The 72,089-nt window shown below is 46.5% G+C and overlaps 2 protein-coding genes across 3 annotated transcripts; both read left to right on the forward strand.

The window, feature by feature from the left end:
- The first annotated feature begins 17,859 nt into the window (after positions 1 to 17,859).
- Positions 17,860 to 27,764, forward strand: LOC117853011 (uncharacterized exonuclease domain-containing protein At3g15140). 2 transcript variants are annotated; one of them, XM_034735351.2, is made up of 7 exons: positions 17,860 to 18,224; positions 20,058 to 20,108; positions 21,604 to 21,806; positions 22,162 to 22,242; positions 26,414 to 26,539; positions 26,709 to 26,832; positions 27,247 to 27,764. In XM_034735351.2, the coding sequence occupies exons 1-7, from the start codon at positions 17,976 to 17,978 to the stop codon at positions 27,442 to 27,444; spliced, it is 1,032 nt and encodes a 343-aa protein (XP_034591242.1). In that variant the 5' UTR covers positions 17,860 to 17,975; the 3' UTR covers positions 27,445 to 27,764. The 2 variants fall into 2 exon arrangements, with proteins under 2 accessions (XP_034591242.1, XP_034591243.1); XM_034735352.2 differs by lacking the exon at positions 20,058 to 20,108.
- Positions 27,765 to 36,855: 9,091 nt separating this feature from the next.
- LOC117852708 (uncharacterized) lies at positions 36,856 to 42,333 on the forward strand. The gene is made up of 2 exons (XM_034734917.2): positions 36,856 to 39,685; positions 41,616 to 42,333. Exon 1 carries the CDS (start codon positions 37,150 to 37,152, stop codon positions 39,661 to 39,663), a length of 2,514 nt encoding a protein of 837 aa, XP_034590808.1. The 5' UTR covers positions 36,856 to 37,149; the 3' UTR covers positions 39,664 to 39,685; positions 41,616 to 42,333.
- The last annotated feature ends 29,756 nt before the right edge of the window (positions 42,334 to 72,089 follow it).

A 72,089-nucleotide genomic window follows, 5' to 3' on the forward strand; every position in this document is an offset into this window, starting at 1 on the left:
ACGCAGAGTGCCCCCCAGGCCGGGGAGACGTTTCCTTCGAAGTCCTTCAACATCATGTTAGTTTTGATCAAGTCTTCCTCACCTTTGCCAAGCTTGCGGAACATGGCGTATGGCATGATGTTCACGGTTACGCCTCCATCCACTAAAAGTTTGGTAATCAGCCTCCCGTCGACTTGCCCCTTGAGGAAGAGAGCTTTCAAATGTTGACGCTTTTCATCTTCGGGTTTTTCAAAGGTGGCTGACATCGGCTCCAATTCTAATTGTGACATTCCCTCTTCTGCTTCTGTTGCTTCATGATCGGTTGGAGCCATGAATTCCATCGGCAAGATGAAGACCATGTTGACATCAGCAGCTGATCCGGGATCATTATCTTTGTCATCAGCTTCGTCTTTGACGTGCCACACCTGGGATTTGACCCCTTTCCTTTTCGAAGCACACCTTTGTTCCTCTTCCTGCTGCTCCCATTTGTCGCAGGCGTTGAACCCTTCTCTTCTAGGACTTAGTCAAACCTGCTAGGCACCATCTAGGGTGTTCTACAGCTTTGTCTCGTGATGCGTGATGCTGCTCCGGTTCACAACATAGAGGCTCTTTGTCGAGGACCCTTGCATTGGCTCGTTCCTCCAGCCTGTTGGGTACATTAAACCTACCCCCCAGCTAATCGTGGATACTGACTCTGCCCCCAGCCGATCACGTACTGGGACGCATCTGTCATCATGGTAGGACCTATCCCTACTGATCGGCTTTTGATTTCTATCATCAAAGTGTACCTTTTGGACGATCGGTTGTCTTGGTAAGATCCGTTGCACTCAGGGCAGTTGTTGTCGGGCATGCACCCCAGGCCCACGAGTAGACCTTGAACGGCCCACTAAGCAATGTACTCGGACATGATCAAGACAAGAGGATAGGCGTATCCCACTCGGACTAGTTAAGTATGTATATGGAAACTACTCGGACCATACCGAGTAGAACTCTGTAATTGTACTCGACTAGGACTCGGACTTGTAAACCGTGCCCTCCCGTGTATATAAGGGCGGGTAGGGACCCCCCATCAAACAGACCAACTCCAAGTGCATCTAAGATCAACACAAACAAACACATAGGATGTAGGGTATTACGCAATCTAGCGGCCCGAACCTGTCTAAATCGTGTTCCTTGCGTCACCATTGACTCCTTGATTCTCGACGGCCCTTACCGTACAAAAGACCACCTAGGGTACCCCCTAGGTGGGTTGCCGGTCTAAAACACCGACAGTTGGCGTGCCAGATAGGGGAGCTCATCGAGTTTCTCAACGCGAGCTTAATGGCAACGGTCGTCATCAAGCCCGTCTTCACCATCGAAGCGGGCGCAACCTTCGTTTTTGGATCCTGGCTCTGCATCGCCGACGACGCTAGGTCGTTCCGACGCCAGATCATCAACGTCCAGGAGAAGAAATTGGGGGATTCGGTCAGGAAAAACCAAAATTTCAAAGTAAACAACCCCGAGTTCGACTACGCGTCGGACTCGACTTTAGTTCGGACTAGTCGGTCCCAGCCACTCCCAAAGTCAACTTTGACTCCAAAACGGTTTCCACACGGACTCCGCGATGCAGCCGAAGTCTACAAAAGTTTCCTCACTCGAACTCAACTCGAATTCGGGAATGATGAAGACGCCGACTCCGACTCGGTCTATGTCCCAGAGATCCCACTGACAGGACCAGCACAGGGACTGGTAATAACTTCGACATCGCAAGGCAGATTCGTACACTGGCCAGGATTGAGAACATCTCTCCTTGCTCGCGACTATGAATCACGCCTTGTCACTCACATAGACAACCTCCCATACCAGGAAGGCGTCCCACTCACTTCAAGCCGTGAGGAAAGTTCCACAGAAATTGCAACATCAAGCTCCGGAAGCTACTACCCAGACAGAGAAGTCTTTTTTATTACTCAAAATAACAACCCGGGTACCAGCCAGAATAGAACACCTAGGCGATTGGCACAACTCGACAACGTCTCAGAAGACGAGTCAACAGCTAACACACCACAAGACGAAACCTCCGACCAAAGGAACCAAAGAAGGATATGAAATGCTACTTGGGCTGAGCGACGACAGACGCTGGCTACAAACATTCCCATCACAAACCTCGAAAGAGCATTCGACGTAGTGCAGGCTCAAGAACACAAGACTCCACTTGTAGTAATTGCCTTTATCAATCTTATATCAACACTAATACCCCGAGATAGAGACAATGAAGCCACAGCTCAGCTCGCATAGCGCGGCAATGGACTAATCGCACAACTCGCAGAACAAGCTTACAAGCTACTCGACAAAGAATCACCGATCCCATCTGTTCCCCGCATCGCAGCTCATCAAGAAGGCAGTAGAGGTGCTGCAGCCAACAACCACGATGCTCAAAGAAACGACAACAAAGTCGTCAACCAACCTCGGCAACACAGCCAAGGTCCAAGCAAACACAATGCCCCAATACGCCAGCGGGACGTTGGAGAAGTCAGCTGCACTAACTCCGTAAAAAGTATTCGCCCTACTCGGAAAAATCACGAAGTGTCAAATTTCAGTGATCTACGAGAAATAATAAATAGTCGGCTTGAGCGAGAAGTTGACAACTACATCCACTTTCCTACTTTCACAAATCGGATAATGAGGACAAGACTACCCAAGAAGTTCAAACCAATAGGAATCATCAAGTATGACGGCAAGCGAGACCCCATTCAATGGCTACGATGCTACTCGCTAGCAGTCCAAGCAGCCGGGGGCAATAACGACATCAAAGTTATCCACTTTCCCATATGCATGGAACCCGCACCACTGACATGGCTTGAGTCACTCAAGCCCAAATCAATCGACTCTTGGGCAGATTTGACAAAGGCTTTCACCAACAATTATGCCGGCTCCATGGCTAGACCGGGCAACAAGATCGACTTGAGTCAAATTAAGTAAAAAGAAGGTGAAACACTACGCGACTACTTACGACGATTCTTCAAAAAGAAGGCTACTATAGTTGACATCTCAGAAATAGACGTCATCGGGTGCTTCCAGAATGGACTCTACGATCGACGAACATACCAAGACTTCAGTAGACGACGACCAGCTAATGTCAAAGACCTCAAAGTCAGGGTACAACAGTGGGCAGATGAAGAAAACAAAGAGCGAGAATGGTTCAGCTCTCATCGTAACCGAGGACGCGACAACAACAATGACCAAGATAGAACTCAACACAATGATACTCGAAATAACTTTTCGAGTAATTAGAATCTCAAAAGGAAGCCGGACAACACCGTTGCCATGACTAACTTCGGGAAAAAGGGATCTCGCAAAAACGATGAAGGGCCAACCTTCACCGAACTACTCAAAAAGCAGTGACCATGGCACCCGACTAGCAAGCAGTCGACAATAGACTGCTACAGCATGAGTCGAGTGATGCAAAACTTACACGCACAACCACCCCCTGAAGAGTACAGCAAGAAAAAAGATAAGGGCAAGAACAAAGTCCACAACGACAAAGAAGAAGAAGGCGACTTCCAAACCGCCTCCAAGACAGTCAACGTCATTTTTGGCGGAATCCCAGGCACCGCATCCAAGCGAGCCAGCAAACTCGTACTCAGGGAAATCATGGCCATCGAGCCAACAGATCCAACACCGTTAAAATGGTCAGAAGTACCCATATCCTTCAGCAGAAAGGATCAGTGGACAAAATTCTCAGAGCCAGGCCAATTCCCTCTAGTACTCGACCCCGTTGTGGCAGGATCAAAGCTGACAAAGGTACTCATCGATGGTGAAAGTGGACTCAATGTCATTTTCGCCAAAACACTAAGAAAGATGTGCCTCGACGTCATGGAAATGCTCACTCCAACAGATTCACCCTTCTACGGCATCGTACCAGGAAACGCAGCTATACCACTAGGACAAGTCGTCCTCCCAATTACCTTTGGAACTAAGGAACACTACCGCACCGAGTACATTAGATTTGAAGTCGCCGACTTCGAGACATCTTACCACGCCATACTCGGAAGGCCAGCACTAGCTAAGTTCATGGCCATACCACACTACGTTTACTTGGTACTCAAGATGCCAGGGCCCAAGGGAGAACAAACGCTATGAGGAGATCTACGACGATCTTACGAGTGCGACACCGAAGCCGTGGAGATTGCCGCAACCTCTCAAGCTCCTAGTCCCATGCAACAAGTCTTCACAGCTTCAAAGAAGCTTCACCCAACCGAACTCGAGATCCCAGAAAACAAGTCAGGGTCCACAAAAGTAAAGCCAGCAAGCGACAAAGACTTCAAAGCAGTCGATCTCCAGACAGGCGACTCTTCCAAGACAGCCCTGATCGGAACAGGGCTAGATCCTAAATAGGAAACCGCGCTCATCAGCTTACTTCGGGCTAACCATGATATCTTCGCCTAGAAATCAGCTGACATGCCTGGTGTACCCAAGGAGCTAATTGAGCACTCTCTAAATGTTGATCCCAAAGCTACTCCAAAATGGCAGCGACTCCGCAGGTTCACCCAAGACAGACGAGACGCAATCAAAAAATAACTAGCCAAGCTACTCGCGGCAGGGTTCATCAAAGAAGTCTTTCACCCTAACTGGCTCACTAATCTTGTACTCGTTCGCAAGAAAAACAACGAGTGGAGAATGTGCATCGACTACACCGACCTCAACAAACACTATCCAAAAGACCCTTTCGGACTATCCAGAATCGACCAAGTGGTCGACTCCACTGCTGGGTGCGCTTTACTATGCTTTCTCGACTGTTACTCAGACTATCATCAGATAAGCCTCAAAGAAGAAGATCAAGCTAAAACAGCCTTCATCACACCATTTGGGGCTTTTTGCTACAAGACAATGTCATTTGGACTAAAAAATGCAGGGGCAACCTATCAACGAGCTATACATATGTGCTTTGAAAAGCAGCTACATCGCAATGTTGAAGCTTACGTGGATGATGTAGTCGTCAAAACACGAAACCAGGAGGAACTCATCACTGATTTGGAGGAAACTTTCTCAAGTCTACGAGCTTTCCGATGGAAACTCAATCCTACCAAGTGCATTTTTGGAGTACCTTCCGGCAAACTACTCGGGTTCATCATTAGCCATCGCGGCATTGAGGCTAACTCGAAGAAAATATCTTCCATCACAAACATGCACGCACCAGCTAGCATCAAGGATATGCAAAAACTCACAGGCTGCATGGCAGCTCTCAATCGGTTTATCTCGAGACTTGGAGAACGGGGACTACCCATCTTCTAGCTTCTCAAATGACAGGACAAGTTTAAATGGACAGAAGAGGCAGACAAGGCATTAACGCAACTCAAAGACTTTCTGTCAAAGACTCCAATCCTCACTGCTCCATCTCCAAACGAAGACTTGCTCCTATACATAGCAGCTACTACTCACGTCGTCAGCACGACAATAGTAGTTGAACGGTCTGAGCCAGGCCACGTTTACAAAGTCCAAAGACCTGTGTACTTCGTCAGTGAAGTACTCTCGGACTCCAAAACTCGGTACTCAACGATACAAAAACTCCTATATGCAATTCTGCTCACCTCACGAAAACTGCGCCATTACTTCCAAGAACACAGCATCACAGTCATCTCTGACTTCCCGCTCAGCGAAATTCTCCACAACAGAGACGCCACGGGTAGAATTTCCAAATGGGCAGTTGAACTCGGAGCTCTAACCTTGGACTTTAAACCAAGGACAGCCATCAAATCCCAGGCTATGGTTGACTTTGTGGTCAAATGGACTGAAAACCAAGTACCAACACCAGTTGAGCGGCCCGAGCACTGGGTAATGTATTTTGACGGATCCCTCAAACTCGAAGGAGCCGGCGCAGGCATACTTCTCATCTCCCCAAATGGAGACCAACTCAAGTACGTACTGCAAAAATCTTCTGGGAAGCTTCGAACAACGAAGCCGAGTATGAAGCACTGCTACATGGCCTTCGCCTCGCAATTTCCCTCGGCATCAAACAACTACTGGTATACGGCGACTCTCTAGTCGTCATAAACCAAGTCAATGACGAGTGGGACCGAAATAAGGATAACATGGACGCTTATTGCAAAGAAGTCCGCAAACTGGAAAACAAGTTCTCAGGCTTGGAATTTCATCATATCGTCCGCGACAACAATGTAGTCGCCGACGTACTATCAAAAATGGGCTCAACTCGTGCAGAAGTTCCAGCAGGAATTTTTGTCCATGAACTCCACAAGCCATCCATACCAGAACAAGTGACAACACCGGTAGTCCAGACTATAGACATCACTCGAGAAATCACGATGATAGAAGTCGACTGGAGGACACCCTTCATCGACTACATCAAGAACCACAAGTTACCTTCTGACAAAAATCAAGCCAAGCAAATTTCCCGACAAGGAAAAAATAATGTTCTAGTCGGAGACAAGCTCTACAAAAAAAGTGCATCATCAGGGGTACTCATGAAGTGTGTTACCCATGAAGATGGCCAAGAAATCCTAGAAGAAATTCACAAGGAGATTTGTGGCAACCATGCATCCACATGAACAATAGTCGGCAAGGCTTTCAGAGCAGGTTTCTACTAGCCAATGGCTTTGGCCGACGCTAAACAGTTAGTTTGGAAGTGCAAAGGCTGTCAATTCTTCACTAAACAGCAACATGTCCCTGCCTACAAGCTAGTCACAATACCTCCAACATGGTCGTTTGCCTGCTGGGGGCTCGACATGATAGGGCCATTGCCAACTGCGCCAGGAGGATTCAACCGAGTACTCGTGGCCATCGAAAAATTCACCAAGTGGATCGAGGTCAAACCAGTTACTTGCCCCAAGGCAGACCGAGTCCTCGACTTCTTGGATGAAATCGTACACCGTTACAACTTTTCAAATAGAATCATCATAGACCTAGGGTCCAACTTCAACAATCACGACTTCTGAGAGTGTTGCGAGAATAGCGGAATTGACGTCCGCTACGTCTCGGTTGCTCACCCACGAGCCAATGGACAAGTCGAGCGTGCCAATGGCATGATACTCGAAGCTCTCAAGAAACGACTACAAGCAATCGCCTACTGGCGGGCTGCATTTAAGCCTCAGGCTTTTACAATATCACAAGGCCACTCAGGTCTGCCGACTACAATGGGAAGGGCTCACATGCAAGTAAGCTGCGCAAAATGCAGTCATATCCAGGTCCTCTACCCAAGGCAACGCCAGGTACTCCTGCACCGCCACTGCCTTGACAGCGGCAACGATGAATCTCGCGCGCTGCGCATAGAAGAAAACAAGGCTGCTCTTTTGCTAGCCTTGTTGAGCCGACCCACACAACAGTCATACCTCCACCTCTAAGTGAGCGGGATAAAGACCGCGGCACTCATCACCCATCACTCACGAGTTCTAGCACGTACCCGGCTGGATCACGAGCTACAAGATGAGGCGCGCGATGAAACCTCCTACGAGGATTCTTCTAGCATCGTGGCTATCCCTACGAGTCCTAGAGTCTGTGGAGGGAAGGTGGCCCCAATCTACGAGGAATCTTCTAGCACCGGTGCACTCTTTGACAGCTCTCTACACTCAAACAACAGCAACTGAAGGCAATCCATTGCTACTCAAAGCCTGATCTAGGTCAACCTCCATGGCAGTCTATTTATAGCCGAGCGCTACAACTGCCAACCACCCAGGAGTTACTATTTGCCAGTGATCGATAAGTCTGGATGCCCTCTGACTCTGCCCACATGAAAGCATTCACGCCACAAAGGACAAAAGAGTACAGTACACCCGTGTACTCCCCATTCAAAGAGTAGCATGGCAGAGTACTCGATAAAGGCACGACTACCCAAACTCAGCACTCGGGACTACTTCGAATAGCAACACATGGACAAGTGTTCATTTCTCAGACAAAATATCGTTCAAAGTACTCAGAAGCTTACAAGAGTACATAAAAGCTCAAGGCTCCTCCAGAGATACAAATTCAGACATTTTAGACACAATCGGCTCAGCCTCCTCGAGATACTACGCATATGCCTCCTCCGTGCAATTGCGTGCAACGCCGTCACCAGCCGCCGCCAAATCTGCTCTCGGGTAGTACGACTTGACCACAGCAAGGACTTATTTGCAAACATCCTTGCAGAGCCCAGCCACCTTACCCGGAGCAGCCTTCAAGCGCTCGACTAGTGATTAAGGTCTTGCTTCCTCTTCCAAGGGGGCAATGGCATTCACCAAGTCTTGAGCAGCATCAGTTAACTCTAGGAGCTCGCCTCGAAGTCTTCCTATGGTCTGGCCGTGGTCTCTACAGGCCACCATGGCCATAGCAAGCATCACTCCATTTTGATTCTTCCTGTCTCGCTGATGCTCGCAGGCAACCTGCGCTTCAGCAAGCGCAGCCCGAAGATGATTAGCCTCATTAGCAACTCGATCATGCGCGTTCCTCTAGTCAAGGAGTTGGCTACTCGCAACAGCCTCCTTTTTCTTGAGCTCTGCAAAAACAACCAAGTTCAAACAACAGATTATAGTCAGACATACTCAAAAAATGGAAAGTACTCACCTTGATACTTTTTATTCAAAGACTTGTAGCGGCTCTCCAGTTTCTGCTGCAAGACTTCGTGATCTGACCACTCAACGGCAAAGGATTTCGCTCCATCTTCATGAACCCTCAAGGATTCCGTAAGCCGGGCACACTCCTGCTCCAATTGTTCATTTCGCTCCTGAAGGGCCTGAGCATTCCTTTGCGTCCTATCATATAGATCCTGCAAAGGAAAGCAAACGGTCAAGTCCCTTGGCTACAAAAGCAGTCAGATAAGCGAAGAAACACACCTGGAAGCTTTGAAAAACTCTCTGAAACTCCGACTCAGACGGAAGCCTGAGTACTGGACCCTGAGTACTCTTCACAACATGAGGAGCTGCACCCAAGGCGGTACCTAAGAAAATGACGAACATCAATCAACTCAAAAACTACGACTACAACACCAATATCCCGAATACATACCCGGTGCAGTCGCTTCTTTGGCCTTTGCCACATCAACCAACGCCAAAACTTCTCCAGCTGACGTCGATGGGGGTCCACCTCCAGAACCTGAAGCAACTAAAGGATCCTCCACCGAGCGGATCACCTCCTGAAGCATGGACATTGTGGCACCAAGACGACTAGCATCAACTCCGGATGCGTCATCAATTGATAGATCCTCCAAGGGAGCAGAAAAAGTAGTCGGGGGACAAGACTCTACTCCTGCCTCTACAGGAATAGTCTCCTCCGCATCCCTACATCAAAATACAAAGTCATCACATGGTTCCCAAAAAGCTCGAAGATACAAACCAAGGATAAAAACTCACCTAGTTGATCATGGCAGCAATCGCACACGCTTCTTCTCAGCAACGGGCGGTAGAGTACTTGGCGCCACGGGAGCAGTTGAAGGCGCAGTTTTTTCGCTAAGTCCTGCAGAAAACAGGGTCACGACTACAATAAACCCAGACTAACAAAAATAGTCGGGAAGAAAGCTCCCCACTAGCGATCACGTTGGACAATAAAGAGCCAGTAGCAACTACTGGTGATACTCCCTTCGCACCTTCCGCCACTCCAAAAGGCAAACCCAGAACTGCCTGGTCAGGGACCGGCAGCACGATAGCCGACAGAACCTGAACTGTCAGCTCGGGGGCTACTCCAGAATCTGCTGACGGCACCTCCTCTGGCACTTTCTCAACAGACGCAACATCGACGCCCTGGGTAGTCACGACTACTTCTTCGGAAGTAGCCTCATCGCCACTAGGAATCACGTCGACCCCCTTTTCAGAACAAAAGAAATCATCAAAGGACTACAGGGTAAACTATACCAGTTACCAATGGATACACGAGTACATACCTTGGTATCCTGAGACTTCTCAGGAGTTGAAGTTGAGGCAGACTTAGCAGCAGACTTCTTGCGGACTACTCGGTGTTTCTTCACAGGAGGAGAAGGCTCATCCTCTGATTCCTTAGCAACCAATTCTTCTTCTTCTGAGTGCGCCAGATAGCCGGCAAGAACCCGGGACTACAAAAACAAATTGGTACTTAAACAATACCCAAAGAGCTCAAAAGGTACAAGTCAAGTAAAAGATCATACCTCTTGTGGTTGATACCAGGCCTCAAACTGGCGAAGAGCTGAAGGAATAACTGGTACTCCTTGATAGTTCCTGAAGAACTTGGCTAGCAGCGCCTCCACATCGTCATCCGAAATGTCATTAGGAGACATACGTGACGAGTCATTAAAACCCGAGTACTGCCCACCCGGATGAGCCCGCTTTTGCAAAGGTTGTACTCTCCTTTTCAGAAAGCTGGCCGCCACATTAATCCCGGTCAAACCCAGGGTCTTCAACGGTGATCTGGCTCAGCAAGTTGTCGATCTCTGGAGAATCTTCAGGTTCGCTGACCCAGTTCTCTACATGCTTCGGGGCATGGCCTGTGACTACCGGCAAACGATGACTATGGTTCCCAATATAGAACCACTTTCTTTTCCATTCCCCATGGGAATCTGTCAAGTTATAGTCAAGATACGCACCCGAGTTCCTGAGTTGGAACCCGGCGCCTCCAAAGACCTCTGTCCTAACGGCACTAGGTTGACGCTTGCAACGGAACAATTTTCTAAACAACTCAAGGCTAAGAGAAACTCCCAAGTAAACCTCACACAGGTGTACAAAAATTGACATATGGAGCATGTTGGGATACGAGGTAGGCTACACTAGCGCAAAACAAAATTTTCTACCGCGTAAACCAGGAAAACTGCCATATAAGGATCACGGGATTACCACTCGACGCACTACTGGTGCGGAAGATGTAGATTCGCGTTGATGCAGCGAAGTGGATCAGCGTAGTCGTACGTAGTCGATCACGTCGACGTCCAGCAGCTCCTCAGCAGCTCATCCATGTGCAGCAAGACCTCCCTCGTGCCGCGGCTCGTCGTGGCTCGTCGGCAGCTCGTCGTGGCTCGTCGGCGGCTCGTCCAAGTGCTGCAGGCGCAACACCTCCAAGGTATCCACACGTGCAGGGAGGAAGCATCGCAAGCCGGACTGCTAGATCCGCGAGTTGCAACAGGCGAGGGCGTGGGAGGCGTGGCAGATGTGTTTCGCCAAAAAGGTGTAAACCCTAGGGCACCCCCACCCCTCTATTTATAGAGGTTCCTAACGGGCCTCTAGGTCCAAGGCCCATTAGTACTTCTAAACCTAATCCAACTTGGATCACATCCAAATTGGGCTTCCAGCCCCTTAAGTGTGTGACCCTATGGGTTCGGATACGTATAGACATGGTCCGAGTACTCCTACTCGGCCCAATAGTCGGTAGCGGCCTCTAGCAAGACGTGCCAACTCCTATACGCACACGAAGATCATATCAGATGAACCATCACAACATAATATACATGCTATTCTCTTTGCCTCACGATATTTGGTCTAGCTTCAAGCCGACCGCTCTTTCTCGATCCTGTGATTCGGAATCCCTTTGTAGGTTAACTCTTAACCGTACGTAGCATGGCCATGCGTTTTCGGATCCGATCACTCGAGGGGCGTAGAGATATCACTCTCAATCAGAGAGGGGCAAATCCCATCTTGATTGACCATGTCTCATAGCATGCTTCTTGACAAACCCGAAAGCTACCTTTATAACTACCCTGTTACGGCGTAGCGTTTGATAGCCCCTAAGTAGGTCGATCCACATCTTGAATATATGCGACAATCTCAGGTCTAAGGACAAAGCGTATATGTTGTTTAAAGAGAGAACTACTTCTCGTGTTGGGTCAGTCCTAGCACATGTCTCCACATGTGCCCACATTATTAGTTCAACATCTCCATGTCCATGACTTGTGAAACATAGTCATCAACTAATACATGTGCTAGTCTAATATTCATGTGTGTCCTCACATGAACTCCGACTAGGGACAACTTTAGAATAACCATACAAGTAAAGAGTTTCACACACAATTCACATAATTGCAAATCAATTCAAGTAGCCTTTAATGGATATTCAAGGAACACAATATAAATCATGGATACAAATGGAATATCATCATCTCTATGATTGCCTCTAGGGCATACCTCCAACAGACCACACCATTGGGATTCAGATGAACTAGCTGAAGTTTGTAGTACTCGAGGATACCTCTGAAAAAGTTGGAGGTGGGCACCGCCAAACCCCTCTCCACAAAGTGAGCAAGCATAACCGTCTCGTTCGAATGCTCCTCGAACTACCACGCGTTCCCAAAGGCAGCCCTCCACTCGAGTACCTCCTTTGGCTGAAGAAGCTTGGCGTCGACAAGTGCTTGAACGGCCGCCTCCCGCATCACGAAATTCTGCCACGTGACTAAAGGCTGCGGCGGCGCAGTCTGGTTCATCGGCCCCACCTTCGGCGCCGGCAACACCAACTCCTTTCCCTTCTTCGACTTCACCTTGCCCATCGCTAGAGCCTTGCCCTAAGTCTTCTCTGGTTTTTTCCCCATCTTCTTGGTGCGCATGAGATGATCTCAACCGCAGCAGGGGCAAGACAACCTCCGATCTCTCTCAAAAAACTGCAATTGTAGCGGTGGCGCTGGACAATCGCGGTGGCGCAAAAGAGGAACAAAAAAACTGGGGAAGAAGAAGAACAGATCTGTTACAGTGGAACGTAACCCTAACCGAAAAGGGGCCCCTTAGTTATATCTCCGCCACCTCTAGATTCCTAGCATCAGTTACGCAACAGGCAGGTTTTAAGCAGATTAATTGCCATAACACCCAACAGCTACTCCTTTCAACGGGTTTTGACCACTTCAACGATAAAAATCGCCTAAGTGCTCAGGGGCTGCGGGTACCGTACCCGATGGTCAGAATTTTCTTTTTCATATTACCAAGAGTAAAACAGCCAAGAAGTAGGATTGACCCTAAGCCTGACTCTTCGACTCAACCGAAGGCTCGGGGGCTACTCCATATGGAGTGCGATTGTCATCGCACTACCATATAAAATTCGTCGAATAAAAGCAACTTGAAGGAACAAGAAGAGTACCTTCCAGCCACGCGACAGTACTCGAGCACTTTAGACACTACAACCTCTATGAAGGACTACTCGGATGGTGCCCACAGTACTCGAGACTGTGGCGCACAACTACAAAGTACTCGGGGGCTTGTCGGGCATGCACCCCAGGCCCACGAGTAGACCTTGAACAGCCCACTAAGGGACATACTCGGACAACATCAAGACAAGGGGATAGGCGTATCCCACTCGGACTAGTTAAGTATGTATGTGGAAACTACTCGGACCATGTCGAGTAGAATTCTGTAATTATACTCGACTAGGACTCGGACTTGTAAACCCTGCCCTCCCGTGTATATAAGGGTGGGCAGGGACCTCCCCTCAAATAGACCAACTCTAAGTGCATCTAAGATCAATACAAACAAACACACAGGACGTAGGGTGTTACGCGATCTAGCGGCCCGAACCTGTCTAAATCGTGTTCCTTGCATCACCATTGACTCCTTGATTCTCGACGGTCCTTACCGCACAAAAGACCACCTCGGGTACCCCTTAGGCAGGTTGCCAGTCTAAAACACCAACAGTTGTCAATCGATGGTAACTTGATTTCCTCCTCCCAACAGTATATGAAGAACGGGTATCTCCGATGATCTTCATGGCGGCGTATCATCTCTTCCCGGCGCCTTGCCTATTCTTGTTGTCTTTGGAACTTGTTGAACAACTCTTGGGAGGTGATCGGCCAACGAGGCCTTTCTGAGCTTTCCCCTTCTTGCAACCGACTCTTTCCTTTGACGTCGTTAGCTGACACCTGTACTCTAGTGTCCATAGCTCCACTCCCCCTGGCCGATTCTGATGTCAGCACCTTCGTGGGAGGCATGCTTTTGCCCCCAACGTCCACCATATTGGTTGGGAACGGATGTTGATCGATCTTCATCGGCTTTGCTAGTTTCGAAGGAGCTTCGAACTTGAGCCTCCCTTGCTCAATAGCCGATTAGATCTGCTAGCGGAAGACTTTGCACTCGTTGGTGTCATGAGATGTGGCATTGTGGCACTTGCAGTACTTGATCTTCTTAAGTTATTCGGCTAACGGGATTGTATGGTATGGTGAGATCTTGATCTGCCCTTCTTGCAGCATCAAGTCGAAGATCTTATTGGCTTTGGAGATGTCGAACCCGAATTTCTCAGGCTCCTTCTTGCTGTATGGGCATGAGACCGGCTTTTTGGTCTTAACCCATTCTGCCAAACTGATCTCTACCTCTCCCTTTAAGTTCGAACATTCTACGTACGCCACTTTCTTCTGGAAGTTCTTCCTCTGATCAAACAGGTGCATGTCTTGGTTCAACAGCCGATGTACAATCTGGCTCAGACTTTCGAACTCCTGCGAAGCATACTTTTCTTTGATGTGCGGTAGGAGCCCCTGAAAAGCCGCGACGGCTAGTTGGCTGTCGCTTAAGACCAGGCTATAGCATTTGTTTCGGACCTCTCTAAACCGTTGGATGAAGCTGGCCACCGACTCATCATTCCTCTGCCTGAGACTGGTTAGATCTATTAGCTTCATCATCTCATGGACCCCAGCAAAGAAGTACTTGTGAAACTATTTTTCTAGATCAGCCCAGGTGATGATGGAGTTAGGTGGAAGCTTCGTGAACCACTGGAAGGCCGACCCGGACAGGGATGACAAGAATAGCCAAACTCTGAGAGCATCTTGCGCAGCTGCTTCCCCACACTAAATGATGAACCTGTTGACGTGCCCTATCGTAGATGTGTCATCTTGGCCTGAGAACTTAGTGAAATCGAGCACCTTGTATCGGTAAGGGAACGTCAACATATCATAGGCCGGTGGGTACGGCATCCTGTACATGTAGGTCTGCAGTTTAGGTTTTAGCTCGAACTAATCTTGCATCACCTCAACTATCTTTGCGGCCCAATCAACTTGTTGTGGCTGCTGCTGGACAATAGGTTGGAGCATTGGTTGGACTGCCGGCACCTACTGCTAAATCTATGGCACGACGATCGGCTGTTGGATAGCCGATGTATGTTGCAGAGGTTGCGACTGGATCATCTATTGAGGAGCCGACGCTTGCTGACAAGGAGGATCAACGTGCCGCAACACGCTGGTTGTCTCATCGTACACCACTATCGGTAACCCATCTTTGTGAAGATCCGGAACACCTTCCTCCCTACTGACTTCTGGTGGATTTTGCTGATAACGCTGGACCGTTGGCTACGGAGCCGATGGTGATGGTGGTTGTACTGGAGACCTCGTGGCTGGAACAAATGATCCTGGAGGCATCCCATATCCAGTGGCCGGATTCCAGATAGGTCCGAATGCCCCCCATGGCGCCGATGCTGGCAACGGCGATAGCACGGAGTATGCTGGAGCAGGCTGGTTTGCCGTCTGAGTGAGCGAGGGTGTCGCAACGTTGGTGTTCTGAAGTAGTGCAACACCATAACCCCCACTTGACATCTGGATCGACTGAGAAGCCGACTGTCCTGCCATAGATGGATTCATCATGCTTCCGAGCGGAACGCTCCTAGGTGGCCCGTACGCTGGACCGTGAAACCCCTAAGAGCTTCCACCATAGAGAGTGCTGAGAACGGCATTGTGCACGGTGTTGGTCATTACTACAGCTTGGTTGATTAGCGCGTGATTGAGAGCCTGGTCGATCATGTCCTGCATCTTCCCTATGTCTTCAGCAATGGTGATTTGGTGAGGAGTTGGAAGGCCGTGCTTCTTGACAAGTTTCCCTTTCCTAGTACGGCTGAAGGACTTCAGGCATAGCAATCTGAATTCTTCTACAGCCCTTGCCACCTCGCTCTTCTGATCGTCCTAGAGCTCATTCTCTGTAACCTCGATGATGTTGTCATCCGAAACTACCCTCGCGCACTAACACACGAAACCTAGGAGAATCTGCTTCACTTCTATTTGGGTTGTAGCCCTATCGATCCACGGCGTGCCAGTCAATCTGATCTGTTGATTGACAAGGACAAGTAAAATGTCAAATACAAGAACAAATCGGATGGTGTTCTGAATCGCTCCACAAATCGGCTGGTGTTCCGAATCGCTTCACAGGGCATATCAGCAGGACTGCCGACACGAACAAAAGACAATCGGCTAAGTCAGCCGATGTTGTTGTAGTAAATGTAAAGGAAGCGTAAAACTCAACCTAAACAGTACTACATGAACAACACTCAAAACAAATCTAACCGGCTATGTGACAGTAGATTGATACAAGAAAATAAAGTAAAAGCCGATCGGAACATGTTCCAAGCTGGATAACTGTGATAAAAGCTAAAACAACAAGATTTAACTAATAAAGCTTGCAGATCTAGCAAATATCAATAACTTGTGGATAAAATCTAGATGAAATGACAGCGATGCGCCCAAAGTTAAAGCCTAGAAAGTATTCAGTAAACGCGGAACTTACAGTCTAGCCAGAGATTGAAGCGATGCAGCCCAACTAGCTTGGAAGAACTCGTGAAGAAAAGAAAACAATGACGAAGTCGCCGACTTGAAAGTAAATTGCAAAAATAGTAGATTTGTATTGATTATGATGTGTATATCCTCCCAGACCTCACAGGGCCTCTATTTATACCCTAAACATCAAGACTTCTAGTCCTAGTCAATTACGACAAAACATAAGATCTATCTCTAAAGAAACAAACTCTCTTAATAAAATAAAAACGACTCGCGCAGGAGTCGAAAACGAACTTGGCCTCTATCGGCCAAAACCTACTCCTCATCGGCCGAACCTCTAACATTTCCAATCGGCTGGAACCCTCCTGCTCGTATCGGCTGACTCCATCAGCTATGCCTCCATCATCTTCCATCGACTGCACCCTTGTGATCCCATCTGCTAGGCTTCTGTCTTTCTCTATCGGCACAACTTTCGCCATCATCGGCCGATCTCTTGCAACTTCATCGGCTGAGCCCTCTGCAACCTCATCGGCCGATTCCACTAGCCGTTGTCTTTCCACTATGCATTGGCATCTCTGCTTCCTTTTGACGCCATCCTTGACGTATGTCAAAAAACGATGTCAACACTAGGTTAGGAATTAGGAAGAGTTTAGAGATAGGTTTGCTTGTAAGTCAAGGGAGTTAAGTAGGGTGCTCTCCATAAATACGAGGGAAGATGTAATCAATAAAATCAAGCAAAGAATTAAGAGGTAAAACTTTAAAGCTCTCTCTCCCTGCGCCGCCCCCTCCCCTGTGCCTCCTACGCAGGCCTCCTCCATGGCTGCCGGCCACTTCCCCCTCCCTCTTTAGGCCCTCGAATCCAAGGGGTAGCCATAATATGGCTAACTGCTCGTGGAATGATTCTAAAAGTAGCCACATGTATCATCTGCTACCTCCGTTTTAAATTATAGGTCGTTTTGACTTTTCTAGGTTCATAAATATTATTATGCACCTAGACATACACTATATCTAGATGCATAAGAATATCTATGAAACTAAAAAAGCTAAAACAATCTACAATTTGGAATGGAGGGTGTAGCATTAGCATATTTGGGGATCTAGGTATCCTTAATTTGAGAGATCTAAATGTTAGCCTGCTAGTATCTTGACTTAAAGGATACTTGACGGAGATAACAGATAAGTTTGTGGATGCATTCTTAACTTCAAGTATAAAATTGATGAGCCTAATACTTTCTATACTTGTGTGGCTATAATTAATTTCTTTGGTGAAGATGATGCTTTTGAAATAACAATCCTAAGCAACGTGCAAAAGAAGAATATCCATCGCTCTAGTTTAGAACATTTTTATCTACACCACAACTTAAATGCACATTTCATCAATAATGACTAATAATAAGATCATAATTCCATAAAAAAATTGACATGTAAGACTATACCCTTCGTATTTTGTTATTCTTGGAACTCAAATTTCGATCTGAATGGGCCCTAACCCCTAAGCCCAACCCTACCCAGCCCATACGATCTCACACGCAAACCTCCACTATCAGTTACCAGTTACCGCAGTTCGCCGGACTGCCGGAGCCGGAGCCGGAGCCGGAACCGGAACCACACCATTTGGGAATTTGGGATGGCGCTGGCTAGGGTTCCGCCGTCTTCCGCAGCCCGCCTCCTCCCCTCCTCCCTGCTCCAATCCTTCCTCCGCCCTTTCTCCTCCTCGGCCTCTCCCCTCCGCAGTTCCCGCCGGAGAAGCTCTCCCATTGCGGCCGCCTTCTCCCACGCTGTGAGGGAGGGGCAGGTGATGGAGGCGCCCATTCCCATCTCCAGGCGGCCCTGGAAGCCCACGTGCTTGTACTACACCCAGGGCAAGTGCACCATGGTGAGATTGCTTCCCTCCTTGCAATTGTTATCGCGTTTGGTCTTGTTGAAAATGGAGTAGTACCTATCCTATCTTGCCTTGTACTTGCTGGCGGCAGATCTATTCTACCGTTGATGCTACGTGCATTATGTTTGCGAATAGAGCAAGGATGGTTACGAGTTGATGCTGGGAGGATAATTTTGATTAGTTGGGAGACCCTTGTTTCAAAGAAAGAATCATATGGGTTGAGATCCAAGTCTTAATAAATCAAGAAAAATAGTAACACAAAGTAACGAAATTCTAGTAAACACAAATGAAGCGTAATTAAGCCAGCACTGGAGTTGCAGCCCAATCTCATTTAACTCGGTAATCATATTGTGTTGAGCAACATGTAGGAATGCTGGAATCAGAACGCTGTTTTAGCCTCGATCAGAGGCACATAGGATGCTACCGGTGGAAGTTTTCTTTGTCAATTTGAGTTGCTACTACAATGAACTGTTGTACAAAAGTAGTCACGAAGAGAGTTTCTGCAGTGTTGACAACTTTAGATGCCTATTTTAGTTGGGAATGGTAGTAGATGACAATCCAACATTCAGATGAGCTAACTCTTGTGTGCACTGTTGGAACCTCATGGCATATGAATCCACTGAGAGAAGAGTTTGCTGATGAAAAGTAAAATCGAAAGCTTTTGTGAGGCTTGATATGAATTGCTCAATGAGAATTTTGTTGGTTCAGCAATTATAACTCTTTGTCTGCAGACTGCAGCCCAACCTATACATTAACATTTAAATTAAACTTTGGGCAGTATCGAACTTGACCTTTGGTCATGGTAAGAATGTTAGAATGGTGTACAGGGGTCGAGGCTTGATGACAGGCAGATGTGGACAGATATTTCAGCCACAGAAAATTACAATGATGGAATTGTCAAGAAGAGTTTTTGATTGCTTGCTCCATTGGGAAAGGTAGCATTCATCATGAGGAACAGTGAGAAACCTGACTGCTTATAACCATATAAAGAAAGTACTACAGAGCTGAGTGTTTTGTTATACAAACAAGAACATGACTCATGACCATGTTGTGGGATATAAGGACTATGCTGGAAAAGGAAAGTCGCTTGTCTTCATTGGATCTTGTCTAGTGGGTTTTGAGTGTCAACAGGATGGAAGCCTTTTTTAAATAAGTCAACATATTACAGGCTTATCATTTAATTCTTATTGTCATGGGAAGTGAAACAATAGCTGCATAAATATTTCATGAAAAATGTTTCCTACCGGTATTGTTATATATTTTTTTATGGAATGAAGGCTTGTAATGTTAGAAAGAGTCCTACTCCTATAAGGATTAGGTGCTGCGCCTGGAATAGTCCTGTGCCTAGCTATATTAGTGCTGGCCGGACTCTGCTATATTGATTAGGATAGAGATATGTGGGGAGGAGTCCTGATCTCTTAGGTTTCCTTTCGCCTAGGATCCTCCTCCCCTATATATGTAACTGTATTGTCTCTCAGATAATCAATCTACTATTTTCCACGCATCTCCTTTGCTTTCATGTAACAATGTCAGAAATTTCAAGTTTTGTATTTTTGGAGTTCAGTAACATTAATAAGCATCTGATTTATTATTTATCCTGCTCTAGATGTACAAATCTTAACTTTTGAGGAAGGAAATTAACCCAAATAGATCAATCAGATGACCTTTTAATGCACTGATTGTGGCTTTACTGCCAACTTTGGCTTAATATGGTATATGATTCTATCGACTAATGCTACACCTACAAAATAATTTTGCAAACGTTCTACTTACATGCTGACGTGGACAATAATCACTCGTGCGAATGCGGTGCCTATTAATTGGTAGTGTCAAATCAGCATGCATGGTTGTTGCTATCCACGTGGACCACATCCTCATGTAAGTGAATGCTTATAAACATTTTTGCAAGTGTAGCATCACTCAATTTTCTCTTCATGAATCCAAATATGCTTGTATGATTACCTTCCCGTGAAATTCATTGCAAGGTGCATTTGATGTTTGTTTGGTCATTGTATGTGGGGAGTTATTTGGAACATTATAATTTTGGTCATTTGAATTGCGTATGCATATGAAAATAGGTCAATTTTTTGTTTTATTCATTATACTGACAAGGCTTAAGAAAGAATTTATAGTCAAGAGTAGAGAGGAGATTTTAGACCTTCCACTTTACGCCTTTGGTTCATTTTGGTGCCTCCACAATAAAAGAGCACACATTAATCTCAAAGTTCATATTGGTCCTCTTAATGGTATGACATGATGGGAAGCTATGCGGCTGCTTAATTATCATAGGCATATCTGCATATGCATGGTTGGTTATGCGTAGGTTGTCATAACACCTTACTGCTAAGCAAAGCATGCCACTAACTTGAATCCTGTTTCAAGCCACAACTCACAAGCGAAACAGGTAATACAACATATTGCTGTTCTGAACCTTACAAATTGTCACCAGTGATCCAATCTATTCCATGAATCAGCCATGAAGGAGCTGCAGGAGGAAACATAAGCAGCAGCCACAATGTTGTTTACCTTACAAACTGTGCCAGTCTGCCACCAATGGTTGCCTGTGCGTAGCATATGTGCCACCAATGGTTTAAAAATCCAGTCTGTGTTAAACATGTCACACCATTCTTAATTGATATTATCTGTTTGAGGAACCAGTGTGCATCACTGTTTGAATCTGCTAGAGTAATATCTGAGGTTGGGCAACTCTATCACACACCTTCTCTATGTCATTCTACCAAGTAAAGCAGACATAAGCTAGGCAAGTATAGTTCTGGAAATCACTCAATGTGTTTAAACCATGCTTAATTTTAGGATTGGAAGTGTGAAACACAATTATGTGAAGATCATGTAGGAATAGAGGTACAAATTGAACTCTTAGAAACTTGCAGATATGGTTTACTGAAAATTTTAGAGGGAAACAGATATGTATATTTTTTTCTTGGATGCCCTATTAATCACTACAACTGTCTCAAGCCACACTGCATAGCTGTTCTTACCTTGCACAACATGACTATCTCATTATTATAACGTTTTGAGCTCCAATAGCAAAAGTACTGTACTAGTTGTGCTCTTTACAGTTTTTTTTATTATTTTTGTTTGTTTGCAAGACCCTGACTGTTACCTTTTAACCATTACATTAAAATGTGTTTAGACACTTTGGTAACTTTTCTTTTGTTTGTCTTTTTGCAGTTAAGTTTTTTGACCTTGTCTAATTTAGTGAAGCACTATTGTTTGATTTGTTAGATGTTATGTTAATATGCTTTTGGAAAAAAAATTTACCTTTCGTTTTATGGTTCTTTTGCAGTTAAAGTTTTGCATACTTGTCTTTTCTAGCAAAGCACTATTGTAATTAATTATTTTAGTTCTTCAGATGAATGATGCTATGCATCTTGAGAAGTTTAGTCACAATTTGATGATGGACCTTCCAGTGAATGCATCAGCTGCAGACAAAGTGAAGCCTCAAAAACTGGATTATCTTTTGATTCTTGATTTGGAGGGTAAGGTCGAAATTCTTGAATTCCCGGTCGTGATGATTGATGCTCAAAGCATGGAATTTATTGATTCATTTCACAGGTATAGCTTATTTGCAATTACCGATTAGAGATTGTCACTGTTACTCATACTCATACCACATATAACTTTTATTACTACTCTCCAGATCATATGTGAGGAACATTGATCTCTCTATCTGTTTTTTTTTTTGTAAAGATGGAGGTTTTATTTACACTTCCAAATACAAAAATGATTAACACTAACAACACATCTTCATATATATGTCGTATGATTTGATCCGCAGTCCACACTGTATTGTACATTTTGATGGATTTCAATATTCTTGCTTTATTTCCTTATTTCTTCGCAGTTTTTATATTAGGTACTGAGGATATTTGTAACTTGCCCTCCGTCCTCTCTTGTATGTTTATCATAGGTTTGTGCGTCCAACTGCAATGAGTGAGCAAAGAATAACAGAATACATAGAAGGGAAATATGGAAAGTTTGGGGTTGACCGGTATGTACAGCATATTCCACTCTTATGTTGCTCTATTCAGTTTGATTTATATGATTTGAATCAATTTCAAGAAGTGATACATCAACTTATTCTGTTGACACTAATAGTAAAGGAATTGTGTTCAAATTAGCTAACTTGGTTCACTTAGGATTCTATCCTCATTTAGCCAGTGAATTGCTTGAGTAATTTTATTTCTTCAAATTAAGTTCAGTTTATTATTTTGTAAACTAAAGATCCTGTTTAATTGCAGGTTTTGTTTTTATTTATAAATATTCTTTAGTTGCTATGTCTTGGTTATGCTTGCATTAGTTTCTGAGAAGACTTGCAAAATAGGGGTGTTTTTTAAGTCAAGGCTGGCTCATTCATTAACACAAACGTTCAGAGATCACAACATCCTGGATGCAGCCAGGAACACACTGCCTGAAGATCGAGAGAGCAACACACTCACTTGCCCTAACCAGCAGATGGGCCACCTCATTAGTGCTACTTACAAATTAGATTCCGTGTACTGATGTATTCAATTTAGTGCTTGCTATCCGATCAAGAAAACATGGCATTGGCCAGAGTTAATTGGAGATTAGTAACTATGGGTAGTGTCGGGGGAATAGTCCAACAGTCCACGGTGTAGACCAAGGTGGTAGATTGTGTGGAGGGGATCGCCGCACCTAGAGCTAGATGGATGAACACAAGGATACAGGGGACTTTACCAGGTTCGGGCCACTAGATTGGTATAATACCTTGCGTCCTGTGCTCGGGGTTGTATTCTCAGCGTATAGCGTATCGAATATGGCTTCGGTTTTTGAGGGGGTCCCTGCCGCCCTTATATAGTCCGGGGGCAGGGTTACAGATCTGATTCAGTCTAATCCTAGTCAGTTACAAGGAAATCTACTACCTTTCGGTACAAGTTATCTCTTTACATATTTAAACATTCCTATCTTCAACTATATCTCTTGATGCCGATCCGTACGCCTATCCCGAGTGCCCCTCGTACGGGCCGTGGTACCCCTTTGGAGGGCGACCAGGCCCATCCGAAGTCATATCCTCCACAGGTAGGTATGTTCATGAATTGTAGATCAGTTTCAGCCGAACTATTTGATGTTAGCTTGCCCCACTCCCAGCTCCCACTGCCATATGGATGGTTTTGATCTGTTGCGAGCTCCTGCAGACCAACCTGCTGCAGCAAAAGGAACCAAACCTGTCTAGCAAAAACACAAGTACCTACTCAATAAAGGCTATTCTTGGAATGGAACTGTTTCACTTCAACCTGTCAAGCTTCCTCGTTAAATGGCCGGCGGTCCTCCCTGTTTCACTTCAACCTCTTGTCAAAGCATGCCCCTTTTTTTCTAATTGGTTGACGACCCTGACATGTTTTCTGGATATTCTCCGATGCGGGAGTCCTTCGCAGGGCGATCCGCTGTCCAACATCTATTGATCATGGCTAACCACAGAAAGAACTGGCACCTTATAGGAGCCCAAGTTTTCCAGATAGGCTCCATGGTGCAAAGGAGACTGATCCAATGAAGAATGCTTTGTATGCTGATGTACTGGTATACTGACTAGATGAAGAAAATTGCCACCAGTGTTCATCTCGACAATCTGGTCAAAGGATCACCACGGGAAGGAGATCCCAAATGTCTTTTTTTCTCTCTCGAACAACGTAGGAGAGTTGTGTGCCATTTCATTAAGATAGGAAAAAACCCGAGTACAACACGTCAAGCTAGCAGCCCAACCTGAGCACAAAAACACACCTACACACCCAACGCCAAAACTAGATTACATTTGCGCCACAAAAAATGTAGAATAAGACCTGACCAAGGACCACCAAAGACCTAAGCAATAGATGCCAGCGAGGCAGCGACTCAGCAAGGAGCTCCTCCCTGAGTTTAGAAGCACCTGCCATACACCACAAGGTGCTTTCATCAGCCACGGTCTGGAGCAGTGCATCCCAAATGGTCTTAATATTCATGAAAAGCCACCAGCATAAGATCCCCTTGTATGTCCTGGACCCATGTAAGCCCCGTTATGGCATCTCTCACCATCACCGCCTGGGCCCTGAAGGCTACAGCTGGTGGGTAGCCTGAGCTTGCTAGGGAAAGAGTATGCAGGTGTGGGACAGGGCTGGGAGAAAGACATGTAACGTGTAAGGAAATTCTGATAGGAATGCCCACTTTGTCTACCTCGCTGTGGCTCTGGATGGTTAGTGACATAGCCTCCACATCCCCATGCCCCACGTGCATGAAACCCTGAACGAGGAGTTCTTACAATTTAATAAGATGATAGTGTAAATGAGCTGGGCAATATCACCCAATAAAAGCTAAAAAAATTAAAAGAAAATTGTAAGATTGTGTATAATGCGTGGGATGTATTGCTCGAGCCCCTTGGGCTGATTATATAGGAGTACATGGCTTGGAGGGCAAGTAGCCTCTCCTAGAGATAAGGAAGGTTATCCCGAGATTACAATCAATCCTAAATTAACCATATCCAGAGTTGCCTAATATACTCTAACATCCCCCCGCAGTCACAACGGAAGTGCGCAGACGATGAGACTGGAGAATAGGCTGAAGAGAGGACATCTCCCCGCAGTTGCAACCGTCGATGCGTCGCAGGTGTTGTGGCTGGAATGGGAGCTGAAGAGGCTTGTCAAGCAGATGGTAGCCTCTTAGTGCCGAAGTAGCCGAGGTTGAGGTGGACGTGGTCGAAGCCGTGGAGAAGGGTGCAGGTCCGAAGCGTTAGCGCAGACATCCGAATACACAAAATCAGTAGCTTCTTGCCGACTGGTTCAGCAGGACGATGAGCCGACTGCCATGGTAGATGGTGTAGCTAAAGAGCGTAAATGCATCTTCCTTCAGCAACATCGGCGGCGGTGTCCGCAAGCGTGCGGCAATAGGCGCGGACTCGGAGCCAGCGTGACGAGGACCAGCAGCGTAGGTGGCGCCACCGCCTGGAAGGGCAACGACACCGGCGATGATGGATTGACCACGAGCGTTGCCGCTGCAGTTTGAAGGGCGCAACGACAACCTCATCCTCAGGAGTGTCGACGATGAAGCGACGACGAACGACAGGGCGACACAAACTGATCTTTGAACGGGAAAAAGAAAAACAGCAGCAGCAAGAAGAGGCTCGCGGGTACAATCTCGAGTGCACCTAGTAGTTTCCCCTCCCCTCCCCTATCTCTTCCCCACCGTGGTCAACCACGGGCATAGGAAAAAGAAAGAAGGAGCAAGGTCGATGGTGCGGGGTGCGCCCCGAGCGGCTCCTCCACTCCGGCAGGCCGATAGCCCAATGAGCTGCCCCAGCAGCCGCGTCCTCACGCTCAAAGCAGCGACAAAAGCGGCACTGGGGGAGGAACGGGACGGCGCCCAACGGCGTAGAGGAGAGAGCCGGCGAGGGAGGGCGGGAGGGGCGGAGCCCCTCAACGCTGTGGCCTGGCGACGACGTCGACCGATGGTGCAGTAGCCCAACGGCCACAACGGCGCGGTGGCCTGGCGTCCCCATGGGCGTCCTCCGCAGTTGCGCACTCGCGCTCAGGAGTGGCGGTGCGGCGGCGCAGGTAGGAGGGGGGCACCTTGGCTAGTGTGCAGAGGGGGCGGCGGATCCAAATGCGAAGTCGAAGGAAATGACGACGCGAAGGCATGGCAGGCCTGGCGGCATGGACTATGAGCGGCGCGGCCATGGATCCGATTGGCCACGGATAGAGTTAGGCCCCTCTACTGCTGGTTGACCACGACGGCACGGCGGATCAGATGGATCGGCCGCGCATCCTATGAGGGCGCTGCCCCCGGCAGAGATCGATCTCCCCGGGGGCGGCGCGAGGGCAGCGGAAGCCGGAGGCCTAGGGTTTGAACCTAGACTCGTGATACCATGTAAGATTGTGTATAATGCGTGGGATGTATTGGTTGAGCCCCTTGGACTAATTATACAGGAGTATATGGCTTGGAGGGCAAGTAGCCTCTTCTAGAGATAAGGAAGGTTATCCCGGGATTACAATCAATCCTAAACTAACCATATCCGGAGTTGCCTAATATACTCTTACAAAAATACTATAAATCACAACCAATAGACAACTTTCTATATGCACACTGTACCAAAATAATCCGGAAGTTGGAATGTATTCCTTAACTCTGGTCATCTTTAATGAGCTCATACTAACAACTCGATTGTTATATAACAGTGTATGGCATGACACTGCTATCCCTTTCAAGGAAGTGCTGCAAGAGTTTGAGGACTGGATTGGAAATCACAGTCTGTGGAAAACGGAGCAAGGAGGATCACTCAACAGTGCAGCATTTGTTACTTGGTAATTTAACTGCATATTATAGCAAATTACTCATATGAACCTTTTTTAAAAAACATCCCTTAAGTACTTCCCATCAAATCATTCAACAAAATGTGTTTGAGTTGGTTAATTTGTTCAAATGTTTCAGACTTTGGAGACTAAACTTCTCATGTTCCTTGTAATATGGCAGTGGAAATTGGGATTTGAAGACGAAGATCCCTGAGCAGTGCAAGGTTTCAAAAATAAAGCTACCAACTTATTTTATGGAATGGATTAATTTGAAGGATATCTACCTCAACTTCTATAGCAGAAGGGTAACTAAGTTGCACCCGATGCTTTTATTTATGAGAGGATCAAGACTTGATAATTTTGTGCAGTTCATCTTTAAACTGAAGTGTGTACCTTATAGATTACTCCCTCCATTCTCTTTTGATAGGGCTATTTGTAAAACTAAAATTTTCTCTTTTGATAGTCCTATTTAAGTTGCCACCTCGTGTTTGACACATATGACTGTTCGATTTCTATGCAGAGTAACTCTTCGAAAAAATAATTGGTGCATGTATATGATAACATCGATACCGAGGTCCCATGTATATGCTAACATGGAGTATATAATGACATGATTAATTAGATAATAAGTGGAGTTCATTTTCCTTGGTCATTGTGCTAAGATGAAATAGTCCTATCATAAGAGAATGGAGGGAGTACTACTGACTTTTGTTTTCCAGGCAACTGGAATGATGACAATGATGAGGGAGCTTCAAATGCCAATTGTTGGAAGCCACCATCTCGGGATAGATGATTCGAAAAATATAGCAAGAGTGGTTCAGCGCATGCTTGCTGACGGTGCTGTGATGCAAATTACTGCGAAGAGGCAGTCAGCTACTGGCGATGTGAAATTTCTTTTCAAGGACCGAATTAGGTGATTGAAAAGTGTAACGTTCCCAGTTTTTTGACATGGCGCTGCTGAATTTGTGACTGGCCATCAAATTTCGACGCTGTTGGCTGCTCTGGTGATATTCTATCGAAGTTTGAATGGCATGTTAAAGTTATGGAGCAAACTGAGAATGCTGAAAAGATTTATTGCGTGGCAGGTCAAGTGTTCTTAAGTTAGGATTTTCTTTTTCTTTTGACTATTCAAATTAATTGGTGAGTTATATATGCAGATAATGTTGTTCCTGCGGTGGTCATAAATGCTGTACTAAAGTATTGTTGGTGCTAGATATTATTTGCATTTTTGAACTAACAGGTCCAGAATGTTGATAAGCCCACAGTATTTGTTCTTAAATAATACTCCGTTTGATTAAACTATAATATTACTCAGCAAAAATGATGACATGACACTGGAGTTACGAGAAGAAAAGAGATGGGGTTGTATCTAGTTTGATTAAACTATAATGTTATTAAGTAAAAACAATGATATCACATTGGAGTTACGAGAAGAAAGAGGATGTGTTTTATTTAGATGAAATTGAGCATAAATTATTTTCGAAACGTTGACATTGGGTTTTATTTTATATCATTGCGTCTAATCTCATGCATCCTAATTAGTTGCTATTGCCATCTTATGAAATAACAAAATAAAACTTTGCGTTGGATCAAACAAAAAAACATAAAGTTGGAGGCACTTTCTTAGTTTATTAGGCCTCTCCAACAATACCAATTCAGGAATTCACCTCGCCACTTTGCTTACATGGGAGAGAGAATGTGAGGAGAGAGAGTGTAATATCTTTTCTTTAAAAAGTTAGCTCATAGAGAGAGAGTGAGGTGCATACTTATTGACGAGAGATGTCTCGTGAGACCCGAGATACTTTAAGCAATATGTTATGAGACAAACCATTGAAGATATAATAATTTTACCATCTCTTATATAAGTGGACAAGCTTTGAGCTAGCTCAACCGTTGGAGCTAGCTCATAAGATTCTAACTTAGGCCTCCTCCAATAATTAGAGCCAAGTACTAGCTTATGCACTAAGAGATAAGAGATAGTGTAATAGACATGTCCAGAGTCAAACACTATATTTTATGCTTATATAACTCCACACTTCAGCCTCATAAGATTTAGGGATGCATGCGTAAGACTATCTCTTGAACAAGAGATAAGTCTTCTTTTCCTCTCTTCCACATGAGGGAAAAAAAATCTAATGTGGCATGCTTACGAGCTGTTCAAGAGATAACTCTTCTTTCCCTCTCTTCCACATGAGGGAAAAAAATCTAATGTGGCATGCTTACGAGCTGTTCAAGAGATAACTCTTCTTTCCCTCTCTTCCACATGAGGGAAAAAAATCTAATGTGGCATGCTTATGAGCTAGCTGAGTTGGTACTATTGGAGGAGATCTCACCATTTTGCTTACATGGAAGAGAGAGATGGCAACGAGGGAGAGTGCACTATGTCTTTTCTTTAAGAGGTAAGCTCATAAAGAGAAAGTGGACTCCATATTTTATGGATATTGGATATGAGAGAAGATATAGAACTTTTATGGATACGAGAGAAGATGCTTTGAATATGTGCTATAAGATAATTCATTGGTAAGGGCCATATCTCACCAATACCCAATTGGGATTAATTTTTTGAGATAAAAGGGAGGTTCTTTAGTCCCGGATCATTCACCTGGGACTAAAGATCCCCCTTTAGTCACGGTTGGTGTTTCCAACTGGGACTAAAAAGTTTTGAAAACATATAGAAAAAAGAAACCGCCCCCCACGTCGGCCGACCGGCCGCTCGCGCCCGCCACGCTCCACCGGCCCGCTCGCCCGCGCGCCCTCGCCTTGCTGCCGCTCCTTACTGCTAGTGAGGGGTGAGCAGAGGGGGAAGGGGAGGGGCAGTAGAGGGGGAGGGGGCGGCGAGAGGAAGAGAGGGAGGGGAGGGGGTGCCGGTGGACATCTGCGCGAGAGGATAAGGAAAAGGGGACGTGTGAGAAGAAGATATTAACGTGGAGAGAGGGGGGCCGTGTGCGAAGGGTGTCGTTTTGTTCCGGTTGGTCTATCCAATTGGGACAAAAGGGGGGGCTTTTGTCTCCGTTGGGATTTCCAACCGGGAGGGGGGAGGGCGTTGGCGTCAGATTTCTAGTAGTCACAACCGGGACTAAACGGGGTTTTAGTCCCGGTTGGTCTCTACAACCGGGACAAAAGCCACCCCCGGTGGTGATTTTCGGTGGCACAATTTTTATCCGGAACTGAAGGCACTTTAATCCCGAGTTTAAAGTCAACCGGGATAGGAACATTTGGATGGAAGATCAGTTCTTAAGTAATCTCGTAGCTATTACTGTTTTTATGAGATGAATAAATTTAGTGTGCTTGCTCAACTCTTGGAGGAGACCTTAGCTAGCCCTGTTGGCTGCGAGGTGTCCTACTTCCCACGGCCCACGCAAATATTTGGCCCTCTGCTGCCGCGGTATCCAAAAACGACAACGACCAGGGCAGTTCTCAAATGGCTGATCATGGTGAACCTGTTTGATTAGGGCCTTGCTTTTCCCACATTACAGGGGTGTTTGATATGAGTACTAAAGTTTAGGGTCATATCGAAAGTTCGGATACTAATTAGAAGGATTAAATATGAGCTAATTTACAAAACTAATTGCATAGATGGAGTCTAATTCGCGAGACGAATCTACTAAGACTAATTAATCCATCATTAACAATGGTTACTTAGCACCACATTGTCAAATAATGGACTAATTAGGCTTAATCGATTCGTCTCGCATATTACCATTTGTACAATTAATTTTATAATTAGACTATATTTAATATACCTAATTAGTATCAAATATCCGACGTGACATGTGCTCGAGTTCGAACACCCCTTCCGCGCTGATTGTCTGCTTTTCCATGCAAAGCTAGGTGCAAGCATGCCTTGACACCTCTGAATGCACGCACGCCTCGATGCCCGTGCTTCTGGTCACGCACTAGTATCAATCTGCCATTAATCCTACGGCGCGGCTGTCCTGTCAACCACTAATTAATTACGTAACAGGATAGCCATGCCCAGCACGTACTCTGCTTGAACTCGAGCTGAGGTCCTTGCGCTCTCAACTAATCTCTCCAAAATCAAGTGCGTACCAGATCACCAGCTTACTAGTGCAGTAACTTTTTTGTGCAGTACCAAATCAAGAGCCTGATAGAAGCTGAAGGCACCATTTTGATCGTAGGTAAGTGGATCCTACAGATGTGATTTGTCACATTGGCAGCCAAGGTGCCACTCTGCAAGAAAACATTAGAATCACCATGCCCATGCGTGAGCGTGACCGGAGTGTGAGACCAAACGCATCCCATGGCGCCAAACACGGCAACATCGGCGCGCTGTGGCCTGGTCTGGCTTGTCTTGTACTGCAATGCAAGGAGGTCATGTCGTTCATGTTGGGATTCTTGGTGGCTGCGGCTTCAAGCTACGGCAACCGCTCCCGCTGCCGTTCCCGAAAATTTGACCTCTCCCCTTCTTCTCTACTAGCTTCGCATAACGTACGAGCTGAACATACCATCTACTCCTCCCTAAGGGCAGTCCCAATGGATAGTTTCTAGATGCAGTTTCCAAGGGAGAAAGAGAGTAATTAATGTCCAATAGAAACTATTTCTCCCAACCCATAGTTTCTACAACAGTGTTTATACAAAGGATAAATTAAATGCAACACAAAAAGGGAGTAGATCATCTGTGGCTATCAGCCATGTAGCCTGTTTTCATAATCATATATTAATAATAGCCATGTAGCCTGTTTTCATAATCATATATTAATAATAGCAAAAGAACCCTGATAATATGTAGCACATATAGTTGATAACAAAAGAACTAAAGTTCATGATATGCATAGTAAAATAATAAGGTGACATCATCCATCATCTCTCATGCATGTAGTTGATGTCACGTAGGATGCAAACGAACTGCAGTAGCCATCAGGTCACACAACACTCCAGAAATCATCATCTGCAAGGCCAAAACAATAAACAGATGAATTTAAAAAAATTATTATCCAGTAATATTTGCACAAAAATATGAACTAGCATGAACTCAGGATGACTTAGCAATATTTGCACACAAAGATATATACCTAATTATTTTGCCTATTTGAATTCCCAAACTTTTGCCAAATATGATCAATCAAATCAGATTGAAGTTGTTTGTACACTTCGCGATCATGTAAGGCAGTATTTCTGTTAAGCACGTCTTCCATCTCTGGGTTATTTCCATGAGAGACTGTAGCTTCTTGAACAATATATGTGCTGGCTTCCTCATTCAAATCAAGTGGAACCTGTTCTATATCCTTCTCATCTTCAATTATCATGTTGTGGAGGATTATACAAGCAAGCATGATATTCTCAAGATCCCCTTGCTCGTAGAGACGTGCTGGTCGACGCAATTGCTTCTACCTGTCGGGGTTTGTTCAGAACTTGGAGCAATTGCAGAAGTTGCACTTTTTCTTTTTGTAGTTCCAACAAAATGGAAATTTTCATCTAGGAGCATGTTGTTTAATGCACCTGGTGGGTAAATCCTGAAAAAAGAAAAAAAGATATGTAGATCAATTATATGGTCCTGAGTGATAGGAAACAGCATGCTATTGGTCAATTATATAGTCCTGAGTGTTAAATGCAGAAGCACAGAATCATGGAGCTAAGAATCCAGTAATAGGATAATGTAGCATAAAAGCTCAACATGAAGATTTTTTCTCTAATCGACTCACGTTATATAGCTGAATTGCCATTGGAATTACAATTAGAAAACAAAGCATGACTTTAGCTGAAACTGAACTGACTAATGAACACATATGAATCTTCAGAGTTCAGAAGCTGAGATATTGATCCTGTTCGGCTGTTCTCGCCACAAAAGTTGTTCTCGCCACAAAAGCTGTTCGGCTGAATAATTCAGAAATCCAGATACAAAGTCAAATCATAATCAGCTATTCAGGTTAACATATTGCAGCCCATATATCACATTACCATTTCAAATGTTGAACCATACCCACCCTAACATCATCTATGATATTTAAAACTTTAAAAGGCAGCAGTACAGAACCAGGTGCTGGTTACCGGTGTTATCTGCCACAAAACACAATATAAGAGAACAAAGAATAATGAAAAACAAGAGTTGAACAGAACTGGCCAGTTTCTTCCATACCAGTTGTGACCAATCTACTCTTTTCTTACGTAAATGACCAATCTATCCTTAAAACATGAAATATAAACCAGAGATAATACAGTAGAAGTATGCTCAAAACAAACTCAAATAAAAGCACTCTTCATAGCAACCTGGAAGAACTAAACAGCCAAGAAGACACCTCTTCAGCTGTTCTCGTCAGGTCTGGATCACGCTCATCCGATGATCCGAAGCTCTGAACCATACGCTATTGTGCTGGTTCAGTCTTCAGTCCAGAGGCAGAACGAGGACAGAGGCAAGCATGGGTCCAAGAGGAGCAATATTAGTATTTGGTGGGCTGCTCTGTTTATACTTTACAGACACATCGGAGCCTGTCCAATAAAAGGATGAACTCACGCAATCTTGCTCATTGGAGTTAGGCATACATCTTTGCAAACAGATACTGAGGTCAGATACAAATTGTAATCTACAAATGTGAGATGTAATATACTGAATTTCTACACCATATTGGTCTTTTGAAATAGATGCAGAGCATTGCACAACCTAAACTCCAACAGATGCTCTCTTGGACAATCATCAACCAATCATCAAACAAAAGAACTGCTACAATTATTCAGTTATTCAGAGTCCAATCATCAAAAAAAAACTGCCACAGTTATTCATTTATTCAGACTCCAATCATCAAACAAAAGACCAAATTGGACAAATTAGCCACCTAGACTGCAACAGATGCTCTCTTGCAGATCATTGCACAACCAATTGCAAAATCCATCGAGTGATCTTTTACAAGAACTGACTGAATGACTTGTGTAGGAGTGAAATAAACATACCTTTCAGTGGGAGAGGCCGGAGATGACCTTGTCCACCACGTAGGAAAACCAGCGAGATGAGCACTTGCGGGTGGTGGAGGTGGTGCTGTAGCGGCATCAGCGACCGACGGAGATCCAGCAGCAACAGGAGCCTGTTGATTCATTTGGGATGGATTGAGGGGAGAGGAGGCTAGGTCTTGGAATCTAGACTGGAGCGAGCGCAGGAGAGGGAGCGCGCGGCGGCGGTGACGCGCGGGAGAGGGAGCAGGTGACGCGCACGGGAGGGAGCAGGCGACGCGCGCGGCGGCGGTGACGCGCGGGAGATGGAGCGAGGGCGCGGGAGGGAGAGCGCGGGGGAGGGAGCGAGCGCGCGGGAGGGAGAGCACGGGGGAGGGAGCGAGCGCGCGCGGGAGAGCGAGCGCGGGGGAGCGAGCGCGCGCGGGAGAGGATCTGCCGCCGCCGGCGCATGGGAGACGACGCGCGTGGGAGAGGCGCGGCGCACGGGATCTGCTGGAATCTAGTCGTTTCTCCCCAACGCGGTTCCAGGCGTTTCGATGCGTCTCGATCCTATCGTCGACTCGGTTCCCTGGAGAAGAAATCGTTTCTCCATTCTTTATTCTCGCTCATCATTGATTAGGGTGCCACATAAGCAAAAAAATGAGCTGTCAACATAATTAATAGACATAGAAACCACCATAAATATCCCATTGGGACTGCCCTAAGCCCCTTGTTTATGGTTGCCTAATTAATGAACTGCTCCCTAAGCTCAGGGGTGACTCGGGCGACGCCGCATCCCCCACCACTAGCGTCACCCCCTCCTCCTCTCTACCTCACCGCCGTCAGAGCTCACCGGCGGAAGCCCATCCGACCGGGAGGAAGGCGGTGGCGGGTGTATCTCCTTTCCCACAAAACCCCATCTTCCCTCTCTACATCCTCCCCCACCATCTCGGTTGCCGGCGGCGGCCGACACCCCTGGATCCGGCAAGCCCAGATCCAGCGCCGCTCTGGTCGTTGGGGCCTCTCCTGGCGGTTCCCCATGGGAGGGCGCTAGCGGGGGTTCGCGGGGGCAACGGCGGCGGCCCCACCGCAGCGGCAGCCCATGGTGGCAGCAACAGCCCGCGGTGGCGATGGAGGCGGGCCGTGACGGCGACAGTGGCAGGGCAGCAGCATGCACGGAGCTGACCTTTCCTGGGCTGAGCTTCGGGTGGAGGGCACTTTCTTCACCTCCAGTGGCCACCGCCGTGGGGAGCTCGCCTCCGATTGCCACCCTCCCTTTAGGCCCTGTTGGGCGCCCTATGGTTAATTTGATGAGCAGCCACGGTCGTCGTGCAATGCTTTTCGTGGTTGTGCAGGTTCTCGGACGAAAGCCTAGCTTGGTCCTCCATCGTTTGCCGGTGATGATAGTGCCAGGGGCATCGTTTTCCTTGTTGAAGGTGTTACCATGAGAACCTCAACTTACAAGGACAGATCAAGGTGAAAACCAGAGAACCGACTTGCTGGTTCGAGCAATGGTAGTATCAAGATGTTGCTCTCCTCTTGACGCGTCGTCTTGAAGTCCTTGACGGGGACACCATGGTCAGCTTGGAGCAATGGTGATGCCCGATCATTTGCGTGGTAGAGATCGACTTAGTGCGGTTTTTAAATGACAAGGGTTGCTAGGCAACACATGACCATCGACGATCCTTATATCAAAAGTTTCTAAGAAGACAACTGATGTGAGACATTTGTTGCTGCATAAGGACCAAAGCAAGGTTGAAGGAATGACATAGAAAAAGTTGGAAGATTAGTTTTTCAAGCTTTTTTTCTTATTTTCTTTCTTTCTTGTCTTTTGTGTTTCTCGGTTGGAGGTTTGGAGTCTAAGTATTAGTGTAGCTTCTGGCTATGTGGTTGGATGTGTTACTTTGTGGTCGTAGACATTCCCGTATGAATGTTAAGATCGGATGTTTTTCCTTAAAAAAAATTAATGAACTGCTGAACTGGATGGGACCTTGACCAAGGCGTTAATCAGCTGTTACAAATTATGGTCATGGGCTTGCTTTAATTTCCGAAATCGGCCTACAAATGCAAAACGCAGCATACACGTATGCGCGAGGGCGACGGAGTATGTACAGTATAAAACGGTAAACATCGTCGATATGGCCTATGGGCTCCGCGGCACACCTGCAGGCCTGCACCGGGATGAATGACCGGATTCACAATGCGACTCGCGCTTGATCGTGACGGGCGGTGTACCAGCACTAGCAGGCTGCAGGTGGTGCCAGATCGATGGCAGGCAGCAACCCATCGGACGACTAGTCCCCCGGCCACTCCTCCGCCGCTGCAGGCTGGTCTGTGGACGAGCACGAGGATGCCTCTTGACAGCCTGCTTGCATGCTGATGCTACCATCCCTTACCCCTGTCCGTCTCGCCTGTTGTTTGACCACCAGCTCAGGCTGCTCGGTAACATGTGTTGAGCGATCGTTCGACGCCAACCAACAGTCGCCTCTAGCATCAAGTATCATGTTTGGCGGTCAAACCGAATCCCCAGCTCACTTGCATTGGGCAGTTTTTTTCCTTGTTTCGTGGACAGGTGATAGCCAAGACCGGAAAGAATCGTCACCCAGATACAACTCGCGTCATGTACGTACGGAACATAAAATTGAATTTTTGCAGGGAATTAGAGACTCTAGTCTCCGGTAGGGTCATCAATGGCCAATGGGACCTCGAAGTCACGTGTTATCGTCGTATTTCTTTTGCATTTCTTGGTACATCATTTATCTATCTCCTTTACTCTGATTTCATTTCTTCTCAATGGCGAGTTGTATTTAGGTTAGGCCTGTCACTGGGTGGGGTATTGGATAAACTCACTCTCTTTCGTACCCAAATTCAAATATATATTATCCATGGGTAGGATATTGGACAAACCCACTCTCTTTCGTACCTAAATCCAAATATATATTATCCAATCCTCATCCTTCCTATTCTCACACATATGTAATGGATAATTAATTTTGTACCAGATAATATGTATATTCAATGAATAAATTGTACCCTCTTCGTACCCTACCCTCCCCATTTCTAATGAATAATTAATGTTCTACTTGTACCCTCCCCATTTTAGGTGGGTGTAGATTTGCGTATGAATTATGGATATCCAGCGATATTTTCTGGGTGACGATTCGAGCTTCCGAGACTTTCTGAAAAATCAGCGAGTTTATTGGCACCGGGTGGTGGCAATTTATAGCGGCAAAAAGAAAAAGCATTGGAAACAAGGCTGATCTGAACCGGGCCCGTTGTGTATTGTGGCAATGGCAAGTTGAAATTTGTTTGGAGTAATAATAATTCACATATAATGCTTGATAACCCAATCAAACGGCACCTGTGTCCTTTGAAACACAGGATAAAAAGACCATATATGAACGCAAGGAGAGTAGAGCGTCCTGCCTCGCGCCGAGGGACGCAGCCCCGTGGCTCCCCGCGTCGCCGCTCGACCGTCCCGCCTGGCCGTGCTCCCCGCGCCTCCGCTCGCCTCTACTCCCACCCACCGGCCGCCGCCGGCCGCGCCACCCAGCTGGTGCCGTGCGGCTCGACCCAGGCCGCCGGCGCCTCCGCGGCGCCGCCCCCGCTCGCCGGAGCTCGGCCTCCGCCGCCGCGCGCTGCCCAGTCCTCCGCTCCTTGCCGGCCGCCCCGCCCTCCGCCTCAGCTCGCCCGTGCGTCCGTGGCTCCCTGAGCCGGCAGCCGGACCTCGCGCAGCCCTCATGCGCCGCAAGAAGCACTTGGACCGGGGTGGCGGCGGCGGTGGCGGCACGGAGCTCTTCATCTGCTTCACCTCCCGTCCCTCCGCCGCCTCAGCCGCATCCGTCGCCGCCGGCGGCGCTCCGTCTTCCCTCCGACCCTCCAACTCCTCCAAGCTCCTCAGCCCCGGCCGCACCAGTGCCGGCGCCGGAGCAGAGGCAGTGCCTGCCCCGCCTCTACACCCGTCGCTAAGCCGCCGCCTCCGCAACAGCGGGAGCCTCAAGGGCGGCCAGTCCCCCATGTTCCCGTCGGGGTCCACAGGCGGTGGCCGCCGCGGCCGGGGTGGGTTCGAGCCTGCCGAGCCGTCCTCTCCCAAGGTCACCTGCATCGGCCAGGTCCGCGTCAAGGGCGGCAAGCGCAAGGCCAAGTACGCCTCCGCCTCGGCGCTGCACTCCCGCTCCAGGCGCGGCGGGAGCGCGGAGGCCAGCTTCCGCCGCGCCGGTGACGACCGGGACGGACCCCAGGGCAAGAACCAGGGTTGGGTGTACCAGATCCCGGTCAACATCTGCGAGGCACTCAAGACATTCGGCTCCTGCGGCGGCCGCTCGCTCTGCTCGCCGTCTCGGCCGGGTGGGGCTGGCGAGCGGGGGGCGCTCTCCGCCGACGCACACGGTAGCAAGAAGCGGCGCCAGCGCGCGCCGGCTGGGGGCAGCTGGCTGTGTGGCGCTGCCATGGCGAGGTGCCTCTTGGCGATCCAGGAGGAGGACGATGACATCGGCAAGGGAGCCGCCGTTGTGCCCACTGAGGAGATGAGGGCGTCGGAGGTGGGGCTCGTCATGGAAGAGTGGGATGTCGAGGAGGAGAAGGCTGTGATGGTGGGGGAGGTGGAGGTGGAGAAGAAAGATGACATCTTGGTGGTGGGGAGGGAGGAAGAAGGGAGGGTCAGCGTCTGCGTCCCCCCAAGGAACGCGCTGCTGCTAATGCGCTGCCGTTCAGACCCAGTCCGCATGGCTGCTCTCGCCACCCGCTTCTGGGGGTCTCCAGCTGCGGCCACCGTGGAGCATTTGGACAATGAAGTGGCTGGTGGCGTCGACGGTGATGGGGACGAAGACGAGGATGAGGCTGAGCCAGAGGAGTGCAAAGATGAAGCTCGTCATTCAGCTGTTTCTGTCAAAGATGTGAACTTTGGAGAGTGTGGTGGTGTTGAAGATGATGGTGGCGGAGCAGGGGAGACAAATCAAGCACAGGCAGAAGCTGAAGAGAGCTTTAGATTTTTTTTAGATAATGTAGAGAGCTTTAAATGTGGGGATCTTGTTGAAGAAGATAAGGATGGTTCACGCACAGTAGTTGTAGAGGAAGCACAGATTGTTAGGAAAGATGCTGCTTCGGAGGTTTCTTTGGGAGAAGACACAGTGGCAGAAAACCAAGGGCCAGGCATGGTGGAGCTGGTGATCAGTAAGGAGGAAGACGCTCCAGCACAAGAAAAAGTTGAGGAAGAGGTGAAAGGGAGGAGGTCAATCAACAACTATTCCCCCTCGGTTGCTCTGAAGGAGGACCGCAACAAATTGCGACGGTTGAGTAGCAGGAGATGTGTCAGTACTAGCAGCAGGGCCTCATCGGCCAGCGATAGGGGTGGCAGGCGACACAGCTTCTCCGCTGAGATGGAGGCACGGCGGTCTAGCTTCTCAAGCTTGAAGGATTCAAGGAGGGCTAGTTTCTCCATTGATAGAGATGGCCGGAGGTGGAGCTTCTCAATTGAACAGGAACATCTCGTTGCGGAGCCTAAGGTGTTGATGGCGTCGAGGAAGGGGAAGAAGACTTCATCTGAGCAAGAGTTGGAGAAAGATTGTGCTGCTGCTGTTGCTCCAAACAGTGCAGAGGAAGGCCAAGAATCCTACGATGATGGAAAGGAAGAAGAAACTACTAAGAATGGAGAGGAAGGAGAGATACAAGATGCAGAAACGAACCAGAAAGTTGAGAAAGTAGAAACCAGAGCTGAAGATGGTGAGGCAGGACTGGTGATAGAGAGGAGGAAGAAGAGCGGTGAATTGCCGGATTGCCTCCTCCTGATGATGTATGAACCAAAGCTCTCCATGGAGGTCTCCAAGGAGACATGGGTCTGCAGCACTGACTTTGTCCATTGGAAGTCTTACCAGGGCAAGAATAACCGTAATCGCTACCCACAAATGGCTTCTGCTAGTGGCAATGATGCAGATACTGCTACAGGGGAGCCTGAAGATAAGGAGAATGCCGAAGGCAGCACTATTGCGAACAACACAGATCCGTCAACGGTGAACTTGGCTGTGGCACCTATGCCACCTCCAATTGCTCAAAATGTGCAACCACCAAAACCAGCTGCAATGGAACAGAAGATGAAGCTAGAGCTGCCGGTGGTCACCAATGCGGCAGCCTACACCCCATTTGTTCTGAAACGCTGCAAGTCAGAGCCAATGCGGTCATCGGCGCGCCTGGCTCCCGACGCTTGTTTCTGGAAGGACCGACATCGGCCCCTGAATGCCACCGGAGTCGGGTTCTGATCCTGGCCAGACGGAGCAGCTGGTAAGCAATGCCTAGTTAGCTCGTGAGTCACCAAGTTTGCGAGCCTGTTGTGTAATAGTAATGAGGGGGGTTCTTTGATCGTGCTTTGTGCTGTTATGTGATGCGTTGACACCACCAAATAATAGCATGTTGTTGAGTTACATTAGATAGGTTAGGAGGGAGTACATGTAAATCTCGTGAGTTTGCTTCATCAGATGTGCTAATTCAATTTTCCTTTGATGATATTATCTAGCGGTACTGCAGTTTTTTCCCACATCAGCATCTGCTTGTTTTAGAATTCACCTGTACACTTTTTTATTTTGCATCTGATGGGTTTTGGTCAGGAACACAAAATCTGTCTCTTGACTTGACGTAGAAAATATTTGTAAATCATTAAATTTGCTTATGCTGTAACTCTTCCTTTGTATCAGTAGCATTTAATTCCATACGCAACTAACTTCATATTTGACTGACCACAGAAATTATCTAATATCTTATCATTTTGCATATACACAAATTTTTACTTTGCATCTGTTGATATATAATTTCCACATAATATTATGGATACATTATCCTCTGCTTGCTTATATGGATCATATTCAGTTCTTGTCCATAAAAATTTTGCATTACGTTTGTCAGTAATTAATATTGTCAATCTGATGGACTTCTTTTGCAATTGTACCATTATGCCCATCAATATTTTATGTCAAATTATCTGCTTATACTGATCGTTTTTTAAAATTTTGAATTTAAACATTATTCATTTTATATTTCGTGATGACAGTATAAATTTAATTCATTAACTGTCCTAGTTGTACTGTTATTTCTACTATCTAATCTTGTAAATGGTAGTGGCATCCATTTATCATCTGGATTTTAGCAATTTGCATTTGCTGGGTTTTGAATTTTGATCAGGAACAGAAAAAGTTTGTAATTTGACTGGAAATAGAAAAATATATTTTAATGTTTAGATCGCCATAGTTGTTCCTCTTCCTTTGGATCTGAATATCTGCTCATTTTATCTAATTTGCAATAAAAAATATCTAATTTGCTTTTGGTACCCCTTGTACTTTGCATCATTAGGGTTTTAGCACCTGCCCACCCATGTTTGCATTTTACTGGCCATGACAATCATCTGAGAATCTGTTCATTTTTCTAGATATTCTAATTTGCTCCTTTTCATTTGCTAGTTTTTTCTATGCATCTTCTGGGTTTTATTACATTCCCACCCAATTTGGGATTTGACTGGCTATTTTTTCTGAGCACATCCAGTACATGCAATCATAAATGATTTTATATGACCCACAACACTGTCATTTCTGTGTTACAAAACTGTCATGCATAGTATTTCTACACAATGTATTACTTATTATGCATGTGATTTATAAATTAATTTTTGTGCCATGACTAGTGCAATTTCTACACAATGTCATCTAATAGTCCACGATATTTGTTTATGCTGCTATTTGCATATTTGGGGTTTCACTCATTACCCAGACTATCTGTCATTTGACAGACCATAAAAATAATATGAAAGTTTGATATTTGCAATTTTTACATTTGCATCTTTAGTGTTTTGATTCGGACCCAAGCTACCTGTAATTTGAGGGCATATAAACAATCTGAACATCCATCCTTTGCAAATTTGTGATTTGAATCTTTAGTGTTTTGATTCGGACCCAAGTTTCTGTAATTTGAAGATATTTTGCCTCTATTAATAATTTGAGATAATCTGTTTATGAATCTAACAACTTCTGAGAATCTGCTAATATTTCATAATTTATGTTGGTAATCCATTAATTTTCTTTTGTGCCAACGACCAGTCTGTTATCCTTTTTTTTCGAAGAAAACCAGTCTGTTATCCTTGTAGTTCTGCAAATTTGTAGTCTTCATTTGTTGCTAATCATATAATCTAATATTTTTTTTGTGTATTTTTTTTTTGAGGAAACAGGAGGAGGGTGTTACCCCTGCTGGTTATTTTTTTTGTGTGTATTTGACCAGGATAACTACGCTGAAGTCAGGACAAGGACATAAATGTAGTCTGATAGAGCTATCTCTGAATATTTATCTCTGCATTTTATGATTCTGTCTGTATGTCTGAATCTGAATAGGTTCTGAGTATGTAGTCTGATAGAGAGTCATTCCTGAGTCTGAATATGGTTGAGTTTGTAGGTATTTGTATATGAATAGCTGAATCAGTGTACCTGCAAGGGGTGTTTGGGAGGAGGGGGCTAAACTTTAGCCCTGTCACATCGGATGTTCGGATATTAATTAGAAGGATTAAACATAAGCTAATTACAAAACTAATTGCAGAACCCCTAGGCTAAATCGGGAGACGAATCTAGCCTAATTAATCCATCATTAATGAATGGTTACTGTAGCACCACATTGTCAAATCATGGACTAATTAGGCTTAACAGATTCGTCTCGCGATTTAACCTCGGAGTTGTGTAATTAGTTTTGTAATTAGTCTAGGTTTACTACTCCTAATTAGTGTCCAAACATTCAATGTGATGGGAAGCTAAAATTTAGCCCCCTCCTTCCAAACACCCCAGCTCTATATCTGCATCTGAACTTGTATCTTTGCATGTTTTGTTTGTGTATTCGGGTATCTTTGCACCTGTATATTTGAACCTATTTCATATATAATATTGTACCTGAATTATTTATGTCACAATGTACACTATTTTCTGCTCCGAAGCTTTCATTTGGCCAGTAGTTTGCTTTACGCATTGTGAGATTGTGATCTGACGATTCAGACCTTGTTTAGTTACCTTTTTCCTAACTTTGGCACTATGGAGAAGAAGATTTCCCATCACATCAAATTTACGGTACATGCATGGAGTACTAAATGTAGATGAAATAAAAAACTAATTGCACAGTTTTGTTGTACTTTGCGAGATGAATCTTTTGAGCCTAATTAGTTAATATTTGAATAATAATTTACAAATATAAACGAAATGCTACAGTTACACATTTATAGTAAAATGCAAATTTTACTACTCCCAATTTAGAAAGTCTTAGAAATTCGTGTGCACCAGATGCCTCTAAAACACCCGGATGTCAGATAGACAGTCCCTCCCAGTTACTTGTGATCTCGTGCGATGCGATACTCTGGTCTTGTTTAGTTGCCCAACTTTGGGTGCTCAAAATACTGTAGCAACACTGTAGCGTTTCATTTGTATTTGTGAATTATTGTCCAAATATTGACCAATTAGGCTCAAAAGATTCGTCTCGCAAAGTACAACAAAACTGTGCAATTAGTTTTTGATTTCGTCTACATTCAGTACTCCATGCATGTACCGTAAGTTTGATGTGATGAGGAATCTTCTTTTTGCATAGTGACAAATTTAGGATTTGAGGGTGAACTAAACAAGGCCTCTGCCGTGATGCATCCATCCCATTGATTCTTCCCTTTTCCAGTCTCTCCTTGCCTTTGCCTTCAGGCTCTCGCAGTAAATGCGTTGCATCAACCACCGGACTGATCGTTCCACCGAACATGAGCCTCTCATGTGTCCCTGTCAGCGGCACATAAATGCCATGGCCGTGCAGGACGGACCGTCGTTTGGTTTTCGGTAACTGTACTGAAAGAATTTCTCGTTGATGCCAATGCTGTACCAGATAGATCCACGTGGCCCTTCTGCCAGCTCGTGCTACTAAGGTCTTAGTTTCTAATTTGGGAGTAGCAAAATTGACATTTTGCTATAAATACGACACTGTAACGTTTCGTTTGTATTTGTGAATTATTGTCTAAATATTGACTAATTAGGCTTAAAAGATTCGTCTCGCAAAGTACAACAAAACTGTGTAATTAGTTTTTGATTTCGTCTACATTTAATACTCTATGCATGTACCGCAAATTTGATGTGATGGGAAATCTTCTTTTTGCATAGTGTCAAAATTGGGAGTTGGGGGTGAGGTAAACAAGGGCCAAATCCCGTGAGAAATTGAGAATTCCGTTCCGTGTCGGAAATTATGCGTCGCCAACGCCAACCTACGCGGTCCTGAAAGTCTGAAACTCCTTTTGTTTGCGACCCGATCTCGCGACACAACTTTTGGTTCCCTTCCTTGCCCTCCCCGGCGCTGCGAGGTTAGCTAAAGCTCCAGTGCGATTATTGTATTGTGACAGTGATCCGCTTTTGGCAGTGTCGCCATTGACTGCACGGCCGCTGTCCGCCACTACCCCCGCACCACGCCAACAGGCAGCCATCTTTCGTCTCCTCTCCTCCTCCCGGGCAGGGGCAGCACCGCACATGCGCCGCGAGTGCGATGGATCATGGATGCTGTTGCTGCCGCTGCTCCTCCGGTCTGGTCCAGCATCTTTCAACGGGAGCAGCGGAGCCAGCCAGGATGCAGCAGAGCCAATGGGAGGGGTAGTTAGCGCCTCGCATTCACATCCTCTCCGTCGGCAGGGCAGCGAATGATTGGGTTCGGATTTGGGCTAGGGACGCCGTGCCGTGCCTTGTCGATCGCTGCGTGATTGTTCCTCGATTCTGCAGTGCAGCCCTGAAGTCTGGAAAGACGGATGGTTGGGATGGAATGGAGCGCCGGCAGCGCCTTTTCTTGCATCGGGGCTGATGGTTCTGTGCCGTAATGGAATGGTCCACATGCATGTAGCTGATTCGTTAAAAATTGAGTGCAGCCAATCCATTCCGTAATGTAATGAAAAGAGAGTGACGTCTGTGTTGGTTACGGGATGGAGTATGGCACTGCCGTGATGCCATGCGCATTTGCATCTCTACCTCTCATTCATTTTTCTTCAGCCCCTATTTTTGGCTGCCGTACGCAGGACACTTCTTTACCAGCTGATGGTACTGAAACAGGCGGTTGAATCGGTTGGTCGTGGTCAAGAACTCAAGATGCGGTTCGCCTAATCGTGACTCCTTTTCCGACTTCGGCCGTGTGTCATCAAAGAGGGAAAGGCGCAGGGTGGAGATCGCGCCTCCGTGGCTTTTTGGCGCCCCCGGAGGAAAGCCGGTGTGCCCGTGCCTTAACGCTGCTTTGCGTAATTGCGTTAGCTTGCACCCATCTTGCTTTAATTTCTTCCTGCGTGCCGCACTGCGTCGGCGTGCAAGCTTTAGCTCCGGTTAGCACGTACCATCTTGAATGCAAATTGCGACGTTACCTCAAGTTCTCACACGAGTTCTAAAACAAAGGAACATTCTTCTATCCCCTCGTTTCCATTCTTACTTTTTTTTCACTTTGGAATTAAAGGGCTTTTTTAGATAAGGAATTAAAGGGCTTTTTTTAGGTCAAGGAATTAAAGGGCTTTGGGAGTACGGTGTTGCTGCTGCTGCAGACGTGAAAACCTGTCTGCGGAGTGGGGACCGGTGGTAATCTTTGGGGCCCACAAGATAGTTGGGACTTCACAGCAACGATGCGGATCTTTTGAAGCTTTTCACTCTCCACACTCGTGCCGCAAAGTCTGCCTTGAAGCCACGCAGATGTCATGATTACTGCGTGAGCTAGGTTACTCATGCCGCTTTGATCACTGGCCTCGCCAGCAGCGTAGTAGATGATGGTCTTGGGTTGGTTCCAACGGATCATCCGTATACTACGGCACCGATCCTACTCGAGGACTAGCACTCGCAGCTTCCTTTCCCGAAATTCATAATGCTGACGTGATTGCTGGATATCTTTGCTTCTTCCTTTCATTTGCGCATGTTCAGCGCCTCAAATATTACACCAATGCAAGCATGTGCTCAAATTCACTTCTACAGATTTGTTTATCATCAAATATTCAAAGGTTTACTTTTCTAAGGGATTAGATCATGATTTGCTCTAGCTGGAATCCCTCCGTTTTTCACGTTATTAAGCGCTGCCTCCTACCATTCCTCTTGCTTTAAGCTTAATCTCTCTAGTCCCATTCGGTCTATTCAAGGCCTTAGCTATATATACTCCCTCCATCCAAACAAACAAGGGTATGTTCTAAGTTAAACTTTCTTATTAGAGTATCTCCAGCAATGTCCCAATGAATGTTTCCCAATAACTAATTAATAGGGATATCCCAATATCACTTTCACAGTTATTGTGAGCCTTGCTTCCAATAATCTCATCTCAATCCAACTACCGTATTGGAAGAGTCACAACTCCTACTTTATTTAGTGAGAGTTGGAATGAATTATTAGGATGTCCCAATAATTATTGGAAAAAAGGAAAAATTAAAGGAAGACTGCTGGAGTACTATTTTCTTATCAACTCTCCCAATATGATAGTTGGATTAGGGAAATGGAGACTGCTGGAGATGCTCTTAACTTAGACCAAATTTATAGAGAAAAATATCAATATTTATGACATCAAATAGATATCTTATGAAAACATATCTCATAATAAATCTAATGACACTTATTTTGTACCATAAATATTTATATTTTTGTATAAACTTGATCAAACTTAAAAGAGTTTGACTTAACACAATCCTAGAATGATTTGTTCTTAGATGGATGGAGTATAGTAGCCTGAGCAGATATTTGAAGCCACTTTTCAGTCAGGCTCGACTCATACGTCAGGTGTACACTGTGAGACATACAACACTACTTTGTGTTGTTAGGTTGCCCATCTGCAAGTTGCCGATTTTAGACTCCGTGTGCTGCCAGCCTCGAACGAGCTCCATGAAACATGGCTTTGAAAATTTTTCAAATTCCACTGACCTTAGTTAGTTAGTTGGAGCATCCGTGGTGCTCCCGCGCATGTGGATGTTAGAACACATGACGGGATTTGAAACCGCATGGTTTATTAAAGATAAACCCGGTCAAAACCCAACAAGAACTCATCACAATAGTAACAAAGCAGCTCCAATCTCCCAATTAAGATGAACCTCAAGTTTGGTCTCCATGTCATCACATCCACACACACAACAACCATCAAGACAACAGTGAGAAGAATCTTGTAGCACATCATCGATACCGATCTTCATGGCACTATGGAGTAGGAACTCAAACTCCACATCAGCACACTTAGTCCATATGTGCCAAATGTCTGTATCAAAGTGTGAAGGAATCTCCATAAGTCACTAAGCCTTCTCGAAAGTCGAAACATCCAAGCCCTGCCCTATTGACTAGCCTCTAAGAGTCATAAGCCCCAATTTTTATTATGACAAGCGGGACCTACTTGTAAGTGTCTCGTCTCTTTTTTTTTCTTATCCATTTCCACCTGCTGCCCCGCTACCCCGCGTTCCTCTTTCTCACGTAGCGTCTCTTCGGTCTACTCCGCTGCATCCCCTTCATCAAGCCTTCTTCCTCTCGCTAGCGATGCGGAGCAAGGGAAGGCAAGGGATTCCAGCAGCTTGCTCAGGGTGCTCGGGCTCCGGTGGAGAACCTCGTGGCCCATGGAGGAGTTCGGATCCCGGTGAAAGAACTCGAGCCGATGCTGTGCAAAATCCATGGCATATGTCGAATCCGCCCACCATGACATTGAATCCGACCTCCAAGAGTGTTGAATCAGACCACCACGTTGTCAAATCAGACTTCCGTGGCGTCAAATTGAGGAGCTATAGCTTAGGGAGGTGGCGTGATGCAAGAGGAGTCTAGAGCTTAGGTTCCTTGCTTGCACATTCATTTTGGCTACTTTGTTTCCTCACATATTTTATTTCATTGTTTCATTTTCTCATTGATTTGTCTTGCTTTGATGCTTCCGTGAATTACAACCCGATACGCTAGGGATGCGGAGGTGGAGCAATGCAATCCTTGGGGCCTGTTCGGCTATAGATTCAGGCAGGCAGGATGGCAGATGCGAGCGGGCGACGGTGAAATCGAGCCGGCAGCGAGTGAATTGGCTGCTAGCTGGCCATCACAGTCGAGAAGGCCGGCAGGGCGTAGGGAGAAGTGGTGAGCTAGAGAGGGGAACATGCGTGCACGGGTGAGAATAGAAAAAAAAGTGGCCGAGTAGGGACCTCCCTTCCCACCTGTGAGAGAAGGGGCTGGAGAGGGTGATTTGGGTGCCTTCCTACTCTAGGGACCCGAGTAGGGACCTTGTTGGAGCTGTGTTTTTTTGCCCTCGATTCCTACTTTTTGAGTAGGGACCTGAGTAGGGATTTTGCTGGAGTTCTTCTAACACCACCATTTGTTAACTATCAGAACCAGATCAGAGGGAGGAGGGGAGAAGAGAGGGATGGGAATGAGCTGTGACGATGAGCACCATGCCTGGCTACTGCCACCACTATCTAAGGCATATGTGGCAGCCCCACTTGTCGAAGTTACAAAGGTGCGGTCACGTGGAGGTAACCGTTCTGTGGCCTTGGCAAGATGGCATGGGTATGCTTGTTTTATCATGTTATACTGTAGAATATGATTGTGTACAATTGATTGATCATAATATCTCTAATATTGATTTTATCTTCTTTATAAGATTGTTTGTGATTATTAAGAGAATCGTAGGCTAATACAAAACAACATCTTTGCTATATTCATCATTGTGCACAAACCGAAATATAACAACATATATGGCCATATGCCTAGGGGTAGTAAAGGGTTCTCTAATTTAGCATAGCAAATTTAAGGATTGCGCTCAATAAGAGTTGTGCTATAATATTATATGATTCTGAACTAAAAATATAAAGGGCTAAGTTGAACTGTGAAGGAGGCATAGGGCCATGATTCGTTGCCACCTCTAACCGTGACGGAGCCTGACAGATAGATATACGCTAGTAGTAGTGGGATGCTGAAATGATTGTTCGGGGCAGATAGATACACTAGAGTATAGTTAGGGGATCGGAAGAAATAGAAAACAAAAGTAGTAGTAATCTCTAGTGATCCTGAGTCCTGACGGCATCTTTGTTCTTCTATTGGCTCATCAATTTCTAGGGCCCTGCAATGCCTTGCATGCCAGCACAGTAAGTACAACTGGTTCGCACTGTATCAAACCCGAGCGAGAGCCCACAACTCACAGTCATGTTCTACACGCAACTAGGATGGGAGGGACCAGGGTCTATTGTAGTATACAGGCCGTTCGGCAGCGCTAGCTGCCGCTGCTGGCTTCTGCTGCCAGCGGCTGCAGCGCAGCTGCTAGCTGCTGCTTGTGGCTTCAGCTGAGCAGCGGCAGGAGAACCAGCTGGGCAGCGGTGCTAGCTGCTACTTAGGAATTTTCGGCATGTTTTCCCTACGGATGCGCTGCTACGTTTCAAATTTAAATTTGTAACGGTTAAAGGATGTACAACATTCAAATTTTATCGCGCAAACATAACCAACACAATGGAGGGTACGAACGTACACAACAACTACTACAATTGCTTACATACAAATTACAACATTAACATACACAACATACACCCATCATTTATATCAAAGAGATTCCCGCAGCAATCCAATCTCATACACTGGCCATATCAGGAGTAGCATTTGCTGCCACCCATTCGGACACCCCATAGTCAGGAGCTCGCGCCATGTTCGAACCTGCAGTACTTGCATCGGCAAGGTCCATCAAATAATTATGGAGCGCGAAGCAAGCAATAACAAGCTTCGTTTGCCGCTCTCGAGAATATAGTGGAACTTCCCGCAGAATGTGCCACCTGGATTTGACCACGCCAAATGCGCGTTCGACCACATTGCGAAGACTGGAATGGTGAAAGTTGAATTTCTCCTCCAATGTGTCCGCCGATCTTCTGCTAAACTCCTCCAAATGGTACCTGGTATTCCGATACGGCCCCAGATACCCTTCTTGAACTGCATAGCCCGAGTCGACCAAATAATATCGGCCTACAGATAATCAAAAATATTCAACATTAGTGCACCACATTTTGCAATTGCAGCGTCATATGCGTAATTAGTCAAGTACCATACCTGCAGGTGGATGAGGGTAGTTCGGTGCCGCCATACAATCCCGCAACACCGCCATGTCATGATAGAATCGTGCCCTCCCCACTTCTACATACGTGAAGCGCATGTCCATATCGACTATAGCTAACACATTGAAGTTTGTCCACCCTTTTTTGTTAATAAAATCCAAACAGGACTCACGCCCGACCAGTACGGGAATATGTGTACCGTCTAGAGCACCTATGCACCCATCAAAGAACGGTGCATATTGGTTCAGCTTATGATTCACCTTAGAGTAAGCAGGATCCATTGGACCAATGACTGTCTGGGAAAATGAAAACATTACATTTGCCACATGCGCCATCTTCCTACTAACTGTGTCCAAACTCCGGTCAAATCTTTCTCTAATTTGACGGCAAGCCTGTTGTGTCGCACACGCCCACACGAACATACCTAAAGCCTCAATAGATTCTACCCCTTGCGACGTTTTCAATCCATGATTGGTAACCAACATGTCATGCAACTGAAGGAACGTGTCGGGATACATACGAAAATTATCGAAGCACCGCCGCTTGTCCCGTAGATTGAGCTCAACCCATTGCCGTCCCATCATGCGTGGTAGGTCAACTGGCGGGTTCTGCACAGGACGCTGCCTCCTGTTCACCTCCGCATATGCGGCTGCAGCTCCTGCTAAACACTTTAGATCAAACACGGAGCTGTTGTCGCTGCCGGTGTCACTGTTTTGTTCCTCTGCACTACTCATACTTGATTGAACCTGTGCATGCACAATCGGAGGGGCATCAGCAAACACACCTTATACATAGGTAGTTGCACCGAATTAGACATATGCATTTGTTTCGAACCTGTCAAGTGCCAGTGAAGTTGCCTCTCCACCTTACTTGAGCTGCCGCAGAATTAAACCAATCCTCCTGCTACTGATGAGCGGAGGGCCTCCAATGACCTACTGAACTACCTATCCAAAAGGTTAAGACAAGAGACATCAAAATTCCAAATAACTTCAAAGCAATCTGTTCTGACACAAGATAAAAAATTTCTGACACAAGTAGACTGATGTACTGAGATGACATTAAACTAGAAAGAAACGACAGTAAATTTGAAAGAAAGTACTGATCCAAATGCAACATTTCACTTCACAGAAATTTAGTGATCATGACATTTAACTTGAAATAAATTGCTGAGCATGGATGCCATCAAACTTGAAAGGAATTTAACTAGCACTAAAACGAAATGTTCAACGAACAAGACATGTTACATAAGCTAACATTACTGTTCCGACACAAGTGCAAATATTATTTTTGAAACCCATCAGTACACATCACTAGAATAAAATAAAGTCATGCCACAATCACTACTTGTTCAACATGTCCCAGTTGAATTGTATCCAGTTCAGTCGGCCCTCTTTCGTTTTCCTCTGCATGAACGCCGTCCGATACTCCGGATTCTTAGTACATAAATAAAGATCCTGGTAGTAAAGCGGAGACCCCTCCTGTAGACCATCTTCTACCAGGAGCTGCATTGCATGGACCATTTCCCCCCGGGCACGGTCAACACGTTGCTGGCTCCTTTTTGCCACACTGTCAGAAAGCTCCCTGATGTACTGCTCCAAGCTGCCACTTCTCTTTTTCCTAGGACTGTCCACAGAGAATTCCTAGGCCGTCTGTTTGGACATGTCTCGAGCACTACTAGCAGGTAGGGGGTCCTGGTCCAAGTCCGCTGCATTGCCCTCAGTCCCCACACTAGGTGTCGCCTCACGAATACCTCCTGCCGTCAGCAAGGTGCCCCTGTCTTGGGGTTCATGGCCAAAGAACTCAAACAATTCTTCGAGGAAAGGTGGAGGCTTAACAGAACTCGGCTGGGACCTCGACGAGGGAGCACCACCACTGGTGTCCTGCAATGTTCAAGCAACAGTACATGTTCAAGGCCAAAAACAGAAATGTACAAATAAGATGCCGAGTAACTTATGGGCCTGTCATAGGACGTACCTCTTCGTCCTCCTCCCAATAGGTGGGATCAGCAGCAACACCATCAGTTTGTGTGTCACGCCCTAAACCAAATTGGTTTTGCAAGGCCGTCCAGCTCAGGAATGTTCTCCTCAGGTTTTTGAGCTTGTTCTGCTACTGGTTGCTACCCAAATGCAATCCAGTCTGTTCCCTGAAGCTGTGGTACACGTTCTTCCATCCCAACTTAGTGAGGCATCTATTGCTCCAATTGAACTGGTTCTTCTGAGCAATGCACAAGTCCAACAAAGTTTTCATCGTGCCCTCATCCCAGCTGGCACGGTTATTCATCTGAGTACACAGGAGCTGCAATTATATTGCACCGAAGTACGGATAACCAAGAGGCATACAACTAGACAATCTCAGCATCAATAGATATGTTACTTGCCTTAGCAGTTGTCTTGGCGCGTTTGTGGTGGAAATTGTACAGGCACACCGGTTGGGGAGAGCATGACGAAGTCGATGATGAGGCCAGTGTGGGCACTGTTGGTACTTCCTCGCGGTTGGCCTGCTAGTAGGCTTGTATCAGTCACCTGGAAAGGAGAAAAAACAAAAAACAAACACATCAATTTAGTTGTAGACAAATTTGGGACAGAACCAAGTACACATACATTTCATGCTCATGGTCTCTAGTATGATCAAACATTTCTACCAATAAGCTGCAATTCCCAATGATTATAGGATGAATAACATGCCTACCAATAAAATTCTGCCCAAATGCCTGAAGATATTCATCCTAGTACAACCAACCAGTAAGAATTTACACATAACTAAAACAGCACCCCATTTTTCTACTTAGCACAGTGAAAGGCACCAAAAGGGTCCATATTTAGTGGAAGGGTAAAATTCTCATGGTCCTAAGTATAGAAGCAAAGATTGCCCAAATAGTTATGATATAGATGACATATGAAGTATCATGATCAGAAACTCTCCCGAAGTAAGTAGTCTGATTCTCTAGGAACATTAGCTGTCTGATTCACCCAACATTAGCAGTCTTTTGCCGTGTTGATTCTCTAGGAACATTAGCAGTTTGATTCTTCCAACAAATTGATAACAAAAGACCAAAGTAAATAGAAATTTAGAGAAATACAAGTTTGGATCATATTGCCAGGCTTCCTAATTCTTTCAAAAAGACAAGCATCACACTGAACAAAATATATTACCAATGTCACTGACCAACACCAATAGATGCATCACACTAGCAATGAAATCGCGGCCCCATGCTTGACCCACCCCAAATCTACATGAATTCGATGGGGGAGCACCATTACCTGCGAGTGAAGGGGACGGAGGGGGCAACGGAGTTGGAGAAATTCCTTCCACTAGGTGAGCGCGGCGACCGACGGGAGCGATAGCGGTGTCACGTGGCTGAGCATGAGGGAGCGGGCGACGCGACGGCCCACCAGCGGCGGATAGCGGGCGCGAGCGAGGGAGCAGGTGAGCGGAGGGAGCGGCGGCCGCGGATCCGGAGCGAGCGCGATCGATGAAGTGGGTGAGATGCGGGAGCGACGGCGGCGTCACGCGGCCGAGCACGAGGGAGCGGGCGACGCGACGGCCCGCCGGCGGCGGAGAACGGGCACTAGCGAGGGAGCGGGTGAGCGGGAACGGAGGGGGCGAGACACGGGGGCGACGGCGGGGGCGAGATGCGGGAGCGGCGGCGGCGGATCCGGAGCGAGCCTGACTGACGGAGGGGGCAAGATGCGGGAGTGACGGCGGCGTCGCGTGGCCGAGCGCGAGGGAGCGGGCGACGCGACAAACCACCGGCGGGGGAGAGCGGGCGCGAGCGATGATAGAGCTGGAGTGCCCGATCTTTCGGTGAGAGGGATAACTTCGATTTGTGGAGGAGGTGACTCTTGCGATCCGACTACAAACAAACAGGTCGTGGCGCCTTAGCAATCGCTGAACCAACTCCAAATGGTTATTGACCTTGCTGATGGCAAGATCAACCTGAACACGAGGTTCTATTCCTGCAAGCAATCGAAAAACAAGCAAGAACAAGATGAAGGCAAAACTGAATATCAATCACTCATGAATTGGGGTTCACAATGGCTGTCCACAGGTGGCTGCTGAGCACAACTGCAGTACAGGACGTTTGCACAATGGCTAAACTTATCAAAGAAAACCCGCCAAAGCAAGGGGGTGTGAGCAGGACTAAATAGGAGAAAGGTGGGAAGGGAATTTCGTCCAGCATGAATGGGTGGCTGAAATCCCCACCTAACCTTTCTAAAATAGCTACGTAGTACATGGAAACAATCTTTCCAAAAGATAGGTGGCGCAGCACCCTTTATTGGCTTCCATAGATGGCGTTCAGGTTGTCATTCCTGGACAGAATCTTCTTCTTCATTCCTTAAAAGGATCACATAATTCAGGTCACGTGCACGGGCTCGCGTTATTGGACCTTGAAATGTTTCTGGATTTGGTGTAGTGGGAAGTGACGTCGGTGCTGGTTCCGTTGGAGTAGCAGGTCCTGTGTAGGGGTTGATGTCCTCATCATCCTCCCCTTTTTGAATCGAAGTCGTCCTCGACGGTATCTGCTCATTCTCGCCCACATATGGTTTTAAATCTGCAACATTAAAGGTAGAAGAAACACCATATTCTGCAGGCAGGTCGAGTATATAGGCATTATCATTAATTTTCTTCAGCACCTTGAATGGGCCATCAGCACGGGGCATCAGCTTAGACCTGCGCAAAGTAGGAAAACGTTCCTTTCGCAAATGCAACCAGACCATGTCACCAGGTTCAAAAGTAACAAGTTTCCTACCTTTACTACCAGCAACCTGATTTTTAGCATTAGTATGAGCTATGTTATGCTGTGTTTGTGCATGGATTTTGAACATTAATTCAGCACGTGCAACAGCATCTACATGTTGTTTATCCGGAGAGGAAATAGACACTAAATCAATGGGTGCCCGGGGAATGAAACCATAGACAACCTGAAAAGGGCACATTTTTGTGGAGGAATGCAAAGAACGGTTGTAAGCAAACTCAACATGAGGCAAACAATCCTCCCAAAGTTTCAGATTCTTATCTAACACAGCCCGAAGCATGGTGGATAAAGTTCGGTTAACAACCTCCGTTTGACCATCGGTTTGTGGGTGACAAGTGGTGCTGAAAAGTAATTTAGTACCCAATTTGTTCCAAAGTGATCTCCAAAAATGGCTAAGAAATTTAGCATCGTGATCTGAAACTATTGTATTTGGTAAACCATGTAAACGAACAATCTCACGAAAGAACAAATCAGCAACATTGCTAGCATCATCACTCTTATGACATGGTATAAAGTGAGCCATTTTGGAGAATCTATCAACGACAACAAAAATGCTATCCCGCCCCTTCTTAGTTCGAGGTAACCCCAAAATGAAATCCATAGAAATGACCAACCAAGGAGAAGTAGGAACAGGGAGGGGCGTGTACAAACCATGGGGATTCAGGCAGGACTTAGCTTTTTGGCATGTGGTGCAACGTGCAACAAATCTTTCCACATCACGTCGCATCTTTGGCCAAAAGAAGTGAGCTGCCAGGATGTCTTCTGTTTTCTTAACACCAAAATGGCCCATGAGGCCGCCTCCATGTGCTTCCTGCAACAGCAAAAGGCGAATCGAGCTTGCTGGAATACACAGTTTGTTAGCACGGAATAAGAATCCATCATCCGTGTAAAACTTTCCCCAACCTTTACCAGCCTTGCATTGTAACAGTACGTCCTTGAAATCAGGATCAAGAACATATTGTTCTTTCATGGTTTGGAGGCCAAAAATTTGGAAGTCAAGTTGCGAGAGCAGGGTGTAACGACGAGACAAAGCATCAGCAATAACATTTTCTTTCCCTTTTTTGTGTTTGATGACATAAGGAAAAGATTCAATAAATTCAACCCACCTAGCATGTCTACGATTCAGATGCGTTTGACTACGAATATGTTTTAAAGATTCATGATCTGAATGAATAACAAATTCGCGAGGCCATAAGTAATGTTGCCATGTTTGTACGGTGCGAACCAACGCAAAAAGTTCTTTGTCATAAGTGGAGTAATTCAGACTAGCACCACTCAGTTTCTCGCTGAAATAAGCAACCGGTTTACCCTCTTGCAGCAGCACTCCACCTAACCCAATGCCGCTAGCATCACATTCAAGTTCAAACATTTTTGTGAAATCAGGAAGTTGCAGCAAGGGTGCGTGGGTTAGCTTATCTTTTAGAACCATGAAAGCCTCTTCTTGCGGTTGTCCCTAGGAGAAAGGCACACCCTTCTTTGTGAGTTCATGTAGTGGTGCAGCAAGGGTGCTGAAATCACGAACGAAACGACGATAGAAACCAGCAAGCCTGAGGAAGCTTCGAATCTGCGTCACCGAGGTGGGTGTTGGCCAGCTTTGTATAGCATCAATCTTGTTGCTATCCACCTCAATGCCCTGCGATGTAACAACATATCCAAGAAAAGACACACGACTTGTGCAGAAACTGCACTTATCCAAGTTCCCAAATAGGTTGGTAGCACGTAAAGCATCAAAAACAGCACGTAGGTGATCCAAATGTTCCTCCATAGATTTACTGTAAATCAAGATATCATCAAAATAGACAACCACAAACACCCCTATGAAGGCCCGCAAAACTTCATTCATTAAACACATGAATGTGCTGGGAGCATTAGTTAAACCAAAAGGCATGACTAACCATTCATATAACCCAAATTTGGTTTTGAAAGCTGTTTTCCATTCATCCCCCAATTTCATGCGAATCTGATGGTACCCACTACGCAAATCAACCTTAGAGAACACAACAGCGCCACTGAGCTCATCAAGAATATCATCTAAGCGAGGTATAGGGTGCCTATATCTGATTGTAATATTGTTAATAGCACAGCAATCGACACACATGTGCCAAGAGCCATCTTTCTTTGGTACCAAAAGAACAGGGACGGAGCAGGGGCTAAGAGACTCACGAATGTAACCTTTGTCAAGCAATTCTTGCACTTGTCGCTGAATCTCTTTTGTCTCATCTGGATTGGTACGATAGGCAGCACGGTTTGGCAATGGAGCGCTTGGGATGAGATCAATCTGATGTTCAATGCCACGAATGGGAGGAAGGCCAGTTGGGACCTCCTTTGGAAAAACATCCGCAAAGTCCTGCAAAAGCTTAGTAACAGCAGGGGGTATATCCAAAAGTGCAGTGTCATCAAGTGAAACCAGCACATTAGTGCACATGAGAGCATAGCAAAGTGAATTGGGAACAGCCAACTCGTTCAAATCAGCTAGTGTAGCGAGTAAAACAGGAGCATTCAGTTTGATTTCATTTTGTAAATTTGGTTGTGCACTTGGTTTGTGATCTCTAGTGGCCCGAGCAAGGTCATCTTTTAAAATCTGTTCAGGTGACATTGGATGAAAAATAATTTTCTTGCCCTTAAACATGAGTGAGTATTGATTTGTGCGACCATGGTGCATGCTATCAGTATCATATTGCCAAGGTCTACCTAGCAGCAAAGAACATGCTTCCATCGGAACGACATCACAATCAGCATAATCATGATAGGAGCCCATAGAAAAATGAACACGTACCGAGCATGTTACCTTCAGTTTTCCACCCTGGTTGAGCCATTGAATGTGGTACGGATGTGGGTGTGTCCGAGTTTGAAGGGACAACTCTTCTACCAGATCCGTACTTGCCAAGTTATTGCAACTGCCGCCATCAATGATGATGCGAATCGATCGTTCTTGCACAACGCCTTTGGTGTGAAATAAGTTGTGTCGCTGGTGCTGTTCTGGTTGTGCAACCTGCGTACTGAGGACACGCTGCACTACAAGGCTCTCATACTTGTCGGCATCAACAGCAACAACATGTTCCTCCTCCTCATGTCCTGAAATGTTAGTGGCAAGCATAACATATGTGGGATCATCCAAATCACTACCAGAAGAGTACTCACCATCCTCACGTACAATCAACACACGCTTGTTGGGGCAGTCACGAATAACATGGCCAAAGCCTTTGCAGCGATGGCATTGGATGTCCTTGGTGCGCCTAGTGGAAGAAGAAGAGGACCGTGTTGGGGTAGGTGCGGATGGAGTCTTTGTCGCTGCCGGATCACGCGAGGTGATGTTGTGTGGTGAGGGTGCAGCTGATGATGAGGCAGCTGATGATGAGGCAGCCACAGGTTTAGTGGCTGGTTTGAAGGAGGTGGTGCGACATGCAAAGGAGTGAGCATGTGTCCTCGTTTGGCATCCCTGCACTTCTCATTCAGCAATACAAGCAAGATGGAACAACCGAGTAATGGTATTGTACTCCTTATAATCAAGCACAATCTGAATTTCGCGGTTCAGCCCACCCAAAAATCGTGCCATAGCTGCATCATTATTTTCAACTAAACCACAACGAAGCATCCCAATTTGCAAGTCCTGAAAATATTCCTCAACGGACTTGCTACCTTGCTGTAACCGCTGTAATTTATTAAGCATATCGCGTGCATAGTAGGAAGGAACAAATCTATGTCGCATGAGAACTTTCAAAGCAGCCCAAGTGGGTGGAATTTGAGTGGGGTGTTTGCTGCAATGTTCACGCCACCAAATTGAAGCAAAATCCGTAAACTCGCTAGTGGCAGCCCTAACTTGGTGTGGTTCAGGGATAGCATGGCATGCGAATTTTTGATCAACCGCAATTTCCCAATCAAGATAAGCATCAGGATCATATTTTCCATTAAACGTTGGTACGGTGAATTTAATCTTGGCAAAAGAGTCATCCTGATTACGTACCACACGGCGAGGCCCTCGCGTCCGACGAGGCTGGCCAGGATCTTCTTGCTCGGTATCACCACAATAATCAAAGCCAGCCCGTGCATCAGCAAGTTGCTGGACTAATTCGTCGAGACGAGTCATGATGGTGGCAAGGCTGGTGTTGGTGGAGGCTTGTGCTTGCTGTAGTTCCCTGAGCGTTGTACCTGTGGTCAGCTGAGTGGTTTCAAATTGGCCAAGGCGCTCATTAGTGACCCGAACATCTTCTGCAAGGTCATCCACGTGCTTGTTCATTAGGCGATCAAAGTGCTGGATGATGCGTTTGAATCGAGAGGAGTGTGGTATGGCATTCGGGTCCTCTTGCTCATCCGCAGATCCTGCCATGATTAGTGCCAAAAAAAACAAGGGAGAACACGAAATAAAGGAATATGTCCTACGCCTACTGGGATGTGGTGCTGATCAGATCACTCAAACTAAAAGCCGTTACCAAGCCCTTACCCATTCTTACCATGCAAACAGGGGTGACCTGCAACCAGCGGTGCAACCGATGAAGCTTGGATAGAGCGATTGCTAGAGGACACAACCTACACGCTGTAGAAAATTTGTGTAGCTATGGGAAGGCTTCAATTTGTAGCAAGGATTAGCACCAGCATTCAGCAAATGCAAAGTTGAATAATTACTCAAAGCTGGTGTTGTGCTGGTCCTAGGCTAGACCGTACTAGAGACGTGAGCCCACGCACAAAGATAGTCACAGAATTGCAAGAACAAAGAGTAAAAGACAACGAGTACACACCCTTGGCTTCTCCTTTTTTTTGTTTTTTTTTTGGTGTGGCTCTTTTGTTTTTTTATGCACCTCTGGCCTTTTTTAGTTTGATGACACTGCCAACACGTTGCACAACTCAAAAGGAAACAAAAGGAAATCAGGAACTCTTTCCTTTCGTGTAGCCATAGACTGCCTAAGCTCTCACGATCTGCTGTGATACGCCCAAAATGAATCGATAGGCAAGCGAGTATCCGTTGGAAAGGGCACGAAATATTCTTTCCAAATTGTACCTAAACTTCCCAAACGGACTACGGATGCAACAACTAAGGTCTGTTTCCTTGCCGAGATAAATCAAGACCTGAAATAAATTACTTTCCTTTTGTAGGTGGAAATGTGGCGTGCACAAGGGGTCTATGACGTGGGAAAGATTACAGGAACAAGGAAGACAAAGAAAAAGGATGATCAAGTGCAAAGATGTGAACTAATACATGACAGGAACTCAAAACTCTAAAGGACTAGACGCCAAGACCAGCAACATGACACAGCGATGCAACCAAAAACTCAACAAAGCAATAAACTGAATGAAAGATGCAAAGGCTCAAAAGGTCTTGGACAGTGGTTCTAACCTGAAACTTTTTTTTATTTTTGGTGGCTTTTCTGGTGGACGATAGGACGATGAACAAAACTACAAATAAAGGGGGTAGATCTCACCGAACAACCTGAAACCTGATACCACTTGATAGAGCTGGAGTGCCCGATCTTTCGTGAGAGGGATAACTTCGATTTGTGGAGGAGGTGACTCTTGCGATCCGACTACAAACGAACAGGTCGTGGTGCCTTAGCAATCGCTGAACCAACTCCAAATGGTTATTGACCTTGCTGATGGCAAGATCAACCTGAACACGAGGTTCTATTCCTGCAAGCAATCGAAGAACAAGCAAGAACAAGATGAAGGCAAAACTGAATATCAATCACTCACGAATTGGGGTTCACAATGGCTGTCCACAGGTGGCTGCTGAGCACAACTGCAGTACAGGATGTTTGCACAATGGCTAAACTTATCAAAGAAAACTCACCAAACCAAGGGGGCGTGAGCAGGACTGAATAGGAGAAAGGTGGGAAGGGAATTTCGTCCAGCATGAATGGGTGGCTGAAATCCCCACCTAACCTTTCTAAAATAGCTATGTATTACATGGAAACAATCTTTCCAAAAGATAGATGGCGCAGCACCCTTTATTGGCTTCCATAGATGGCGTTCAGGTTGTCATTCCTGGACAAAATCTTCTTCTTCATTCCTTAAAAGGATCACATAATTCAGGTCACGTGCACGGGCTCACGTTATTGGACCTTGAAACGTTTCTGGATTTGGTGTAGTGGGAAGTGACGTCGGTGCTGGTTCCGTTGGAGTAGCAGGTCCTGTGTAGGGGTTGATGTCCTCATCAAGCGAGGGAGCGGGTGAGCGGAGGGAGCGACGGCGGTGGATCCTGAGCGAGAGAGAGCGACGGAGGGGGCGAGATGCGACGGAGGGGGCGTATGTGGCATCAGTGGATGAGGACGGGAGGCGAGAGGGATTTGGGAGCGACGGGCATTGGTGGAGCAGCCGCTCGAACGGCTACTCTGAAGTGCTCCGAACGGCTGGGCTAAAAAGCCCAACCGGAAAAAGCCCAGCGCAGCAGCAGAAGCCCACCGAACGAGCTGACGAATGATGCAGCAGCCTGTGGGTGTTTGTTGATCAAAGTACTAACCAGCAGATGCATGATCTGCATGTGTGATGCAGCTCCCAGGATTTTAGGATCACCTGCAAACAAAACGGTATGATGGATAACAAACATGTTGGAACTAGACCTTCGACGGACACCAGTAGAGATGACACCAGTAGAGATCTGACCTTCCATCTATGTATTTTTGTCCTAGTTAATATTAGACTCATGACTAAAGTACCTTTAGTTCCGGGTCAAAAATGTGCCATCAAAGGTCACCGCGGGGGTGCTTAAAGATCCCCTTTAATCCCTATTGTAATGGCTAAAAAATCTAGTATCGACGCCCCCCTGTCCCCCGGTACAAAAGCCCCCCTATCCCAGTTCGTAATTCCAACCGGGACTAAATCTTTTATCCCGATTGGTGGCTCCAATTGGGACAAAAGTCCCTTCCCACGCTCCCTTCTCTCTCCACATTAATATCTTCTCCTCACACCGGCGCAGATCCCCTCTCTCTCGTTTTCCTTATCCTCGCGCATATTTCCTGAACTGGCACCTCCTCCCCTCCCTCTCCTCCTCTCTCGCGCAGATCTCCTCCACCGGCACCCCTCCCCTCCCTCTCTTCCCCTCCCACCCCCTCCCCCTCTGCTGCCCCTCCCCTTCCCCCTCTGCTCGCCCCTCATTGGCAGTGGGGCAAGGGTGGACGGCAGCGCGCAGGGTAGCGGAGGCGGCCCCGCGAGCGAGCGCGGCTGGGCGGCGAGCGACTGAGCGGCGATGGGCACGGGCCGGCGGCACGGAGCGGAGCAGCGCCGATGGTGCGGGGCGGGGCGGAGTGGGGTGGAGTAGCGCCCGTGGGTGTGGGCCCGGCGGCGCGGAGCGAGCTTTTTTTATTTTTTTAACCCCTTTTATCTCAAAAATTTAGTTCCAGTTAGATATTCAGGATCTATGGTCCTATCCAACCGCGACTAAAGCCGAGTTTTCCATCAGTGGGTACCTCTTAATGATGAACCACCGGACACGTTGGAGTTAGTGCTTTGAGGGCACTACTAGGATGAGGCTTCTTGTGCATTCGCTGTACATTCTGAATGCCCACATTATCAACAAACCAATCAAAGAATTTCGCATTGCGTCTGAGCAAACTGCACCTAAACTGTGCTACCTCCCTCATCATCTGAGCATTGTGCATCTTGAAGTGGTCAAGTACATAGTGCTTCGCCTTCCAGTATTGAATACAGCGCATAAATAATAGTGAAAACCACGGGTATGATGATCGAAAATAAAATGACATTGATAGGGCAGGTGCTCACCAGGGAAGGGTGTTTTGCTTGGATGTACAACCCAAAGTCGTTTGGACCACGAAAGGGATAGTTGTCAGGAGATACCATGGTTACAGTCCCAAGTTCGTTCGTGTATGGCAGAAGAGGTGGCTCGCTAAACGGCGACCTGGGGATGGGAATTTCGTGTGCCGTTGGTGCACCATTCGATTCGCATGTGGACCTCACGTACGCTGATAGTGTGCGAAGCCGTAGCTAGCGATCAAAGAATGTGGACAGACATAAATATAAGTATCATGAGTTGCGATTTCTCAATTTCAATTGCAGGAATGGGTTCAGACTCACCCCCATGAACTGCGAGAAATCATGTTCTCCACGTGAAGCACAAGACTCTGTCATTCTTTTAATAGATCCTTGGTCAAATACTTTGATGCGTGGTAGAATGTTATGATTCCTTGGACTGCTTGGATCTTTAAGCTAAAGTTTAGTCCGTGTCACATCAAATCTTCGAAGGCTAATTAGGAGGACTAAATATGAGTTAATCATAAAACTAATTACACATATGGAGACTAATTCGCGAGACAAATCTATTAATCCTAATTAAACTATAGCAAATGGTTACTGTAGCAGCACATTATCAAATCATGGACTACTTAAGCTTAATAAATTCGTCTCGTAAATTAGTCTCCATCTGTACAATTAATTTTTTAATTAGTTTATATTTAATACTCTAATTATTGGAACTTTAATACCGGGAACCGCACGGAACCTAAGCTCGATATTGTCTAGAACCTTCGTACGGGGAAATGTGGCAAGATGCATGATGTAAAAGTAAAAGGATCTTGGGACCCAGCACACGTGTACTTGGACGGACAGATGGCAACCTGCAGGGCTGTTACCCGGCCTTTGCGGATTACCTCCGCTCTTGCCTTCTGAGCTGACTCAAGGACGTGGCAGTGCACACGTATCGGCACCAATTAAGGCCCGTTTTAGAAAACTGACTTATTTTTAGCACCCGTCACATCGAATATTTACATACTAATTAGGAGTATTAAACGTAGACTATTTACAAAACCCATTATATAAGACGAATCTAAACGGCGAGACGAATCTATTAAGCCTAATTAGGACATGATTTGACAATATGTTGCTACAGTAAACATTTGCTAATGATGGATTAATTAGGCTTAATTAGGCTTAATAGATTCGTCTCGCCGTTTAGATTCATCTTATGTAATGGGTTTTGTAAATAGTTTACGTTTAATACTCCTAATTAGTATCTAAACATTCGATGTGACACGTGCTAAAAATAAGTCACCGGAAGAAAAGCCCCCTAAACCTATCTATCATCTCAGGATCCTTCAGAGCACCCTAGAAATCTGTGTTCCCGTGATCGTGTTTTATTGATGGCGCTAGTAGGTGGCCCATGACAAAGATGACAAATGCAACCTTGAACCGATGAACCTCATGCCCCAAAGACTTGTCATCTATGTGCTTAGCCAAGAGATGTTCAAGGGATTTGAAGCTACGAGAATCGCTTAATCCACAATCTTCCCTAATAAGATATTTGAAGCTACGAGAATCGCTTAATCCACAATCTTCCCTAATAAGATTAATCTGCTCCAAAGAAATCTCAGTGCTTCCGACATCTAAATCACCACAAGGTATACCAAACACAATACCAACATCCTTCTCATGAACATAAATGCGCCTAGATTCGGTAAAATGATGGAGCTCTCCTCTGCATCTGATGTAGCACTGGTTCGATCTTCCGAAAGGTAGTGATAAATTCGATTGACGATCCAGACTTCTAATCAGACACGATTCGACTCCCTGCAACCGCTACACCACTGCTCCTTTGGTTATCAACCAAGCACAACTTGATTGACCTCGCCGAGAAGGTTTTCCCTGCAAGCGAATCGAAGGACACAAGCAAGAAAGTATAAACACGCAATCTGATATTGCAAATATGAACTCTCAATTCGAAAGGACTAATCGACACAGTCGAGGAGAACAAGAACAGGGGTCCTGGACCACTGTAAAAGGACTTGTCGCCACAGTTACAACGAATCAATCTCAGTTTCTCAAAGGAAAACTGGAACTAAACAAAACCCGAGTTTCTAAGGCAGCGGCTACTGAGTTTATATCAAAGGGACGAAATAGGGTTGGGGGCGACCAGGAAGGGGACGCCCACAACTTGGGCTTAAGGCCCGACATGATACAAGGCCAAGTTGGCCCAAAACTGGTGATGCAGCACCTTGTCGTGGTCGCATAGAATGATCCACGAACCTTCTGGAGCTAGGTCTAGAACCAAAAGAATGGTGTCGTCGTCCCCATTCTAACGCATCAAAGAATGCCTCGTTTTGATGTCGTATAAGGGAGATATGGCCAAAACCGTATAGGGGTGTCGACTGAATCCGAAACGAACGCGACGACCGAGTTGGTGACGAATTGTAACTTAAGGAAGACCATGACTCATGCATGTCTAGCATGGCGATATCCTCATCATCCTCCCCTTCTTGAATTGGAGTCGTCCTCGACTCCATCCCATCATCAATCTCCTGCAAAAAGTTAAGCACAGCAGGATGCAAAGTACGAGACATAGGGGTATCGGTAACACAAACATCTCGTCAAAATATAGTATAGCAAGGTGCTTCATGATTATCACATAAGGCAGAAGTGGTGGCAAGATAAACACCCTCTTTTAACTTAATCCCATTATGTGTACCATGAGATGGAACTAATGCATGATCCTTCTTAACAATTTCAGCAAGCTCGTTATGATGTTTCCTAATATCCGCAGGAGATAAAGGAAGGAAAGTAATATTCTTTTTTTGATGCATAAAAGTATATTTATTAGTTCTGCCATGGTGTAAAGTATCATGGGCAGCCTAACAAAAGAGAGCATGCTTGCATAGGGACAACATCAAAATCAGCATAAGCCAATAGAAAAATACACGCGCGCTGATCTAGCTACCTTTGTCTTAACACTATTGTTGAACCATTGTAGGTGGTACGGATGCGGGTGCGCACGTGTGGTCAAACCAAGTTTCTCGACCACATCTGAACTCACCAAGGTGTTGCAACTCCCACTATCAATAATGATGAGAATATGGTGATCCTTGATGATGAGAAACATGTGGAACAAATTGCGGTGTTGGAGCTTGTCTTCCTCATGTCCCAGTTGGGAAGTCAACACCTGCTGCACAAGAAGGCTCTCATAATGTAACACCTGGTGTTTCAATAATCAAAGGTGACTAAGAAAAGTTAAAGGTGAATTATGGAGAAAAAGGGAAGAGATTGAATAAAAGTCAAATTCAAGCCAAATTTGACCAAAATTTGAATTTTTGAATCTAAATTCAGAAAAATTGGGCAAAAATATGAAATGGAAGCTTGAGAGTGTTTAGAACTTTAGGGATCAAGATTGGAGACTAAACCTAGTCCTAAACATCTCAAGAAATGCAATTGAAAAATAAAAATAGAATGATACTATTCACTATCCGAAAATAAAGTTTCAGAAAAACAGTGCAAGTACCCATTTTGGAAATTGATTTCTGCCAAATTTTCCAAATAAGTGGGTAAAAACAACTGCACAGCAATGAAGTATGAACTTTGGACAAGTATAATAGGGTGTTGTTGGTCAAGAACAGTAAAGGGATCAAATTCAAATTGGGGCCCAAAGTCAGCACTTTGCCACGTTTGACCTAGCTGCTGAACTGAACCTTTTTCTAAGTCTGAAAACAGCAATCAGTAGCTAAGTTTGGAGTGAAATTCAGAAGGATGGAGTGCAAAAGGTATAAGTGTTTATGAGCAAAATGGGATCTCTGATAGTTGTAGAGCATGAACGGTTAGTAGTTGGACTAAGAGAAAGGAGTTTAGGCCACTGAAAATGATTCAAAAGATGGGTAAATGACCATGCTCGGGTGACTGTCGAACTGATTCAGTAATTTAGAAACTTTTCAGTTGGCCCGAGCTAGAAGCTCAAAAATGTCGGTGTTGGGATGATTATCTCGAGTAAGAGCCAAAATATAAATTGAAGGGTTCAAGTTTATCTCCAAGTTTGCCTGAGGGACCTTGGGACCGTCGGATGCGAAATCGGCCGTGGGGAGGATCTGAATTTTCTGATGCAAGAAAGAAAGGGGGAGAAAGGAAACAGAGGTGGCGAGATGTGTCGCCGCCGGCGCCCTTGCCCGCTGTCCAGCTCAACATCTAGGCCACCTCCTCACCACGCCAGCCTACGACTAGGCCACGGTGTCGCCCATGCGCGCGGTAAGACCTTCGAATAACTACTGCTCCCGCCACCGCTTCTTACCGCCCTGCTTTTACCGCCGCCCATGAGTTCTTTGCCCAGCTGCTGTCGCCGATCAAATTCCACCGCCACAATGCCTTCCCCGTCGATTCCTCTCGCCCACACCTCCGCTAATACCTCGCCTACATCCGTGTCAGCTTGTTGTCCAGCTTCTCCGCCGGCAAGCCCTTAACCGCCACCGTTTCCGTCCGCCGCCGCAAGACCTCCTGCTCACGTGAGCTTTACCTTACCGTTGCTTTCTTTCCTTGTGGTAAGCCGCAGGTAAGCTCTTGGGGTACTAGGAAGCTGTAGGGGTAGTTGAAGAGGTGAGTTACGCCGTCGTCATGCTTGGCCACGGCCGGCCGTCAGTTCCGCCGCCCGCCGCCGTGGAGAGGGTTGCTCCGGCCACCTCCCGGGGAGTTGCCGCCGTGCACGGGTGCGCTATGGCATGGAGATGCTTTCCCAGCCCGGCCCCGTCGCCGGTGGGGCACCGGCCGGCGAGCCGCGCCACGCCCTGTCGCGCTCGGTTTTGGCGCAAGGAGGAAGACGGTGCTGGCGTCGGGGGCCCGCGCATTAGAAGAAAGGCCGGCCAGAGGAGGGGTTAAGGCTGGTGGGCCGGAGTCCAGTAGGCCCAAGTGCCGGTGTGGAAAAAGGCCAACAGGCCGTTTCGGTAGGCCAGGTACCGCGGAAAAAAAGAAAGGGAGAAGGGTGGGCCGTTGGGCCGGCACCCTAGTAAGAAAAGGAGGAGAGAAGGAGAATCGGCCCAGTGGGCCTGGATGAAGAGGAGTGGCCGGCAGGTAAAGGGAATAGGAGAAGGAGGTGGACCCGAGCCGCGGGCCCAGCGCGAGTGAGAGAGGGTAGAGAGGGGGCGAGTGAGAAAAGTTGGGCCGGGAGTTTTTGGGAAAAATTTGGATTTTCTTTTATTAGAATAATAGATTAAATTCGTATATCACCATTTAAATCACAGAAATTTCTAGGAGTGTCCAAAATTAGTGAAACCAATTTTGTTAGGATTGTTTTATTTTCCTTTATGCATTAAAATTATTATACCCTAGGAAAAATAATAAAAACTTAGGTATTTGTTTAATGCCTTTTCATTAAGGTATTTAAATAAATACTTAACCTTTATTAAATGCATAAAATATGAATAATGTTTTCATGTTCACAAATTATTATTAACCCATAGGAAATTCGGTTTTGAGACTAGAAAATGATTATAATGTTTTCTAAAAATAAAAGAAAAGGCCTAAGGTAGGATTAGTAAAGAAAATAAAATGGTGGGTTAATCTTTTCGGGTTTTTGTGTGTTGGCTTGCAACTTTATCATGATAAATTGTGTAGTCACTTGTTGGCTTGCAACTTTATCATGAAGGAAAGTTGTATAGTCTTGTATTCAAAAGGTTGCATCACTAACCCATGCATATGCTATATCGTAGACACCAAAGCACCTGAAGAGGATTTCTTGGAATTACCAGAAGGATCTTCGGAGTTTGAAGAGATCGTTGAGTTGATCCCCTGCGAAGCCAATCCGTCGGACAGTGCTAACATTTTTATAAAACAAGGCAAGCCCCGGTGCATTTATACCTATCTACTTTGGAATTATTATTTCATGTGTCCAATTATTGGTTAATTTCTATATGAATGCATTAAGTCTAGGAGTTGATTGAAACCCATTCTTGTGCATGATCTTACCTTGTTTAAGGACATCTTTGCTACTTGTTCAAACAATTAGTAAATAACCCAAGTTTAGAAATGCTTAGATGCTTAAAGTAACTTGGTTACCGAACCTTAAGGTAAAATGTGGGGTCATACATGCTAAGTATGGAATGGTAGCTTGGAAATTTGAAAGGCAGGCAAAAGCTAGAGATGTTAGTTCTGTCTGCTAGTTTAATCTGGTTAAGGCCCGATCGTTGTCTTAACCTTTGATCAAGTGAATGACACCTGGTTACTTACTGGGTATGGGACCAGTAAAGCCCGGTAGGTTAGTAGACTCTCTGATCGGGAATATTTCGTACCCGTGCTTGATGTGCTGGAGATTGGCAGGGGCGTAGCCTGAAACTCACATGGAGATCAGGCCACACGTGGGGTCCCGTGTGGAGGTGCGTCCCTGGGTTCGGGTAGTCTTATTCCCAATCCTTGGGTTTTCTAATCGAAAGGTCGTTACGTACGACCCGGACAGTCGTACATAGCTGGTGATCAGAGTGCTCTCCTGCAGGATGTAAATTGATCTGGATCACCGCAATTCTCGGTTATGAATGCACTTGATCACTGTTGAGCATCGTAGTATAATCTCATGTATGCAATATATATTTCCAATATTAATTTGTTGTATGACTTAAATTCTTACTGCTTGCAAAAGTATCTTTTGTTACCATTTAGATTGGTTAGGTAATAACTTAATTGAGTTAAAAGATAAAGCTAAGGTCTCACTTTTTAGTAAGCTCTTTCGGCAAAAAGTGAGTCAGCCAGTACACTAAACAGCTATCATGTAGTTCCAGAAAAACTATTATATTGGTTAGTCGGGTAAGCCTTGCTGAGTACCCCGTACTTAGGGTTATCCCTTGTGGCTGTTTCAGAAGCACCGCAGGAGTCCGCAGAGGAGGAAGCCCCAAAAAACTAGGGTATTGTTACGAGTCTCACAATACCCTCAAAAGAAAAACTTAAACGTTCATCTCTCACCTGGACCAGTTTATGTTTTAAACTCCTAGAATCTCTCTGACCTGCACTGTTAAGTTTATTTCAAACTATGTTCTGTAATAATTCGTACCTCTTGTATGTATGTAAAAATGTAATGTTTGTTGATGCTTTCCCATCGTCGAAACGATCCTAGTGTATGGCTATGAGACGTGACGTGGATCTTTTGAGGAGTCCTAGGGACACTCGACGGACTACCGGACATATATTGTTTTAAGTGCGTTTCGGATAATTGCTATCCCGATAGCGATTAGACGCATTTAAACCAGTTTAAGTTGGGAGGTTCCGCCACACATAACCCGTCGAGGCAGCCAGAGAATCAACGGCAACCCCTCCTCGTTATTCGCTTCATCTGCAACAATGTTAGTAGCAAGAACCAATTCATCTTCACCATCACTAGCACTTACATATCTTGTTCCATCAGCGGTGGCTATGTAAGCACGACGATTTGGGCAATCCTTCATGACATGTCCAATGCCCTTGCAACGGTGGCACACAATTTTGTAGGAGCTATTCGATGACGCACCAGGGGCCATAGCTTTCTTCTACGGTTGGGACTGCACAGGAGACAAATAGCTCACCTCGAAAGCATGTGTAGTAGCAGACGGTGTCGCTGGTGGCTGGGTAACAGAAGCCTTAGGCTTGTCGATGTCAGAACACTGCTACGGAAAAGATCTTCCAGGGTTGGACCTGAAAGTGTGTTGTTGACGACGTCCCTATAATTCCCTTTTAGCTTTAAGAGCAAGATGATATAATTGGTTTTACCTATTCCAATCTTTGTAATCATGAATATCCTGTATATCACAATTCAAACCACCAAAGAATCTAGCACAGGTATCTTCATCATTTTCATGTATATCACAACGTGCTAGACCAATGAGCAATTCCTGATAATATTCTTCTACTCCTTTTTCACCTTGTTTTAAAGTTTGTAGTTTCATACACAAATCACGTTGGTAATAAGGAGGAACAAAACAAGATTTCATACTGTCGTTGTCAAGAATCACGGGTCAAGACTACGGTAAGTGAATTTATTTTCTATGTGCGTAAGGCTTGGATGGTTGCACGAGAGGACACGGGGTTTAGACTGGTTTGGGCAGGAATAGCCCTACGTCCAGTGTGGGAGACAGCTCATGTTACTCGTGCAAAGTCTGTAGTAGGGGTTACAAACGGGTAAGAGAGGGAAGCTGGTCCCAAGTCTCTGTGGGTGTACATTGATGCTCATGAAGAGAGAGGGTGAGTTGGGGGGTGTTCGGTTGGCTTGGGAGCTGTCCCCATCTTGGGCCCCCTGGTCTTTCTTTTATAGCGTAAGGAGGACACAAGAGTTACAATTGAGGGAGGGGCCGAAGGGGAGTGGAGAAAGTAAATCAGGAAGTAACAGCGCAGGGAGAAGGACCAGGCCTCCGGAGTCGCCGCCTTCCCTTCCGGGCACCGCAGGGAGAAGGACCAGGCCTCCGGAGTCGCCGCCTTCCCTTCCGGGCACCGCAGGGAGAAGGACCGGGCCCCTGGAGTCGCCGTCTTCCCTCCCGGTCTCTGTCTCCCGTCAGCATGACCTCCGGAGGGGGATGGCTATCGTGGGGCCCCACCGTCGACCCTCCGATTAGCCGTTGTAGCCGAGCGTGCGGGATATGCACGGCGACCGACCGCTGTAGCCATGCGTGATGATGATGATGTCTGGCCACCGCAGTCGTGCACGTCGGGAAGGGCGGCCAACCTCTGTAGCCTTGCATGCTGACCGGGAGGTGCGGCCAACACGCCCCTGCCACCGGGCCGAGCGTGAAAGCGGGTGGCGCTTCCTTCTTTGTTGGGCGGCGTGGCTGATGAGTGCCCTATGACGAATGTCACAGGGGAGGGAGGACGGTGCAGTTGTAGCCCCGTGCAGTCGTGGCTACTGGGCGCCGCCCGAAAACTGTGGCGGGTCACATCGAGGAGCGCGAGCGCCTTTCTGTGCGTCAGAGCCGCATTCCGAACAGGCGCCCCGCAGGTCGCATTTATGGCGAGATCGGTGGGGGCCCACGAGATCCGTGCCCTCGTTCTCTGGTCCGCGCCCGCCCTCAGGTGAGGCGAAGCCCTATCTTGTGGGCCTGGATGTGTTCGACCCCTAGCGCCTGGGGTCGGGCTCGTCCGACCCCTTGCGTCCGGGGTTGGGTGAGGTGGAGCCTTGCGGCGAGGAATCGGACGCGTCCTACCCTAGGACCATGGGTCAGGCGAGGCGAAGTGGGATATTTCCTGTCCGTGTCAAGTCGGCGGAGGTCACTGTCGCCGCAGGTGGGCCCGGGCCCTTATGACCGTTGTTTAAGGTGCATAAGGACGTTGTTCATATTTCCCTCCAACAGTAGCCCCCGAGCCTTTGGTGGAGCAAAAATGCTCCTCCAGAGGCTGCATTTGTCGTTCATCGAGGATCCTCCCTTTTGACCGTTGTTTAAGGCGCATAAGGACGTCGTTGATATTTTCGTCCAATAGTAGCCCCCGAGCCTTTGGTGGAGCAAAAATGCTCCTCCAGAGGCTGCATTCGTCGTTCATCGAGGATCCTTGTTTGTCCTGCAACCTGCATTTGATCAGGGAGGAATAGTTTTGCTCGTTTGGCTTGGCCGGGGAGTTTGGGTAGGTAGGGTGTTCCAAGGATGGCTCGGCGTGGGAAGATTCCCTATCGTTCCGGCGACCACTCCCACTCCAAAACCCCAAATTGTGACCACATGCATGGTCGTTGGTTGCGACACTAGCCCCTGAGCCCCCGCACGTTGCAGGAGACCGATCGAGAGGCTGGATCAACTTTTGATCGTTACCCCTCAAGCGTCCATTCGCAGGGATGGAGGGAGTGAGCCGTGCCACATTATCCTTGTTGGACGAACCGTGGTGCTCATTGAGTTGCGAAGGGTCAGTTCGAGTAGAGTCCTGATCCCTATTCGTGGGGGTTCGGCTCGGGCCAAACTAGTGGCGTACTCCAGATTCCTGATGGCCAGTTAATCTAGTTCCTGGGTCCGTTCGATTGGACCCGGGGGCTCATTGCCTTTCTTCGGGGAAAAACCATGAGCTTAGACGCCAGTTCGGACTCGAATGTGAGGTCGGGATGCCCTTGGCTTTCGCTCGCCTGGGTGATGGCCGCTAGCGGACCTGTCCCTTCTCACCCCTTGCTCGGGGCGTCCTGGGGCGACTGTCAAACCCACAGTGGGCAGCCTTCCAACCCCTGGACCATAATGGGCCATAGGAGCGTTTCCAGCTCCGTATCC

The sequence above is a fragment of the Setaria viridis genome, chromosome 4 (genome assembly GCF_005286985.2).
Source record: "Setaria viridis chromosome 4, Setaria_viridis_v4.0, whole genome shotgun sequence".
Taxonomy (NCBI): domain Eukaryota; kingdom Viridiplantae; phylum Streptophyta; class Magnoliopsida; order Poales; family Poaceae; genus Setaria; species Setaria viridis.

Bases quoted from the DNA above. Each gene is read 5' to 3' on its own strand.
- LOC117853011 (XM_034735351.2), top strand. From the start codon at position 17,976: ATGGCGCTGGCTAGGGTTCCGCCGTCTTCCGCAGCCCGCCTCCTCCCC. The intron at 22,243-26,413 runs GTATGTACAGCA...GTTATATAACAG, and splicing joins GGAAAGTTTGGGGTTGACCG to TGTATGGCATGACACTGCTA. The intron at 26,540-26,708 runs GTAATTTAACTG...GTAATATGGCAG, and splicing joins AGTGCAGCATTTGTTACTTG to TGGAAATTGGGATTTGAAGA.
- LOC117852708 (XM_034734917.2), top strand. From the start codon at position 37,150: ATGCGCCGCAAGAAGCACTTGGACCGGGGTGGCGGCGGCGGTGGCGGC.